The sequence below is a fragment of the Odocoileus virginianus genome, chromosome 5, assembly GCF_023699985.2.
Source record: "Odocoileus virginianus isolate 20LAN1187 ecotype Illinois chromosome 5, Ovbor_1.2, whole genome shotgun sequence".
NCBI lineage: Eukaryota > Metazoa > Chordata > Mammalia > Artiodactyla > Cervidae > Odocoileus > Odocoileus virginianus.
In genome coordinates this window covers 32,210,326-32,282,414 of record NC_069678.1, presented here as the reverse complement: position 1 = coordinate 32,282,414, position 72,089 = coordinate 32,210,326, and the positions used below count along the sequence as shown (strand labels likewise).

The 72,089-nt window shown below is 38.3% G+C and overlaps 1 protein-coding gene across 2 annotated transcripts; it reads left to right on the top strand.

The window, feature by feature from the left end:
* Positions 1–20,402: 20,402 nt before the first annotated feature.
* On the top strand, positions 20,403–71,005 carry PLPPR4 (phospholipid phosphatase related 4). Of its 2 annotated transcripts, none has more exons than XM_020911954.2 (7): positions 20,403–20,536; positions 49,103–49,288; positions 56,842–56,971; positions 59,100–59,295; positions 61,063–61,120; positions 61,858–62,031; positions 67,141–71,005. In XM_020911954.2, exons 2-7 carry the CDS (start codon positions 49,208–49,210, stop codon positions 68,467–68,469), a joined length of 1,968 nt encoding a protein of 655 aa, XP_020767613.1. In that variant the 5' UTR covers positions 20,403–20,536; positions 49,103–49,207; the 3' UTR covers positions 68,470–71,005. The 2 variants fall into 2 exon arrangements, with proteins under 2 accessions (XP_020767613.1, XP_020767612.1); XM_020911953.2 differs by lacking the exon at positions 20,403–20,536 and adding an exon at positions 20,814–21,221.
* Positions 71,006–72,089: the final 1,084 nt, after the last annotated feature.

The window sequence follows — 72,089 nt, the reverse complement described above, 5'->3', positions numbered from 1 at the left end:
ACACTGTTTCCTGGCTTGTAGAAAACTATTGCTTGAGCCAAGGGCCATTTGACTGAAGAGGAATTTAACTTCTTTCTATCTTCTTTCATGTTAGAAATTATTTGATTTCTTGCGACAAAGCATAAGGCATTGATTACATTTTTTAATGAATTAAAATTCCTCCCTGGTTGTAATGAAAGATTTACTGTTAAAATTTTCAATGTTTTATGTTTTTATTATCCCATAATTCATTTTTCTTTTTTTCACAGGTGTGTTTTCTGGAAAATATGCTATGTTGCAATCCATTAACCTTAAGATTTTCTAACCCTGAAGTCAAATGATCAGATAGAGGCTAGCAAACATTTGTTAGTGATGTTAAAGAAAAAATAATCCTTAGATTGAATTAGGCAAAACTTAAATATTCTTCCAACTTTTATATTCCATTGACAGTAAACACCTCTGAAACCAACTCAAAGAAAAGATGTTTTACAAATATAAAATATTGCTTTACATTTATATCTACATCATCTGTCTCCAAGTCTGTGTATATATCATCAATCTTTATGTCTATGTCTATGTTTAGATCTATATCTAATCTATGTCAGTATATTATTGGTATCCATGCTACTTTTTAAACTCACCTTTCTTAAAGCTCACTTGGTCCTCTTATAATTTGTTCTCTTTTTCCAAGACAGTGGAATCTTACTCTAGATTTGGTGGGGTGCCAAGGTTGGTTGAATAGACAGGGAAAATGATAAACATTTTTTTTTCATTCTAAGTTTTTTTCTATACCAAGAGCTACCTTTTTGGTTCATTGCAATATATTTCATCTATTCTCCAAGTAAGTTAGGATGTAATATATATTAGCTATTTTGAGTAAAAGAAAATATTATAAACTGATATAAATTACTGGCAGTGCAATAAAAATGCATTAGAATATCAAATTCTCTCTCACTGCAAGTGTATCTGTCAGAGTTCTCAGTTGCAAGCAACAGAAACCGTCTCTAGCTGATTTAAGCAGAAAAGGAACTTATTTTAAAAAGAATCTCAGCATCACCAGATAAGCTGAAAATCAGGCTTGGGAAAGAAAAAAAAGCAAGGTTTTGCAACCCAAAACTGAGGCAAAATCATTCCAGCTGAAATTGCTTTTGCTTGTGATAAATCATTCCAAAATTTTAGTGGGAACCATTTGTTTAGCTTACAGCTTTGAGGTTGACACTTAGACTGGGTTCCTTTATGAGTCTGTTATCAGTGGCCAATGAGCTAAATGGCTCTGCTTCTGATGGTTGTCTGGTGGATGGAGGACACAATAGGGCTGTGTGAGTCCCATCAACCCGCAGACTAGCCTAGGTTCATCTATATACTTGCCACACATTGTTCCAGGGAATAAGAATGTGACATTCTTTGGACTTTACCAAAGACAGATATAATTCTCACCTACCATGACTCTTATTGTAGTGTAGCAGATCCCAACAATGCAATCTTGGATTTAATATGTTGAATTTAAGCAAATCAATTCAATTAATTAATATCAATTAATCCTATGCAAATGCAAATGTGCTGGCCCAATTCATAATTGCACATGTAATAATTATTAACCATAAATATGTCAATCAATTTAGGTGTAATAATTCTTTTGTCGGTACCTCTCTGTTCATTTGTTTTGTATTTTAGTACTTTGAGTGATACTTGAAATAGATTTGGCACAAATATAAGCTTTTACTTGAAGTTAAAGGCAAATTCCAAATACAAATAATTTCTGATTTTATAGGGTTTTTTTTTTAAACTTCCTATATCATATAAATTTCACTTGATAAACAGAGTGCTTCTAAGTGAATGATCATTTGTTATGTCTTGGAACTATGTTTTCATGTACTTGTAATAAATTAGAAAACAAATGATTATACTGCCTAGTTAACAAATTGTTTTTCAAGACAAGCAAAATCTTTCCATATGAATTTTATAATCAGATTGTCAAGTTCCTTTAAAAAATATTTTGGAATTTTTATTGGGACTGCTTTGAATTTGTGGGCAGCTTCAGAGAGAATTGACAATTTTGTATTCTTGTGTCTCACTCCACAAACATGGTATAATTCTCCATTTATTTAGGCCTTTAATTTATACCATTAAGTTTTTTGAAATTTTACTGTAGATGTCTTGAAAAGCCTTTGATTAATTCCTACAGCAACTTGATAACTTTTTATTCCATTATAAATTAATAGAGCTACATCAGTTTCTTCTGGTTGTTTTTATATGGTATAATATTTATTTCCTTTATACTTTAATTTTCAAAATCTTCTGTAAATATGATATAATTAATTTTTAAATTTGTGTGCTAGTTCTCATATTTTAACTAACTTAATCAATTTGAAGTCATGTAATTACATATATAATCATGTATTATATGTTGTTATTGTCTAATCACTGAGGTTGTGTCTGACTCTTTGCAATCCCATGGATTGTACCCCTACAGGTTCCTCTGTCCATGGGATTTTCCAAGCAAGAATACTGGAGTGGGTTACCATTTCCTTTTCCAGGATCTCTTCCCAACCCAGGGATCAAACCCATGTCTCCTGCATTGCAAGTGGATTCCTTACCACTGAGTCACTGGGCAAGCCCATACACTACACATCATGAATTATATGCTTATATCTTCCATTCCTCTAAGTGCTTTTCTTGTTCTGCCCAAAAACTTTTTCTTCACCTGACATGTCTTTATTTTCTCTTTTTCTCTTCCTGTAATACAACCTACAAGTTTAAAATACTGTAGATTTGATCCTCTCCTGATCATGTTTATATTCCATCTTTACACTCTAATAAGGGTCTAATCTACTATTAAATCTATCTATATAATTTTGAATCATATAATTTTTAGATTGTTCCTCTTCAAATCTGCAAAACTACATTCCATGAAAATTTTGAGTTTCAATTTTATCTCCATGAAAAGGATGTATTTGTTTTATTCCCATATGTGTCTGGTAAGTCCAGTACTTGAAGTTCTTTTGGGTCAGTTTCTGTCTACCCTTGCTCATTCTGTTTCTTGTAAACTCATGCGCTTTGTAACTTTAAATGATTTGCTGGCCAATTTTATTTGAAAATAAATTAGTGATAAAATGTTTCACTTATGCTATTATCTTCTTCAGCAAGAATTTTATTTCCCATTTCCAGTTACCTGTGGACACTTGCAGTTACAGGATCAAGGTATGAGGTTTCTGTTGAGTTACCCACGTTGTCTCTACGAGGTATTTGTCCATAACAGGAGTGAGTTATGTTAGGCTCCTGGCTTTGGCAGTCACTGAGCTTAAGGTCAGTTCCCTCATCTCCAAAAATCAGCCCCAAAGCTGTCTATGGGGAATTCCCTCCTAGTTGCGCTGGTTTCTTACTTAATTAAGTGTGAGTTGCCTCCTCTCCATGGACAAATGCCCCCGAGGTCAACATCTCCAGTTCATCTCTTTGTGGTGTTCACTCTTACTGGCCTAAGATTGGTTATTCTTCATTGACTTGTTGGGTATCTGATGCTGTTATGAGGATATATCTGTATATTTTCTGTTGTATTTAGCAACAGTGTTAGTCTCAACTACCTAAATCACCATTACAGGAAGCATTTCTTTTTCATTTATATCATTAGTGAATGAAAAGAAAAGAAAGAAAGTGAAGTTGCTCAGTCATGTCCAACTCTTTGTGACCCCATGGACTGTAGCCTACCAGGCTCCTCCATCTATGGGATTTTCCAGGCAAGAGTACTGGAGTGGGTTGCCATTTCCTTCTCCAGGGTATCTTTCCAACCCAGGGATCAAACCCAGGTTTCCCACATTGTAGGCAGACACTTTACTGTCTGAGCCACCAGTGAATGAAGGTAGGTATCAAATCACAGTGGCATTTAGGTTCCATGGGATACATGTTCTAAAATGATATAACAGATTTATTCAATATTGTCAATATTTACAACATGCTAAAATTATATCTTTTGCAATCATTTAAACATATGCTAAAAATTGATACTAACACAAATTGGACAAGGAAAAGCATTTTTTAAAAATTATTTTAAGGGTTAGAAGAGAAAAAAATTAGAAAACTGGTGTCTGCTTTCTGAGCATTTGATTTTGCATAACTTTACTTTGCCTAGTATGAACTCGGTGAGAACACAAATGTGCTCATTTATCTCTGTACCTTGAATAAAGTTGTTCTTTAATAAGTATTTATTGAATTATTAAATTTTGATTTGATTAATTATAGAGAGGAAGATATATATATGCAGGAGTAGCTACTTCTCCTGCACATTCACTATGTATGTAGTCAATATATATACTTTAAAAAACTGTACTGTGTATGATGACAGTGTGTAACTGGAATATAATGAGTCAATGGAATGTAATATTATTTCCATTAAATCTAGTCATATTCCTTTCTAGTCAATACAACTATTGGTTTCAGTGTTTAAATGACAGTAAAACCAAATTCCCGTCTGTTTTTCCTGAAAAATTGGTGAATTTACTCTAATTTGCAAGCCATATTAAATACCTTTGAAAGAATTCAGCATAGATTGAACAAATTAATGATATTCATTTGATGTGGCTTTTGCCATTTTATGACATTTAAGGCTTAACATTTTCTCTGAATAATAACTGCAAAGGCAAATGGATGTCTGAAATTTAAATATATTATTAAGGCTAGTACTTGACTATATTTTGTGAAATATTAGGAAATATTTTTAATTTCCCTTAAATCTTTAAACATAAGCTTTAAACTCAAATTTGTGTTCAAATTCTTCTGTGTGTTTGAAGTCATGTCAGAAGTTCACTGCACTCAGTGATTTCATGTCCCTAGAATGTGACATTGAAGAATCAAACACTTTGGTATTGCAGTGGAGTAGGATGTTGTTTGGGCTTCCCAGATTGCACTAATGGTAAAGAACTAGCCTGCCAATGCAGGAGACTTGAGAGATGTGGGTTGGATTCCTGAGTTGGGAAATCCCCTGGAGGTGGGCATGGCAAAGCACTCCAGCATTCTTGCCTGGAGAATCTCATGGACAGAGGTGCCTGGTGGGCTAGGGTCCATAGCGTTGCAATGAATCAGACAAAACCGAAGCAACAGCATACACACACAGGGTGTTGTTTAAGAACTCAGCCATGAGCGAGATGGGTGAAAATGGTATGTAAAGAAATAGTCATGGTTCATTCTGAAGATAAGAGCAAACATGTGGACTCAGAGTAAACTCAGAGACAAACATTGGGAATAAGAATAGGTGAGGTAAAGCAAAATTGTGAAAGTTGATGAATACCAGGAGTCAGCAATGGTTTCTGTAAAGGGCCTAAGAATAAATATTTCAGGTTTTCTGAGGGATATAATATATGTCACAAGTCCTCAACTCTGCCACAGGAGCACCAAAGCAATAGCAGACAATACAGAAAGGAATGGGGGCAGTTGTGTCCTAATGATGCTAGAAAAGAAGGCTAAATTTGGTCTGTGAGCTTGTCATTGACCAGCCCTGCTCTGGAGAGACCAATGACCCTGAGTAGTAGCTCAAAAGGCTGAGTCCACTGCCTACTCCAGAAGAGAAGAACCACAGATCTTCCTCTTCCTCTGACATTTTGCTCCATTTGCTGCCATACCCTCACCATCTGCAGTCCAGCTCAGATTAGTCTAAGGCTGCTCAGATTCCCTCAGTGACTCAGAATCTCACAGTTAGTTCAGTTGGCAGTTGCTTAGTCATGTCCAACTCTTTGCCACCCCATGGACTGCAGCACTCCAGGCCTCCCTGTCCATCACCAACTCCCGGAGTTTACTCAAACTCATGTCCATCGAGTCAGTGATTCGATCCAACCATCTCATCCTCTGTCGTCCCATCTCCTCCTGCCTTCAATCTTTCCCAGCATCAGGGTCTTTTCAAATGAGTCAGTTATTTGCATCAGGTGGCCAAAGTATTGGAGTTTCAGCTTCAGCATCAGTCCTTCCAATGAATATTCAGGACTGATTTCCTTTAGGATGGACTAGTTGGATCTCCTTGCAGTTCAAGGGACTCTCAAGAGTCTTCTCTAACACCACAGTTCAAAAGCATCAATTCTTCAGCACTCAACTTTCTTTATAGTCCGACTCTCACATCCATACATGACTACTGGAAACACCAGAACTTTGACTAGATGGACCTTTGTTGGCAAAATAATGTCTCTGCTTTTTAATATGCTGTCTAGGTTGGTCATAACTTTTCTTCCAAAGAGTCAGCGTCTTTTAATTTCATGGCTGCAGTCACCATCTGCAGTGATTTTGGAGCCCCCCAAAATAAAGTCTGACACTGTTTCCACTGTCTCCCCATCTATTTGCCATGAAATGATGGAACCAGATAGTTTTCTGAATATTGAGCTTTAAGTCAACTTTCTCACTCTCCTCTCTCATTTTCATCAAGAGGCCCTTTTCTTCTTCTTTGCTTTCTGCCATAAGGGTGGTGTCATCTTCATATCTGAAGTTATTGATATTTCTCCCAGCAATCTTGATTCCAGCTTGTGATTCACCCAGCCCAACGTTTCTCATGATGTACTCTGCATATAAGTTAAATAAGCAGGTTGACAATATACTGCCTTGATGTGTTAGCAGACAGCTTAATAAACTTGACAGATAATAGACTTGACAGCTTAATAGACTACCTCAGAGGCTACACACTATGGGGGAGTAGACTTCCCTAAAATATTCCAGACAAGCAACCAAAAAGATCTGGATGGGATGGGATCAGTATCCAGATTTTCTTCAATAATATTATCTAATTACCAGTACCCAGCAAATGACCCTGATACTGGGAAAGATTGAAGGCAAAAGGAGAAGAGGGCCACAGAGGATGAGATGGTTAAATAGCATCACTGACTCAATGGACATGAATTTGAGCAAACTCCAGGAGACAGTGAAGGACAGGGAAGCCTGGCAAGCTGCAATCCACGCAGTTGCCAAGAGTTGGACATGACTTAGCAACTGAACAATAGCAATTCTTTCTAATATTAACTAATAATACTATTTAGAAGACATTTAAATAGCTAACTCTTCTTATTTTCCATTTGATTTTTATAATACTTATCACACTATGAAATTTCCTGTGGAAGTCTGTCCTGGCTCATCACCTTTGCCATTAAACTAAAGATCTTCTGCACTTTTCAAGGAATTGTTTGTATTTTGTTCTGATGTTAAATGAAATTTGTAGACATTTTCCTTAAACAGTATAGCAAGCACTTAAATCTCTAGAATATAATCCCTAATTAATTAAATTATTAATTAGATATTAATATTAATTCTATTATCTCTTTCACCTAGAACATGAACACTTTCATAACACTTTTATAGTTCCAGCCCTTTTTCAAAATTCCTAGGATATGATACATTAGTCAGTTCAGTAGCTCAGTTGTGTCTGACTCTCTGTGACCCCATGGATTGCAGCACACCAGGCTTCCCTGTCCATCACCAACTCCAGGAGCTTGTTCAAACTCATGTCCATTGAGTCAGTGATGCCATGCAACCATCTCATCCTCTGTTATCCCCATCTCCACCTTCAGTCTTTCCCAATATCAAGGTTTTTTCCAATGGGTCAGTTCTTCCCATCAGGTGGCCAAAATATTGGAGTTTCACTTTCAGTATCAGTCCTTCCAATGAATATGCAGGACTGATTTCCTTTAGGATGGACTGGTTGGATCTCCTTGAAGTCCAAGGGACTCTCAAGAGTCTTCTCCAACACCACAGTCCAAAAGCATCAATTCTTTGACGCTCAGCTTTCTTTATAGTCCAACTCTCACATCCATACATGACTACTGGAAAAACCATAGCTTTGACAAGATAGACCTTTGTTGGCAAAGTAACAAAGTAAAAGTTGTCTGCTGTTTAATAAGCTGTCTAGGTTGGTCATTACTTTTCTCCCAAGGAGCAAGAGTCTTTTAATTTCATGACTGCAATCACCATCTGCAGTGATTTTGGAGACCCCAAAAATTGAGTCTGTCACTGTTTCCACTGTTTCCCCATCTATTTGCCATGAAGTGATGGGACAAGATGCCATGATCTTAGTTTTCTGAATGTTGAGCTTTAAGCCAACTTTTTCACCCTCCTCTTTCACTTTCATCAAGAGGCTCTTTAGATCTTCTTCGCTTTCTGCTGTTAAGGGTGGTGTCATCTCACACAGGCTGCAACAATACTGAGGTTAGAACTGTCTTGTTTTGTAAATGGTCATCACTGTCCCTCTAAACACCACACCATGTCAGGGGCAAGTCCAGAGGGACTTCCCATCTTAGTTACATGTCCCTCCAAAGGGAGCTGTTCTTTGACATTGCTTGGGCTCTATTATTTTGGTCCAGGGTCACTGAATCAGTAACTCTTTCCAGCATGTTTTTCTTGTGTCTCTATGTCTCCTCCTACCAGGAGACTGCTTGTTTAGGGCTATCCTATGTCACCTGCAGAGTCTGTACCCAGTTAAATAGGTGTCAGAGTCTGGGTCTCTTTCTTCAATGCAACTTTTTATAAGATAGGTTCACCTCTTGGCATACTAAAGAAAACAGAAAAGCAGCTTCCCTGGCTACAAAAGCTATGTGATAACCTTCTCTGAAAATGTTTCCTGTTCAGTTTACATTTGTCCTTGTTGACACTTTCAAAGCAAAGATCTGCTCCAAGGTGACTTTTCTATTTGCCTGTAGAATAAACTAGCAGTTTGTCATCATAAAAAGAAAGTTTAGCCTTATTTAAAATAAGCTCATATTTAGGTGTGAGGTCATTTTCCTGGGTCATTCTTTCTGGAAGGACTAGGCTTTCTAAATTGAATATAAGTTAATTATCCAAAATGCAAATTAAAGAGCACTGCATATATTAGTTATTTTAATTGCTGGTACTCTGCTTATCTTTATTCTGGCATGACTTCACACATGCTGGCCCATTGCACAACTTGGACAATTCTCCAATCAAAATTTGCCAACTTCAGTTAATCCCAGTGAGTTATGTATGTGGACAAGCTATGCGTGCTCACAAGTAATGAAGCACCAGAATCACTTCCTATGATGGTTCACAGACACCTTTATCATCATCCCTTCCAACAAGTTATACAGTGATGAATAACTTGTGTTGAGGCTCACTTTGTAGTCTGTTGTGATACATTTCAGTATGACAGCATGATAAGATTTTAGCCTGACATCATTTAGACACTGATTGCTAACACCTCATACTTTATTCCCAGAGAAGAACTCTTAAAATATCATTAGTAGTATTATTCTTGTAGAGTGTGTATTGCACAGAGATTTTTGGTTACAAATGACTGGAATTTGAAGAAAAGTAATTTGGGCACAGGTGGTTGGGGAAGGGGCCAATTATTGACTCATGTAGTTGAATCTCTCAGATTTTTCTGCAACTGATCTTGTGGGTAATTGAATTCAAAGACACGAAACTCCCAGAAATCTCCCTATATCTTTGATATTTTATTCTCTCTTAATTCAGCCTTATTCTCTTTTACTACTAGGAACCTTTCTTCATTTAGTCAAGGAAACATGACCACAGACAATTTGGAATTTAACACTTGTTTAATCTTATTACCAAAAAGGGAAGGGCATTCTTCCTTCCTACCTCTAGTTAAAAAACTCCTGGGAGAATGTTCTGAGAGGCTTCCACTGGTTTCATGAGCATCTCTGGATAAATCCCCATGAGCAGAGGATAGAGTGTCACATATGGTAGGTGTCACTTCAGTCGTGTGCTCCCTCCATGACCAATATGGTGAATTCTGTGACAACAGATGCCCTCATGCTTCAGAATAACAGATCAACTTGTATATGGAGAAGATGCCTTGTCTCAGAAGGAGAGATTTTAAACCAAGCAGCACATGTTTCCTATGCCTGGAACCTATAAAAGATAAAAACTGGGTGAGAAAATATTTCACTAGATTACAAATCAATGACATATAAGTTCATGGAAAACTTGAGTCAGTGAATCTGAGAATTCCAGAGTTTAAGCGAGCAACATCTATACATTTGCAAAGACAGAGGAGATCCTCTCCCATCTGTGAGTCCATACTTATGTGAAATCAAATTTGTATTAACTTAGCACATTAAAATAAAGTCCAACATGAATATGGTTATTTTTCAAATATCAGTGAACAAATATCTATCTAAAATATAACTAAAGGAGTAAAGTTTGTTTTAAATATGTAATTTTCATGTAGTTTGTATATTACTAAGAAATTAAACTATAATTCTATTTTATTTTAAAATCATGAGATATCTTAATTTTAAGAGCTATCTTGCTTTTGTTCTTTCCATAAGTGCTTTGAGGACATACCGTGACAATAAAAGTGGTGTGAATGGTGTCAAGGTTCAGAGCCACTTCTCTACATCATTTTACATTGCCTTCCATGTCTGGGAAGATATTTCCTTTCAATAAATCCTTCTAAACTCATCTGGACTCCTGCTTTAGTTTTTCTTACAGTTGGTTATGAAACATAGCATGGTGACTATAGTTAACAGTGTTGAATGGTATATTTGAAATACTGCATATTTGAAAGTTGCTAAGAGAATAAATAATAAAAGCACTCATTATAAGAAAAAACCTGTAACTATGTATCAGTACAAACATGAACTAGACTTATTGTGGTGATCATTTCACAATGTATACAAATATAAAATCTTTATGTTATACGTCTATAACCAACGTAATATTACATGTTATTTATACCTCAATAAAAATAAAACATAATATCTATCATTATGATAGTCAAATTCAGACAGCATAAAGAGAAATGTAGTTTAGCATGACAAATAAAACAGAAGTCCTGGCCCACAGAGGAGTTCAACAGCTAAGGAGACCAGAATAGGCCAGAGGATCTACACAAGAGCCACATAACTGAACAGGTGCTCAGAGAAAGAAGACAGCTAGCATACGGATGATGGAACATGTTTGGATCTGTTAGAGCCCAAAGACCAGCTTAAAGTAACTTCTTAAGGGACTTGTTTCTCTAGGAGAATTTGATCTATAATATTTAAGAGAGATCACGGTTGGTTGGCTAGACACTGGGCAGAGAAGAGAAGAGGATGAAAATCTGGCTACTGGAGCACACTTTTTAGCAGCTTCAGACAGATGCTCAACATCCTCTTGTTGAATTAATCATTAGACAAACTCTGTGCAATCAATGAATAATTATTGAAGGATGGAGAGAACAGGAGTCACTCTGGACTAATTAAAACAAGTTTTCATTTGTGTGTGTCAGAGTCTTTTTGTACTTCTTGTGAGAATTGTCAATATTTTCAAAGGGTTGGGAGAGAGGAGAGAGAATGAGAGAGTGTTTATTCCTACAGAATCACGACTCATAAGACCCTAAATTAATTAATAAGTATGTACTCAGAATCTCTGCCTTATTCTAGAACTGTGCTAGCTACTGCAGGGCAGAGTAGAAATTATGGAATTCATTCATTCATTCAATAAACATTCACTGAACTTTTTATGTGTATATGCTGAAGGTTTAAGAGAAAAAGAAAAGAATGATGAGTTAGACATGATCCATACTTACAAGAAGCAAAATATATTTGAGGAAAAATAAAACAATTGATGCAGAAAATAACATGATCTACAAACAGTGTCCAAGGAAAGTCTTAAAAGACTTTTAGACTTGGAAAAGATTGAGTAAGATTCATTAGGAAGTTGTTTTTTGTCTATAAATTTTGAGGGTGGAAAAGGAAGCACACATAAAAAAGTGTGCTTCTTCATTGCAGACGAGTATAGTTTATGCAATACCATGTGGTTTGGGGTATCTTCAGTGTAGGCTCTGCATAGTGGAGACTAAAGGGTCAGACAGATTGGTGAAGGCCAGACCAAGGAAGCCCTTAAATAAACATCAGGATAAAGACTGGAAAACTATGGAGCATTTTGAGCAGATAAGTGGCATAATCAAAATTGTGCTTAGGAGAATTATCCTGGTACAAAATTAAAGAACTGATCAGAAAAAAAAGAGATGAATCCAGGGAAACCTGGCCTATTCTAATGTCATAGAACTAATGAAGAGCTGAACAAAATGGGGAGAGCAAAGGTGGAAGGGAGGGAGATGGACAGAAGAAAAAATGCAAGCATCTCTCCCCCAATTCACTCCCACAGTTGGGAGGACAAGATTAGAATGTATCAAAAAAAACAGTTCATAATCAAGAGCCAGAATGTATAGTGCAAAATAAGGACCACTGGTGTTCAAAGAAAGGTCACTGAACTTTGGAGCAACATGAATACAATTCAGAAAGGAGAGATGTTAATGCGTTTCAGGGGAGGGGAACATATATGAGGAGTCACAGGGACAGAACAACGAATGCGGTTCAAGTATGGGTCAAACAAGCTCATCAAAGGAGAGGACACAGCCTTCAGAACAGGAAACAAGGCCGTTTAGCTGAGACAAGGAAAGTCGAGTGACATATTTATCCAGAGGGGTATTGTATGGCAGAAAAACTTGAGTTCTTTTTCTTGATAGTCATCATTGAAGAGAAACTGTACATGTAGCTAATAAAAATCTAAAATCATTGCTTTGTGATCATTGAAAATACAGCAACCCTTGAAATTACATTGGAAAAAATCCAGTAACTCTGCCTTCATTGATAAAAGTAACCTTTACATTTCTGTGATAACTTGGATGTTTTTAAATCCAATTATGTATTTTTATGTCAAATGTTTCAAAGCAAAAGTGATGCTCTTATTTGCAGAAAGTGTATGTATTTGGGGGCAGTTGCTACATAGTTAACTGGACACCCCATAAAAAACATGGACAGACTTAACAGATCCAAGAGGGATATCAGTCATACCCATGAGGACACTTCTGGATCTTTCCATTCTCTCATTACCCCCAACACGCCACACCTGAGGCTGTGACAGTAATATGTTCTGCACCTGACTGTCCAGATGTATGTTCAGTGATTCCAGGCTCTGTTCAGTGGGTTTCCAGGTGGTGGGGTTCCTTCTTGGCTCTGTTCTGGGATGGAACAGCAAGTTCTGATATGATTCCTCTGGTTTTCTCCCTAGCAGCCCATGGGGCATGCTAGCAGAAGAAACTCTACCCCCCACCCCCCAACCCCCCCCACCCCCAACAGGATGCTCACAACCAGAAGCAACTTGAAGAGACAAATACTTTGTGGGACATTTGTAATCCATTCCCAGCACACTAATATGCAATGCACACCCACAGGAAAGCTCTGTAATGCAACCTTTTGTTCTGCTCTTTGAATCATCGCTATGGGATTTGGGCTTCCCTTGTGGCGCAGCCAGGAAAGAATCTGCCTGCAATGCGGGAGACCTGGGTTTGACCCCTGGGTTGGGAAGATTGCCTGGAGAAGGAAAAGGCTACCCACCCTAGAATTCTGGCCTGGAGAATTTCATGGACTGTATAGTCTGTGGGGTTGCAAAGAGTCGGATATGACTGAGCGACTTTCACTTTCACTTTCTCAGGATAGCCCCTACCCCCAGAGGAAAGGCATATTCTGGGGAATGACATTCACTAGAATTATGCAGATCACCTTCTACCATGCCCTGACAGGGAATCACAGGAGACCATGGTGGGCCAAAGTCATTGATAGTAAATATAAAATTTGATTTAAAATTTATCTCTTATGTCTCTTGCCAGAGGATTCTGTTAGGTGTTAAGGGTTTTGTTTTATTTGTTATTTTTTTTTAGACCTTAATCATTTAGCAAATGAATGTCTTGTTATTCTTTGTAATAGTTAGGTGTTTGGGGTCACAGACGTCGGCTCTGGCTAAATTAACTGAAAAATGAGAGATGGGGAGAGGAAGAGAGAGATGGAGACAGAGAGAAGAATTTATTTGAAAGAATATGGGATGTACCAAAAGGAGAAAAGCCAGACTTCTGAAAGAAATGGATCAAGGGCCGTTCTGAAAATTGAAAGACCAACATTAATCACTGTTCTCTCAGCTTTCTCCATGAATCGATACCAAGACTTTTCCGTCTCAGGATCACTCCCCTCAAGATTCAAGTTCCTGGGAGTAGACTCCAGTGGTTTTCCTTGGCTCACCATCCCCTCCCCAACTCCAGAGAGAGCTGAGCACCTTCTTTCCAGGCCCGGTGCTGACTGTGACTAGTAGGACAGTCCATCAGGAAAATTCAAGAAACAAGCTCAAGAAGAATGAACAACAGATCTTGGACAAACAGAAACAACAGATGTGCAGTTTACCAAGCCCACTCCAGTTTTTAAAGTGAGGAAACTTGAGTCCCTGAGGTAAAGTGTTCTCCTCCACAGCCTCTCTGTTAGTCAGTGATGAGGCCAGGACCAGAAAATCCCTTTACCATATTCCAGGATCCTCCTCATTTCAGTACTTTTCCTCTTTTACAATCTGCATGCTCAGTTCTTTTAAACCTCTCTCTCTTAGCAAAATGAAATAAAATCTTACAGTGTCTCCTCAAAATACCGTGAAGTGAGCTGATTTCTGGGAAACCCATTACTAAATTAAGTACACCTTTTTATGACCTTAAAGATAAATGTCAGACAAATATTCTGAGGATGAATAGTTGCCAGGAAGCTGAAGAAGGGTTTGTATTTGGCTGTGGGCAACCCAAAAGGGTATATAGAAGAGCAGCTTCTTTCTTATCTCTGGAATCTGACTGTTAATGATGATGTCAAATGCATTTTCAGGCATATTTTTCCAGGTTATTTGTGCTGGGAAGTACACTATCTTGTGAAATGTCAGAGTGCAGCCTTATCAGTGGGTGCCATTTTTCATTTGAACGCCCTGGAACAGGATTTTCATGGAAAATATTCAAGTTCTGTGAGACACCTTAAATTATTTCTAATACCACTGTAATTATGAGGACCTGCAGCTGGCATACCTGAAACGATAGTCAACATACGAGTTCTATCCGTGACCTAAAGGTGGATTTACATGGGTTGAAGGTGTGATGGGGCATATTTTTCAGTTCAGGACCATCCTGTAGTAACCTCAATACTATAAGCAGGTTTGAATGTCAGCTCCTCCTAAGGTCTTCCTTGGCCATCATACTTAAGTTTCTCATAGTAATTATAACTGCATTCTAATGTTTCTTCAGTAGTGTATAGCACAAGATCTAATTATGTGTTTGCTAAGAGAGGCAGTGTGTGTAGCCCTTAAGATCACAGAACTGAAGCAACCCACTGAGTTCAAAATCTCAGCTTCACTAATTATAGTAATTATACTCGTTGCACTTGCATAACCATAACTAACCTCTCCAACTCTCAGTTTCTTTTACTGAAAAAATGTGGCAGGGTGGTACCCATTCTTAAGGATGTGGTGAGAATTAAATGAGGTAACATGTGCAAAGCACTTTTAACAGTACCTCATCTGTGGTGAGCATCATGTAAGTGTTTTCTTATTGTTGTGACTAATGTATTATCTGTGTCTCTCTCCTCTCTACCTGCGTTAGACTGTGAGCTCTGTGAGGGCAGGAACCATATCTCTTCTCTCCAGTAGATATTCAGAAGGAAAAATACCTATCACATAGTGGAGGGTCAGTCAATATTTGTAGGTTGCATGGATGAATGTATGAATGGATGGGCCAATCTGATCATCTACCAATTGCATTCGCACACATTTGAGCTAGAGAATGGTGCTGTCAGTGGTACCAAATACTTTCCTCACTTTACAAGTTAGGAAACTGAAGCTTAGAGTTATTAAATGACTTTCTCAAGAGCAGATTTCAAATGTAACAAGTCCTGGGCTTGAACTCGGTTCTTCTGACTCCAAATCTCTTTCTCCTCTGATTCAACCTTTTATTTATTTATTTATTTTTCATCTCTGAAACTTGTCTTCAAGACTTTTCTAAAAAATAGGGGGAAAATTGCCCTGCTTATTGCTTCATTTGAGCATCAAAAGTTCAAGTAGGTAAAATGCATTAAACTGTTACCCTAATGTAGGCATTATTACTCTGTTTAGTATTTAAGGGATTACATGAGTAGCTTGATTGCTTAGTGAAATGATTTTAGATAGGAAAGAGTATTTTAAAAGGAGAGGGAGAGAAAAAGAAACTGGGTAAAAGAGTGATAAAGAATTTGTAATAAGAATTGGCTTTGAATTCTGAAGCATTTCTTGATCCCTGACCATGTGATCAGGTCAAGTTTGTCAAATAACCTAGAGAGGAAAGGAGAGTACCTTTCTGATGCCTCAATATTTTCCTAAATTATTGAGGTATGGTCAGGATGTATCTCTGGTATTTTGACACATATTTTCAGCTCCTGGCCAATGACATTAGGAAACTATAGTTTTAGCCTTGTGTTTTATTTACTTTTATATATAAATGCTGAGATTCAGGAAAGTTCTAACTTACTTTTCAACATCTACCAAGAATTGTAAATTCTGTCAACTCCAGCTTCTTTGGCATTAGTGGTTGGGGCATAGACTTGGATTACTGTGATACTGAATGGTTTGCCTTGGAGTAAACAGAGACCATTCTGCAAAAGTAGGAAGTCAAAAGATACCTGTAGTAATAGGCAAGTTTGGCCTTGGAGTACAAAATGAGGCAAAGCAAAAGCTAACAGAGCTTTGCCAAGAGAATGCACTAGTAATAGCAAATGTGCTCTTCCAACAACACAACAGATGGCTTTACACATGGACATCACCAGATGGTCAATATCAAAATCAGATTGATTTTATTCTTTGCACCGGAAGAAGGAGAAGCTCTATACAGTCAGCAAAAACAAGACTGGGAGCTGACTGTGGCTCAGATCATGAACTCCTTATTGCCAAATTCAGGCTTAAATTGGAGAAAGTAGGGAAAACCACTAGGCCATTCAGGTATGACCTAAATCAAATCCCTTATGATTATACAGTAGAAGTGACAAATAGATTCAAGGGATTAGATCTGATAGACAGAGTGCTTGAAGAATGATGGACTGAGGCTCATGATATTGTACAAGAGGCAGTAATCAAAATCATACCCAAGAAAAAGAAAGGCAAAAAGGAAAAATGACCATCTGAGGAGGCCTGACAAATAGTTGAGAAAAGAAGAGAAGCAAAAGGCAAAGGAGAAAAGGAAAGACATACCCATCTAAATGCAGAGATCCAAAGAATAGCAAGGAGAGATAAGAAAGCATTCCTAAGTGAACAATGCAAAGAAATAGAGAACAACAATAGAATGGGAAAGACTAGAGACCTCTTCAAGAAAATTATAGATACTAAGGGAACATTCCATGAAAAGATGGGCACAACAAAGGACAGAAGTGGTTTGGACCTAAGAGAAGTAGAAGATATTAAGAAGAGGTGGCAAGAATACACAGAAAAACTATACAAAAAGATCTTCATGAACCAGATAACCATGATGGTGTGACCACTCACCTAGAGCTAGACATCTTGGAGTGTAAAGTCAAGTGGACCTTAGAAAGCATCACTATGAACAAAGCTAGTGGGGTTGATGGAATTCTAGCTGAGCTATTTCAAATCTTAAAAGATGATGCTGTTAAAGTGCTGCATTCAATATCCCAACAAACTTGGAAAACTCAGCAGTGGCCACGGGACTGGAAAAGGTCAGTTTTCATTCTAACCCCAAAGAAAAGCAGTGCCAAAGAATGTTCAAACTATAGCACAATTGTAGTCACTTCACATGCTAGTAAAGTAATGCTCAAAATTCTCCAAGAGAGACTACAACAGTGTGTGAACCGAGAACTTCCAGATGTTTAAGCTGGATTTAGAAAAGGCAGAGGAATCAGAGATCAAATTGTCAATATCTGTTGGATCATAGAAAAAGCAAGAGAATTCCAGGAAAACATCTACTTCTGCTTCATTGACTATGCTAAAGCCTTTGATTGTGTGGATCACAACAAACTGTGGGCAATTCTTCAAGTGATGGGAATACCAGACCACCTCACCTGCCTCCTGAGAAATCTGGATGCAGGTCAAAAAGCAACAGCTAGAACTGGATATGGAAGAACAGACTGGTTCAAAATTGGGAAAGTAGAACATCAAGGCTGTATATTGTCAACCTGCTTATTTAACTTATATGCATAGTACATCATGCAAAATGCCTGGCTAGATGAAGCATAATCTGGAATCAAGATTGAGAGGAGAAATATCAATAACCTCAGATATGCAGATGACATCACCCTAATGGCAGAAAGCAAAGAGGAACTAAAGAACCTGTTGATGAAAGTGAAAGAGGAGAGTGAAAAAGCTGGTTTAAAACTCAGCATTCAGAAAACTAAGATCATGGCATCCTGTCCCATCACTTCAAGGCAAATAGATGGGAAAACAATGGAAACAGTGAGAGACTTTATTTTCTTGGGTTCCAAAATCACTGCAGATGGTGACTGCAGCCATGAAATTAAAAGATGCTTGCTCCTTGGAAGAAAAGCCATGACAAAACTTGACTGTGTATTAAAAAGCAGAGACATTACTTTGCCAACAAAGACCCGTCTAGTCAAAGCTATGTGTTTCCAGTAGTCATGTATATATGTGAGAGATGGACCATAAAGAAGGCTAAACAGAGAAGAATTGATGGTTTTGAACAGTGATTTTGGAGAAAACTCCTGTGAGTCCCTTGGACTGCAAGTCCAGGGACCAAACCAGTCAATCCTAAAGGAAATCAGTCCTGAATATTCATTGGAAAGACTGATACTGAAGGTGAAGCTTCAATACTTTGGCCATCTGATGCAAAGAACTGACTCATTGGAAAAGACCCTGATGTTGGGAAAGATTGAAGGTGGGAGGAGAAGGTGACGGCAGAGGATGAGATGGATGGCATCACTAACTCAATGGACATGAGTTTGAGCAAGCTCTGGGAGACGGTGAAGGACAGGGAAGCCTGGTGTGCTGCAGTCCACGGGGCCACAAAGAGTCAGACATGACTGAGCAACTGAACAACAAAGAACTGAATGAAAGCAAGTTAAAGTCATTAGCTAAAAATGTCAAGATTTGAAGAGACTAGAGGAGGTGTGAGTCTGTCCTCAGAGAATAAGAAAGTGAACAGACTATGTGAGCAGTAGGGACTATTTGAAGTTTGTAGTCCTGAGTCCAGTGTGACACAAAACCAGATAGCTGTGAGTTCTTCTCCATCCACCTTCTGGTAAAGACAGAGAATTGGGTTTAACTGAGCTGGGGCTTTGCCAGGTGAGTGTGGTGAACCAGAAGTAGGAACTGAGAGATTATACTGCTGAATTCTGGAACCTAAACCAGTAGGAGAAGGTAACGGTGTGAGGTGGTAGTAGCAGTGGTAGATCAGAAATATGGACATCGGTAGATCAGACTGTCCTGATGCTGCCAAAGATTGACTGGCGTATGTGATGGGCTGAGTATTTGTGGCTCCTCAAAATTTGAATATTGAAACCCTAACCCCCGAGATGACAGAATTTGGAGGTGCTATCTTTGAGGGGCAATCAGATTTAAATGAGGTCACGAGGATGGTTTTTCTGGTAGTTATGTATGGATATGAGAGTTGGACCATAAAGAAGGCTGAGCACCGAAGAACTAATGCTTTTGAACTGTGGTGTTGGAGAAGACTCTTGAGAGTCCCTTGGACTACAAGGAGGTCAAACCAGTCAATCTTAAAGGAAATCAACCCTTAATATTCATTGGAAGGACTGATGTTGAAGATGAAGCTCCAATACTTTGGCCACCTGATGCAAAGAGCTGACTCATTTGAAAAGATCCTGATGCTGGGAAAGACTGAGGGTAGGAGGAGAAGGGGACGACAGAGGATGAGATGGTTGGATGGCATCACCGACTTGATGGACATGAGTTTGAGTAAACTCCAGGAAGATGGTGAAGGACAGGGAAGCTTGGTGTGCTGCATCCATGGGGTCACAAAGAGTCTGACACAACTGAACAACTGAAAAATAACAACAACAAATGAGGATGGTGCCCTCATGATGGGATTAGTGTCCTCATAAGAAGAGACCAGAAAAGTAGCTCTCTTTTTCCTCTACGTAAGCATACAGCCAAGAAGAGAATCCTCACCACAACCTGATTTTGCTGGCAGCCTGAACTGGGATTTCTAGCTTTCAGAATGGTGAGAAACTAATGTCTGTTGTTTAAACTATGCAGTCTATATGTTTGCTCGTTTGTTTGTTTTATAGAAGCCCAAACTAACTAAGGCAGGCTAGCAATTGAAGTGAGTTGAAAAGTGCGGTGGGAATTGGCTCTCAGACGCTTAATGTGGAGACTGAAATGCCCAGGGCCATGTAACCCTGGAAGTGGGTTATCTTACTTAGCATAACACAGCATTTTATATTTTTGAGTTTTTTCTCCTCTATATCATTTGACACTTCTGGGTTGCCAAAATAATCATAAAGTTAAGACAAGCCAAGGACACTGGCAACAAAGTGAAGGACTTAATTTAGATTGTTAATGGCCAAGAAGTGCCTCCTTTTACGGTTATGACTGTAATACTGACGTGGTTCCGGGGGCGCGATGATGAGGTAAGAGCATATCGTGGCTTTGGGGCTCTGTGAGGCTGCCCACACAGCCGCCTCCACCAGTGGCTCACCATTCCCAGACAGGCAATAGTGAAAGTTTATCAGCAGGTTAAGTCGGTGTCCTAGGGAGCCCGGGAGTCTGCTAAGCAGAGAATCCTCAGTCGGGGAAGTCATTCCTGGATGGCAGCCAGCTCCCAGTGAGTTCCCACCACGGCCTACTTTTCAGAATGGGATCTAAGTTTTAATTTCGCGCAGGTGGAGGTCGGTTTTCGCGCTGCGGGGGTCAGTGCGCAAGAGCTGAGCTTCCGCTCTCTAGCAGTCCTGAAGTTAAGAGTTCCTAGAGGGATCCAGGCGGCTTCCCGGGGGGCCGTGGGTGCCTGCTCTCCTCAGCCTCGCGGCTGCAGCATCCAGGGGTGCGTCCCCCTTTGCCGATTCTTGACGTCAAGCCCCGACCGCCACGAAGCCTCGCCAGGGCGGTGGAGAGCAGAGGGAGGGTGGCGGGGAGGGGAAGCCATTGCAGCCACAGCTTGGAGGAAGGAGCTGGACGTCTCCGCCGAGAAAAACCGGGGGTGACAGCCAGGGGAGGGGAGGCGGAGGACCTGCTCGCTCCGGGAGCCGCTGGGTTGCTGCAAAGAGGGGCGGGGAGAGGCGGGGGCGCTGCCTGCACCGCGCTGGCTCCAGCGGTGCCCGCGGGGAATGTGACATCAGCGGCGCCGGGCGCTTGCGGCTGGAGGAGGCATCTCGCCTGCGCTGCGCTGTGCACACCTCGCCCCGGGGAGGACGCATCCCGGGCAGGCGGCAGGGATGTCGGCGAAGGAGAGGCCAAAGGGCAAAGTGATCAAGGACAGCGTGACACTCCTGCCCTGCTTTTATTTCGTGGAGGTGAGTTGGCCCAGCGCCTTGGCATAATGCAGATCCTCCGGGCGGCTCCGGAGCCAGTTCGGGTCCCGGAAGGTGTTGGAGGAGCAGAGACCGTGCTGGGTGCGCGGTGCTGCCCCCAAATGCCCCCACGCTCCCCTTTCCCCCTAGGTTTCTCGGGATCTCCCCGGAGTGTGCCTGTGAGTGCCCGCCAGCCCGGGCTGGTTGCCACTAGCGTTGCCACTGCTGGGGGCCTGCAGACGGGGAGATACCTGTGTGAGTGAGCGTGGGGCTAGTTCCCTGGCCTCCTGGACTGCCGGTGTGCTCAGCGTCGTCCCTGGCCCGGAAGGGCCGTGATGCTGATATTTTGGGATCTGTGTCCTCAATCTACGAATACCTGTCTAGAACTCTGAGCTTTCTAAGGGAGTTCAAATACACACAGCCATGCCCTGGGTGTCCGAGGGCTGGGGATGTTTATATAGGATTAGGAATATCGATTGCTTTATTACACAAAAACAAAAACAAAAAGCCCCTCCCCTATTAAAATTACTATGGTGTTCACATCTGCTTCTAAAATTGGGTCCACATCTCTAGGTATCAATCTATTAGCTTTTTTCCATGGTTAACAAAAATTATATGCATATATACATGTATATGTATATTTATACATATGTATACGTATGTATAATATTTTTAAAATAAATGACATCATCTGATTTTACATGATTTGTACATGTGCATTTATTCTGTGCTGAGCAGTATCACAGATAAGCAGTTAGCATGCAGATATATTCATAATGAGCGTCTAAGTTACCAAAATGCGGTATTTAAGGGAGGTACAATTTATGGGAGGGTTATAAAGATTGACAGGTCCGGTGATTCCATGCACTGTGGTCCACTGCATGAGGAAGACATTTTTAAGCAAGAGGTTTATTAAATCATAGGTAGAGAAGGGATGTGTTGGATATGTTTAGTGAAATCATATGGTTTTAAGCATAAAACTATATTCTGTGTAATTAGAGCCTGGATTTCAGAGAGAAGTATAAGACCATTGCTGAATTATAAATATCCTTCCTTGGCTGTCTTTTCAGCCAAATATGGAGGTTTAGCACTTACAAGTACAGATAGTAGATTCTGTATCTGATGATTGTGAGGCTTATCTGTGTTGAGGTATAGTCCCTGTTTTGAAACTTGGGAGAAGTGACATTGTCAGATTGTTTTTATAGATAACAGTATACCTGCAAGTTTCTCTTAGGTCTTGCAAATTTTTTAAAAAATGGTTTCAGGGTTAAGAAAGATGTACGTGATTTGCATAAATCTCAGAGAAATGATGGGTGATTCCTTCATCCATGACCCATGGAAAAGAAGGGAAAAAATTGACCTGTTTATTTAAAGTAATTAATTGATTCATTTATTTTTATCCTTTCTCTTTTCACAAGGGATTTTGATGCCATGGTTTAGATAATTTTGTTGAAAGCTTATGAAGAGTTTTCCCAAGGAAAAAAATGTGGGCACAGAAGATTCCATGATGAACAGGGTAAAGGGATAGAGAGATGAGATCCCTGCCTTCAAGTTAAATCCTGTCAGGCCACTTGTCGCATTGCTAATCCGCTGTGGTTTTGTGCAAAAGCACGTTCATTCCTTTCTGGATCTATTACATCTGTCCAGGAGAAATCAGTTAATTGCTGGCTTCTGTCTCCAGGACAGAGCACACTTGAGGTCAGCTAGAATCTGACCACATTTAGATTGTAGCTATATGGCTTCGAGGAAAACACTTTCATGAAAGAGGATGCAAACCAGAGAATTAAGGATGTACCCAAAAGAATCTCTGTGTGCACTTTTGAGGTGCCTTTAATAGGAGTACATTATCTTTTAATTTAAAATTTTAAAAGTAAAAATGCCTCAAAATGGATTTGAAATATGTTCTGTAGGAACAAGCATCTCACAAATGTTTGTTCTTTTCCATGAGTGGAAACAACTCAAAATCATTACCTTCACTTTGACCCATTCAGATACCCTCTATGGATTCCCTAGTAGGACAAGCTATAGAACCATTGCTTGAAAACAGTTCATGGAGTCTGGATGTGCACTTGTGACATTATGTCTTGGGAGTAGCAGATTTCAAGGGAAGAGCCGCAAAACTGGATTGCAGATGATCTCTCCGAAATTTATATTCATGATGAACCACTAAAGAGCCTCTCAAAAATGAGAGGAGGCATTAGTACACTGATTATTTAAAGAGTTGGCAGAATGCAATACTGTACTCCTTTGGAATGACTCATTTTGTAGGCAGTGAGAATGAGCTTTGTATCTCCTTTGGAGGATGAATAAATATAGCATGAATTAACATGTCAGTAAAATGCTCTAGAGTAATGGCACTTTGCTTTCCAGTATAGTTTCCCCAGGCCTTAGTAATTAAAATGGAAGAAGGAAACATGAGTGAGTCTTTCATCACATATCAATCCAAAGAACATATTTCAAGTCTTTTCTGTTATGTCAGGCAATAATGTAAGGAACAAAAAGGTTAAAAAGACCAGAATTTGAGGAGAAAATGGGACCTAAGACTTAAGTTAGGTTCCTACCATATCCCATACAAAAATAAATTCCAGACAGACCAATAATTCAAATTTTAAGAAATGGTTAAAAACTAAATAGTAATAACAGCATAACCATATATTTTTTAGACTTTACAGTGTGAAAGACCTTTCTTAACATATAACTAAAGTCAGAAATAATATAAGAAAAGACTAACACATTTTCCTACCATCCCAAAAAGTTTCTCTATAACAGAAGATACTCTAAAGAAATTTTAGAGAAAAAAAGTCTCTGAGTCTCAAGTCAGTGATACCATGGACAATTTAAACTTTGCCTTTCTTCTTGGAGTTCAGGCTGTTTTAAATTGCTATTCATGATAGGCATTAAATATGAAGAAACGAGGTCTTCCTTGGTATCTCAGCTGGTAAAGAATCCACCTGCAATGCAGGAGACCCCAGTTCGATTCCTGGGTCAGGAAAATCCCCTGGAGAAGGGAAAGACTACACAATCCAGTATTCTCAGGCTTCCGTGGTGGCTCAGATGGTAAAGAATCTGCCTGAAATGCAGGGGACCTGGGTTTGATCCCTAGGCTGGAAAGATCCCCTGGAGGAGAGCATGACAACCCACTCCAGTATTTTTGCCTGGAGAATCCCCATGGACAGGGGAGCCTGGTGGGCTACAGTCCATGGGGTCGCCAAGAGTCAGACATGACTGAGCGACTAAGCACAGCATAGCATGTGAAGAAACTAACTAGGAAAGTGAAGAACAACATTCATTCCAACCAGAGGGGCCGAAATCAGGTTCAACTGAGTTATGGCCAGAAAACCTGGTCTGATAGGTTGACCTGGTTCATATACCACCTGTTGTACATACTGCTTGGATAATTCTGGCCAAGTTACTTCTCTCATTCTCAATTTCTACATGTGTGATAAAAATTATATGACATGACAGAAATATATGTATTCACAGTTAATAGAAATTATAATATCCATGTATCTTAGAAAATATTATGCAGTTAAAGCATGAAATATACCAGCTATCATAGCTGAGCTAGAATATGCACTCAGGATGTATCAAGTGCTTTTGCATGGTGTCAGTGTATAGAAATTATATCCTATATATAGGCTGAGGTGCTCAGTCACTAAAATCAAGTAATCATGTCTCAGGTGATGTCCAAACTCGATGGTAAGCAAATGTTAAATTAATGGATATAATTAATTTTTTCTTACATTTTTGGTTTATGCTGCCAATTGTTTATGCTGATAAAGGGGTTTATGGTTGACAGTAATTAAATATATCAATATTACATGTTAATTTGAAAAACACAAATGATTTCCAACATGGTACCTCACTTTATGAACATGTTTGACAGTTCAGTTTTGCACTGTTTAATCTGGGGAGAGAAAAGTCAAGTTATGAAAGGAACTTTAAAGCAAGCATACCCTAGGCCTTATCAGGTTAAACAGAAAAGCAGGTGGAAAGGAACATTCCACTGAAGAAAAGGTTTCTCTTGCCTTTAAGGTTCCAAAGCCCTCTCCAAGTGATGGTTGTATCACTTACCGTGCAATTGCAGCCGGCAGCACGCCTCAAATTAATAAAAGGTGTTTCAGCCTAAGAACCCAATATTAGACATGAGAAGGCTGTGCCTAATTCATTTCCTTTACGCAAAGCTTAACAATGCTTCCACCTGTGCTCAGACTCACAATTTTGTTCTCATTAGTCATCCTTTTCCAAGATATGAGTTCACATTGACTCAGTACCTACTATAAACAAATGACAAATTAACCTTGAAACTGAAAGTTGCAAGTTCTTAATAAATAAATGGGGAAAAGATTCTCTATCCTTTGAATGTGAAATAACTACCTGAAGCCAATTCAAAATATTTTAAACATGACAGGCTTGAAATCATATAGAAAATTTTCACTAATTGAATATTGTACTTAATGGATATGTTTCAGGAATTTGTTAATGCAGGTTAATTACTATAGTTTAAATCGATATCTAGACATTGTGTTCAGGAGTAGAAGCCATCATTTCTCTGTTACTGTCCTGCCTGGAGAAGTTCAAAAGGCCTTTGTTTAAGCAAGTAAAGATACACTGGTTAGTTCAGTCTGAACATCATGCCTAGACATTATTGTGTCTTGACAGAACCTTAACATGTTTTTATGTTTCTCCTCACTGGAAAGTGTCCACTGTATCTTAATTGTTTAGCCCAAGATCTATGTGGAAATTTTATAATTCACACTATCTTCCTGGGAAATATAGCTAGCTGACTTAATTTTACATAAACTTCAGCATCAGCAGGAAGTACAAAATGACAACATTTCTGCATCGCACATAACAAAATAGTAGTTGTAGGATTTTTCCCTTTTCAGCATGGCATAGGTGGTCCACTCAAAGAAGAAGTCCAAACCCTACCCTACCAAGAGAGACAAGCTGACAAATCCTTCTTCCTTTTTTAAAGTTATAGTGCAAAGTCCTTTGGTGAAAAACAAAAAGGAAATAGAGACAATAATAGAGTCCTGGGTTTTAGAGACACTAAATGAGGACATTTCCACAAATACTGAAACCAGGTCTTGAACCCAGAACCAACTATTAGGGAATTCTATACTATTCCTAGGTTGCTCCACTATCTTACTGTGTCTCCATGTGGTCAAGTCACTTATAGTAATACCTGTCCTAGTAGGAAAAAAAACGGGTGCCTTCTACCAACTTTAAAGGGATATTAATAATAATGATAATAATAAAAAGGAAGAGTCTATTTCAAGCCTCCTTTATATTACAGATTCTATGTATACATTATCTTTCATCCTGAGAACTACTTTAAATGGTAGTATTATTTGTATTAAGGTAGTATCAAGAAGGGGCTTCCCTGGTAGCTCAGCTGGTAAAGAATCTGCCTGCAATGCAGGAAACCCTGGTTTGATTCCTGGGTCAGGAAGATCCCCTGGACAAGGGATAGGCTACCCACTCCAGTGTTCATGGGCTTCCCTGGAGGCTCAGACAGTAAAGAATCTTCCTGCAATGCAGGAGACCTGGGTTTGATCCCTCGATTGGGAAGATCCCCTGGAGGAGGGCGTGACAACCCATTGCAATATTCTTGCCAGGAGAATCCCCATGGATAGAGGAGCCTGGCAGGCTACAGTCTATGGGGTCACAGAGAGTCAGACACGACTGAGCGACGAAGCACAGCACAGCACACTATCAAGAAGGCATTATTATCCATATTTTTTTAAACAATATGTTGTAACTCAAAAAGCTAAATCTCTTTCTGGCACACAGCAGTTAAGAGCCACGATTTGGGTGCTTGTCCATCTCCCTCTTGCATTACCATTACCCCAGTCCACCTCACAACGACTCTGATAATGCTCACCTTAACGAGGGAGTGGGTTGGGGAGACCTCGCCTGTGACTTGGCCAGCTTTGTGGTTTTGGAAGTCATGTGTGTGGATGATGTCTTGTGGGGGTTCTACTCTGTGGAACAGAGCTTTCTCTTCATTTAGCTACTGAACCTGGCTTTGATAGTGCCAGCTTCTACTGAGAGCAACTAGTTTAATTCTGACACAGATGTGTAGATGGCACAGGGGCTGTCTACCCAAAATGATGCTTCCTTTGGGAAAGCACAAGTGGTGCCTTTGAGACTCCTGTGAAGGAAGAGTGAACACGGACCTTTGGGTAGACTGAGAAGGAAGAGTCATAATTTTAAAAAATTTAGAAAAATAGATTGTGTATGTCTGTGAGAACGATAGAGCATGGAGGAAAGTATTCCTAATAGAATAGAAATGGAGGGAGGTTAGACCAAGGAGGATTAGGAGAAAAAACATGAGAAAAATAGAAGATAGGCATGAAAGGCATGTGGAGGCAATGGGCATCAACTTTGTGAGCAAGCTCTGGGAATTCCTTTAGGGACCTGAGTTGTCTAAATTGGCTTGTTAAGTAAAAAACATTAAGGGTGCAATTTTTAGTGTTTACTTTGGGAGTGTGTTACAGATATTATCACAAAGATTTCTTCCCTGCATGTGTGTACATCACAGGCTATTTCTCATGCAACGTAGCAAGAACAAAATGTGAGGAAATGTCTCATTGCTGAATTAGGTCTAATAAAGTCATGTACTCCCAGAACACTTGGTTTGATTCTCCTATCACAAATGAGAAAACTGTGGCTTGAAAAGGTTAACTGAGTTACCTAAAAACACACTATGGTTAATATCAGACAAGAATGCAGCCTGTCTCCCCACTGCTGTTCTAGTGCTCCTCTCTAATTATACTATTTCTAGAATTCCTTACATTACAGGGTTTCCCTCTGGATTATAACACAATATAGGTCATTATAATTCTACACATGAACAAATTGTGTTCAGTTTTTGGACTTTATATCTAAATACCTTTACATATTTCATATCACATTGCATTAGCAAGTTAAAGCAATTATGAATGGATCTTCTGCTTTTCCAAATTTTTAGACTTGTTGTAAAGCATATTTACAGCTAAAAATCATAAAATTGTAAGTGATACTTTTCTCTCTCATTGCTGAATTGTCTACTTATCATTTCACAATGACTTCTCTGGACATGAAGAGGTCTCTGACAGGAAAGGAAAGTGGAAACATTGAAAGAAGTGAGGATATAATTTACAATATCAGTGACAAAATAACTGAATTTTCTTTACAGTTTTATGTTTTTTAGTCTCTAAGACATGTCTGACTCGTTGTGACTCCATGAACTGTAGCCCATCAGGCTCCTCTGTCCACAGGATTTCCCAGGCAAGAATACCAGAGTGGGTTGCCATTTTCTTCTCCAGGGGATCTTCCTGACCCGGGAATCGAACCCAGGTCTCCTGCATTGGCAGGGAGATTCCTTACCACTGAGCCACCAGGGAAGCCCAGTTTGATAAAACAGTTTACGTTATAGTTTAATGTTGCTTTTTCACATACATTATTTCATGTGATCCTTTAAATACAACGGAGGAGTAGATATTAAGTCTGTTTTACAAATTGAGTAACTGAGACTCATGCAGGTACAAGAATTTGTCTAAAGCCCAAGGAGTGCTATTTTCCCCTGTTGACCACAGGAAGAAAAATGATTGTATTTACTGTGAAATGTCTAATTAGAAACATCGAAGCTTTCTTTAGTTTCTTCTAGAATTAATTGAGACATGTCCTTTCATGTAACTATGGACTAGAGTCATTTCCTTATAGTGAGCTGGGTTTTGGAATGTGAAAGCCAAGGTTATCATTGTTTGGTTGCTAGGTTGTGTCTGACTCTTTTGTGATTCGATGGTCTGTGACCCCTCAGGTTCCTCTGTCTATGGGGTTTCCCAGACAAGAATACTGGAATGGATTGTCATTTCTTTGGACAAAATTGTTGTCAGTGTGTTTTTCCAGTCTTTAATCAGGCGCTGAATCAGTCACCTCTTAGGTCCATCACTGGGCCTTTGTTTTGTTTTTAGTTGTTATTGGAGTGTATTGGCTACAATGTTGTGTTGGTTTCCTCTGCACAGCAAAGTGAATCAGCTGTATGTATACATATATCCCCTCTCTTTTGGATTTACTTTCCATTTAAGTCACCATAGAGCTTGAATAGAGTTCCCTTTGCTATATAGTCGGTTGTTTCATTGTTTTTAAATCACAAATATTTACCTTAATCATCATAGGGAGGATAATTGCTTCCTTATTTTCTATCATAAGATGGTTTCTATTCAATTCAGTTCAGTTTAGTCTCTCAGTCGTGTCTGACTCTTTGCAACCCCATGGACTGCAGCAAGCCAGGCTTCCCTGTCCATCACCAACTCCCAGAACACACTCAAATTCATTTCCATTGAGTCGTGATGCCATCCAACCATCTCATCCTCTGTCGTCCCCTTCTCCTCCCACCTTCAATCTTTCCCAGCATCAGGGTCTTTTCAAATGAGTCAGTTCTTCTCATCAAGTGTCCAAAGTATTTGAGTTTCAGCTTCAGCATGAGTCCTTCCAGTGAATATTCAGGACTGATTTCCTTTAGGATTATCTGGTTTGGTCCCTGGACTTGCAGTCCAAGGAACTCTCAAGACTCTTCTCCAACACCATAGTTCAAAAGCATCAATTCTTCAGTGCTCAGCTTTCTTTATAGTCCAACTCTCACATCCATACATGATTACTGGAAAAACCAGAGCTTTGACTAGACAGACCTTTGTTGGCAAAGTAATGTCTCTGCTTTTTAATATGCTGTCTAGGTTGGTCATAGCTTTTCTTCCAAGGAGCGTCTCTTAAGTTTATGGCTACAGTCACCATCTGTAGTGATTTTGGAGCCCAAGAAAATAAAGTCTCTCACTGTTTCATTCTTTCCCCATCTATTTGCCTTGCAGTGACGGGAGCAGATGCCATGATCTTAGTTTTTTGAATGTTGAGTTTTAAGTCAACTTTTTCACTTTCCTCTTTCACTTTCATCAAGAGGCTCTTTAGTTCCTCTTCTCTTTCTTCCATAAGGGTGGTGTCATCTGCATATCTGAGGTTATTGATATTTCTCCCAGCCATCTTGATTCCAACTTGTACTTCATCCGTCCTGGCATTTTGCTTGATGTACTCTGCATATAAGTTAAATAAGCAGGGTGACAATATACAGCCTTGATGTTCTCCTTTCCACTTGGAACCAGTCTGTTGTTCCATGTCCAGTTCTAACTGTTGCTTCCTGACCTGCATACAGATTTCTCAGGAGGCAGGTCAGGTGGTCTGGTATTCCTACCTCTAAGTTTTCCACAGTTTGTTGTGATCCACAGTCAAAGGCTTTGATGTAGTCAATAAAGCAGATTTTTTTTTTCTGCTTTATTTTTTGGAACTCTCCTGCTTTTTCAATGATCCAGTGGATGTTGACAATTTAATCTCTGGTTCCTCTGCCTTTTCTAAATCCAGCTTGAACATCTGGAAGTTCTCAGTTCATGTACTCTTGAAGCCTGCCTTGGAGAATTTTGAGCATTATTTTGCTAGCATGTGAGATGAGTGCAATTGTGTGGTAGTTTGAGCATTCTTTGGCATTGCCTTTCTTTGGGATTGGAATGAAAACTGACATTTTCCAGTCCTATGGCCAGTGCTGAGGTTTCCAAGTTTGCTGCATATTGAATGCAGCACTTTCACAGTGTCATGTTTTAGGATTTGAAATAGCTCAACTGGAATTCCCTCACCTCCACTAGCTTTGTTCATAGTGATGCTTCCTAAACCCATTTGACTTCGCATTTCAGGATGGCTGGCTCTAAGTGAATGATCACACCATCGTGGTTATCTGGGTCATGAAGATCTTCTCTGTATAGTTCATCTGTATATTCTTGCCACCTCATCTTAATATCTTCTGCTTCTGTTAGGTCCATACCATTTCTGTCCTTTATTGTGCCCATCTTTGCATGAAATATTCCCTTGGTATCTCTTACTTTCTTGAAGAGATCTCTAGTCTTTCCCATTCTGTTGTTTTCCTCTGTTTCTTTGCATTGGTCACTGAAAAAGGCTTTCTTATCTCTCCTTGCTAGTATTTGGAACTCTGCATTCAGATGGGTATATCTTTCCTTTTCTCCTTTGCCTTTCGCTTCTCTTCTTTTCTCAGCTATTTGTAAGGCCTCCTCAGACAACCACTTTGCCTTTTTGCATTTCTTTTTCTTGAGGATGGTCTTGATCACTGCCTCCTGTACAATGTTATGAACCTCCATCCATAGTTCTTCAGGCACTCTATCAGATCTAATTCCTTGAATCTATTTGTCACTTCCAATGTATAATTGTAAGGGATATGATTTAGGTCATACCTGCATGGTCTAGTGGTTTTCCCTACTTTCTTCAATTTAAGTCTGAATTTGGCAATAAGGAGTTCATGATCTGAGCCACAGTCAGCTACCGGTCTTATTTTGGCTGACTGTGTAGAGCTTCTCCATCTTTGGCTACAAAGAACATAATCAGTTTGATTTTGGTATTGACCATCTGGTGATGTCCATGTGTAGAGTCTTCTCTTGTGTTGTTGGAAGAGGGTGTTTGCTATGAGCAGTGTGTTCTCTTGGCAAAACTCTGTTAGCCTTTGTCCTGCTTCATTTTGTACTCCAAGGCCAAATTTGCCTGTTACTCCAGGTATCTCTTGACTTCCTACTTTTGCATTCCAGTCCCCTATAATGAAAAGGACATCTTTTTTGGATGTTAGTTCTAGAAGGTCTGGTAAGTCTTCATAGAACCGTTCAACTTCAGCTTCTTCACCATTACTTGTTCCGGGCATAGACATGGCTTACTGAGATATTGAATAGTTTACCTTGGAAATGAACAGAGATCATTCTCTTGTTTTTGAGATTGCATCCAAGTACTGCCTTTCAGACTCTTTTGTTGACTATGATGGCTACTCCATTTTTTCTAAGGAATTCCTGCCCATAGTAGTAGATATAATGGTCATCTGAGTTAAATTCACCCATTCCAGTCCATTTTAGTTCACTAATTCCTAAAATGTCGATGTTCACTCTTGCCATCTCCTGTTTGACCACTTCCAATTTGCCTTGAATCATGGATCTAGCATTCCAGGTTCCTATACAGTATTGCTATTTATACCATCGGTCTTTATTTCCATCACCAGTGACATCCATAACTGGGTTTTGTTTTTGCTTTGGCTCCATCTCCTCATTCTTTCTGGAGTTATTTCTCTACTTATCTCCTGTAGCATACTGGACACCCACTGACCTGGGGAGTTCATCTTTCAGTGTCCTATCTTTTTGCCTTTTCATGCTGTTCATTGGGTTCTCAAGGCAAGAATACTGAAGTGCTTTGCCATTCACTTCTCCAGTGGACCTGTTTTGTCAGAACTCTCCACCAAGACCTGTCCATCTTGGGTGACCCTACACTTCATAGCTCATAGTTTCATTGAGTTTGACAAGGCTGTGGTCCATGTGATCAGTTTGGTTAGTTTTCTGTGATTGTGGTTTTCATTCTGTCTGCCCTCTGATGGATAAGGATAAGAGGCTTATGGAAGCTTCCTGATGGGAGAGACTGACTGAGGGGGAAACTGGGTCTTGTTCTGATGGTCAGGGCCATGCTCAGTAAGTCTTTAATCCAATTTTCTGTTGATGGGAAGGTCTGTGTTCCCTCCCTGTTGTTTGACCTGAGGCCAAACTATGGTGGAGGTAATAAAGGTAATGGTGACCTCCTTGAAAAGGTCCCATGCAGGCATGCACACTCAGTGCCCCTGACCCTGCAGCAGGCCACCATTGACCCATGCCTCCACCAGACTGTGAACAATCACGGGTAAGTCTGGGTCAATCTCTTGCAGGATCACTGCTTCTTTCTCCTGGGTCCTGGTGCACCCAAGGTTCTGTTTGTGCCCTCCAAGAGTCTGTTTCCCAGTCCTGTATAAGTTCTGGCAGCTCTATGGTGGGTTTAATGGCAACCTCCTCCAAGAGGGCTTATGCCATACCCAGGTCTGCTGCACCCAGAGCCCCTGCCCCCACGGCAGGCCACTGCTGAACCATACCTTCTCAGGAGACACTCAAACACAGTTCTGGCTCAGTCTCTATGGGGTCTCTGGGTCCTTGTGCTCACAAGGGTTGTTTGAGCCCTCTGGATGTCTCTGGCAGGTGAGGGGTTTGATTCTAAATGTGATTTTGCCCCTCCTATCATCTTGCTGGGGCTATACCTTTGCCCTTGGATGTGGAGTATTTTTTTTTTTGGTGGCATCTAACATTCTCCATTTGATGGTTGTCCAGCAGTGAGTTGTTTTGGAGTTCTCACAGAAGATGAGCGCAATTCCCCCTACTCTGCCATCTTATGCCACAAAAAAACTGAATGCCAACAAGGAACCCTTCCTGCTCACACCTCCCAGGGACACCTTGGGCCTGGTTTTGAAATCAAGATCACTTCTGTACATTCTGCTAAATCTGGCATTAGTCCATTTAGGTACAAATTAAACAGAAGAGGAAATAAAGGTAATAAAAATCAGTGTATTTTCAGGAAAAGGTGAACAAGTTATCAGTACATTTAGTGGATGGTTGTTTGTGAGTAATAACCATGGAAATATGTATGGATGTATCATCTACAATTTAATGTCCTTACCAAAGCCTGTGCTGTAGGACTGCTTTGGTAGTAAAATCGCCATTTAATTAAGTTCTATTCATGCTTCAGAAACTGGGCCTTCATGGATCGTCTAAAAGAGACCAATCTTATATTAAATACATTCCAAAGCGGTTGCCAAAGTAAAATAGCAGAGTGTATTCTGTTTGTACTTTTATGAAAATTCATTTATTCATTTAATAGATACTTATTGATTGTTTATTATATGCCTTTTGGTTAAATTAAAGAAAATACTATGGAATCATTACTGGCGTACCTTCTAATCTATAGTAGAATTTCAATAAAATTTTATTGAATGGATGGAGTAAAATAAGATTAATAGTTATGAACATAATTGTTTTTCTTAACTTTCTTTTCTCAGCCAGTGGAGACATTTGTATATGAAGGATAAGTTGTGATGAAGGTTAAGATTGAATCAATCTCTAAGATCTATAAGTCCTCATTCTTAATTATAGTTATGCTCATTTATGATCTAGAGCATACCTACGGATTATTTGAGATTTGCAACTTCAAAGAGAGGCATATTTAAACAAAGAACTTGTAGTTTTAATTTTCATAGAAAATTATTTGATATAAAGTGCACATGCCAGTAAAGACTTTTTTTTTATTGTTGTTATGGTAGAATAAATTATTAGATTTGTTAGTAATAAAATGTTTCTTTGTGTGATATACTTGTATCCCATATTACATTTTATTTCTTTTATATATTTTGTTCATAATTTGACTTTTTGGTGCATCTCACAATGAAACACATAACAATCATACTTAATTTAATCATACCCTTAGGATGTTGGAAAATTAAAGTTATTAATGTCCCACATTAACAGCCCCCCTTCAATATCTCTTATTCATCAATCCCTTTTATAGACACATTCAAGTAAATTAGGTCTTAAGCAGCCTTGGAAAGATTTTAATCTTGAAGGTGGGCCTATAATGCACATTAAAATATGATCTAAGAGTCAGACATGAATTAGCAACTGAGCAACAACAACAATTATATAGGAGACAAGTTTGAAAAGACAGTGGCTAATGATATATTGCCGAATTATCATCTCCCAGAGTAGATTAGATCCCTTCTCTGGATAACTTATGGATTGAATGAAATATATCAGGCACATGGTAAACACTCAATAACCATTTGCTAGATAAACTAATTAGTTATTACATAATATAAAACATAAACTCTTATAGTCCTTAAATAAAATGGTTTATTTACAACAGCATGGATGTACCTAGACATTATCATTTTAAGTGAAGTAAGTAACAAAAGAAAGATAAATACCATATGACATCACTCATCTGTGGAGTCTAAAAAAAAATGTACAAATGAATTATAAAACAGAAATAGACTTATATACTTAGACAACAAACTTATGGTTACCAAAGTGGGTAGCTGAGTGAAGGGAGATAAACTAGGAGTTTGGGATTATTAGATGCACACTACTATATATAAAATCAACAACAAAGACCCACTGTATACCACAGGGAACTGTATTCAGTATCTTGTAATAACCTACAGTGGAAAGTAATCTGAAAAAGAACACACACACACATATATAATTGAGTCACTTTGCGGTACACCTGAAATTAACACAATATTATAAACTAACTATACCTCAATTTTAAAAATGGGTAAAGAAAGTGGTGGAAACTACATTTTGAATAAACTTTGAAGTTAGAATGACATAAAATAAAATGTTTTAAGGACAAATTTGATACTTAAGTTAGTAAACAACTCAAAAAAAGTAGCTTACAAATATTGATGTCTCAAAGTCAATAATTTATGTGTATATAACTTAAGGTTGTCACATTAAATATCAAAATCAGAAATTTGTTTCTCTTATTCCATATCTCAAATACAGAACTTTTAATTTTATTACTCTGACATCTTTTAATATTTTTCCCACTTTTTCATTACCTCCTATTTCACTTGATATTAACACATATGTGTTGGATCCCAAAATACTATCTGTTATTTTATTAAACTATTAAGGTCCAGATATATATGTTTTTTCTATGTGAATAAAATAATTACAGTAATAATTAAACTGCTATTTAAAAGTGAAGGTGAAGTCGGTCAGTTGTGTCTGACTCTTTGTGACCCTGTGGATTATAATCTGCCAGGCTCCTCCGACCATGGGGTTTCCCAGGCAAGAACTGGAGTGGGTTGCCATTTCCTTCTCCAGGGGATCTGCCTGACCCAAGGATTGAACCCGGGTCTCCCACATTGCAGATAGACTCTTTACTATTTGAGCCACCAGGGCATCAAAAAATACTATTTAATCAAAAATTACTATTTAATCTGAGTTTATTAATATCTTACTTTTTTTAGGAGACAGTACCACTCACAGCAGAAATTGTAGGATGACATTCATAGTATATAAAGAAAAAATGTGCATTATATTATTTTCTGCTATTTCTCAATTTCTGCTGGAGAGTAAGGTCAGTGGTAAAAATTTTTAGCAAGAGGTAGTAGGCATACAAACATGAACTCAGATACTAGATTTCTTGATTTTATAATCTAGTTAACAAACTGTATAATGTTGTATAAACTATGTGATACTTCTGTGTTTCAGTTACCTCATCTGTTAGATGGGGGTAGTAATAGTACCTTCATCAGATAGGTGTTGTCAAGATCAGATGAATTCAGAAATGAAAAAGTATGAACTTTACATGATACCTGGCAAATATTAGTAGCACTAAATTGTGATTTGTACTCATGTTTTTAAAAGACAGGTATATGTTCTGTGGGCAAAGAAATTACAGCTGTAAGAAAATATTTCAAAGCAATTACTTTTTTTTTTTTTAATTTTTATTAGTTGGAGGCTAATTACTTTACATCATTACAGTAGTTTTTGTTATACATTGATATGAATTAGCCATGGATTTAGAATTGAAAGACAGGTCCCCAGCCTCAGGTCTTAGTCTCAAATTAGCTTTAAAGAACAAAATGCTTTCCAAGATAGTACATATACTTGTGTAGAACCTGAGGTTAAAGCTGGTGACTACAAAGCTTAGTACTCCAAGCTTAATGCTAGATCAATATTCAAGTGATAAAACAACCTGCATAATAAAAGAATCCTGATTTGCAGGCTGATTCTTTACCAGCTGAGCCACAAGGGAAGCCCAAGAATACTGGTGTGGGTAGCCTGTCCCTTTTCCAGTGGATCTTCCTGCCCCAGGAATCGAACTGGGGTACTCCTGCATTGCAGACAGATTCTTTATCAACTGAGCTACCAGGGAACCCCAATAAAACAACCACATACCATTATTTAAACTTTACTGTTAGATCACAGTGATTTAAACTAGTCTTTTTAGATCTGTAAAGATGTAGTTTATATTTGGTCATGAAGATATAAGGGGTCTTCCCTGGTGGCTGAGTGGTAAAGAATCCACCCGCCAAGAAGGAGACCCAGGTTCAATCACTGTCGGGAAGATCCCCCGGAGAAAGAAATGGCAACCCACTCCAGTACTCTTGCCTGGAGAATCCCATGGACAGAGGACCCTGGCGGGCTACAGTCCATTGGATTGCAAACAGTCGGACCCAACTTAGTGACAGACTTTCACTTTTCATAAAGACATACAACATATTTTCGTCCTTAAACCTAACATATATATTAGGTTTGTTCTCTCTTTCCTATTAATTACCATTGCTATTTGAAGCACTCAGTCTGAGCTTCTTGTGTTCTGTAGTGTTGAAAAAAATTATTAGAATTCTAGAAATTCACAGTAGGAGCATTTTCTACAGTAGAAGTAAACAAGGGTCTTTTAACTTGGGGATTTTTCTTTAGTCAAGTTAACCACACTTATAAGAACCATGTAAACATTGACATTTCTGGTCAAGTCATCCATAAATGCACTAATTTGGTACATCAAGTTTACCCAGTATGGCAGGTCTCCCCTAATACTAGGCCCTTGGATAGAGAAGTGAATGGGATCATTTCCCTGCTCTCAGGATCTCTTCACTGAGTAAAAGAGAAAAGTAAAGGAACAACTGCCATCCCAAATGACAATTGCTGTGTCAGAGGCATTCATCGGGCCATCTCTGTGCAGTTAGAGAGAGTGATCCAAAGGAAACACGAGAGGAAAGCATCTGGGGAGCTTGAAATGTGCCAATGCCTGATATTTTGTATTTGAAGTCATTTGCTATGGAAAATAAAAGTGAAGATGAAAGCAGACCATGTCCAAGATATAATTAAATTTCTTGAGATATTACAAAAAATAAAAAATAATATTGGTGAAAACTGCACAGGAAAAAATAATCAAGACCTTGGAATACCATATAATTAAGAGCATGATTCAAAAGTGCCTGGCACCCCTTTGCTCTGGGTGTCATTAAACCTCTTGTACACATGGCCATCTTGAACTTCTGTCCTCTAATCTGGCATTTCCACTGGAGCCTGGGGCTATTCTTTCCTGAAAAGCACCAGACTAGTGCCAGATGGCCGTGGTGACATGTACCGAAGTGGCAGCAGGGTGTAATGGGACTCACGCTTCCAGGAATTTAACAGATTGGGTTCCTACAATCGGCCTGTACTTAGAATCCAAGCATGCTGTTCACCTTACCTTGAGCAGGGTCTCCATCTTAAAGTTTATGTTAAATTCCCAGAAAACTTATGGGGAAATGTTTAAATAAAAAGTCAATATATATATATTTTTTTTGTAGGAATAAGTGCTCAATATATTCTTTCTGAAACAAAATGAAGAGAGTTCTAGTAAAGATAGATACTAGATTTGCTCAAAAGAAGCAGCTTTCATGTTTCAGTGGTAACAAGTGGACAGAGAAACTGTTAGGAGTATTTAAGAGTTAAGAGCGAGGGGGAGCTTTTTCATACTGCACATTCCTTCTGCAACACCCTCTTCCCATTTGGGAATTTCAGCCATTGTAGCAATGTCGAGAGGGACAGCAGTTTGAGACCCAGGAACAAAGCAGTTTAGAGCGTTTTTCCTATACTTAGGCATGGAATCTGGGTGATCCCCTTTACCTGCTTTGTGACCATTGGCCAATTTATGTGACCTCTCTCAGTTTTCTCATCTGTAAATTGGGGATACCAATAGATGGTATATAGGGTTGTAGGACTGAATGCAGCAATCTACTATAGAACTAGCCTAGTATCTTTCACCTAGGTCCTCAACACATTCTATGTACTACTAAGAAACTGTCCATGTTTTCTGCTTATTTAATAGTAATATCCTGATTTCTTTCAATTAAATTTGGCAAGCATTTTATTGGACACCCAAAATTTTCAAAGCACTGTGTGAATTACAAAGGTCTCACTTTATAGTACCAAATCTTAAGACAAAGCCTGATAACATACAAATAACTACAATCCAAGGCAGACTAACAGGTCCTACAATAAAGGTATATATGAGCACATAAGGCAGAATTTTCAGTTCTGAATGGAGACCATGGGAGAGGTTTCAGGGAGAAAAAATTATGTGATCTCAACTTCTACGAGGATAGTTTTTATGGGAAGCAAATGTGAAAATGTAAATCAGAGACTTGAAGATGTCTGTCTGGGACATAAGTGTAAGGAGGTCAGAAGTGTTTGTGGTTGAGCAAGTGAAGAGTAGGTACAGAGCACAATTAAACAAGAAAGGCAGATGGAAGTTGTAATATGAAAGATCAGGTATAATACAAAAGGTTATTCTGGGAAATTTGTGTTTTATTTTGTAATTATCAGAGAATCATGAAAGGCATGATTAGAGGTGAATTCCAGAAAAATCAGACTTGAAGTATTATGGAGGATGAAACAAATTATAGAGAATAGAGGTAAAAAAAAAATCTAGTACATTATATGTGGTAGTAAGAGTATAAAAGAAGTGTGAGGGATGATTTTTACATCATGACAACACATAGAGAATTTTAGATCTAGATGACAGTATTAGAAGCCCCCCATTTTGCTGATGACAGATAAGACCTAGAAAGGCTAAGTGACCTACTCCAAATCCCAGAAACTGTGTATGCACTCAGTTCTTCAGTTGTGTCTGACTCTTTGGGACCGCCTGGACTGTAGCCCACCAGACTCCTCTGTCCATGTGATTGTCCCAACAGGAATACTGGAGTGGGTGCCATTTCCAGTGTGGGGATCTTCCCAACCCAGGGACCAAAACTTCATCTCCTGCTTTGCAGGTAGATTCTTCATCACTAAGCCACCAGGGAAGTCCAAAAGCTAGTGGAAGAATTGAGGGAAGAAACTGAATTTTTCTGGTCCTGTGGTCAGCATTGATTTCCCTCAGTCACACTGTCCTGTTTTAATTTGTATCAATGCATGTCATTGATATAAGCCACATCCATTCTATTTGTGAAAACTTGTTTAGATTTCTAGACCTTGAATATGTTTTAGACACATTCTGACCTACTCTTAATGATGTTACAAGTGTTAGTATGCTTTTCATGATCTATATTCTTGAGGTTCATTATAGCTAACCTAAATAGGGTACAATTTTCTTGAAGATAAACCATAAAGCCCTATACTATATTACTAGTTATTATTATTTTCAGTATTTAAAGGAAATATTTATCTCTACTAACTATAAGGCAAAAATGCTAAGGAATATCATTAAAGATCACACTATAGGAAATGGAAAACTCTATCACTGTGTATTGACCTCTGACCAAGTTCTTATTGGCCATCAGTTTTAATAAAATTACTTTCATATGCTAATATTTCTTCCAGTTTGAATTCCATTTGAATAGAATGTATGTTTTAAGTTTCATATTTTGTATGATTGGGGGATACTTAGAATTGATGCAGAGTCTGACATTTAAATTTTGTGATTAAATAAAAATGTTCTTTTTCTCTTAAATTATCTCTTGCATATAAGTGGTGTGAATATACTCAGTTATATTCTTTGATTCTTGTGACATTATTTGTATCAAAACCAAGTTAATTTAAGTTTGGTTTCCTGTGTAAGTGTGTTTTTCAAAACTGAAGGTGATGGTGTTCAAATCATCCTGTATCAATGACATGCAGCTTTCTCCCTGCAACCTTGGACACTCTTTAGACCCAGATTGGCATCTTACTCTCTTCTTGGTATTTTGATAACTGAGAGGCATCTCAGTTTTAATATTTCAAAAAAAAAAAAAAAAAACCCTTAGGTTCCTCCTAGTTAAGCTTCTCTCAGCCTTCCCTATCCTAGTAAATGACACCCCCCAGCCCAATCACTCAAGCCTCAAATCCTTAAAATCAACCTTTATTTTTTCTTTTCAATAACCAGCTCATCAAGAAGCCCTGTCATTTTTGCCTCTAAAGTTATATCCAGAATCTGCCAACATCTCTTTGTCTCAGTGTTGTGAGCCACGTGTTGTGCTAAGTCGCTTCAGAGGTTTCCAGCTCTGTGCGACACTATGCACTGTAGCTTGCCAGGCTCCTCTGTCCCTGGGATTTCCCAGGCAAGAATACTGGAGTAGGTTGCCATTTCCTCTCCAAGGGATCTCCCCCACCCAGGGATAGAACCCGTTGTCTCCTGCATTTGCAGGTGGATTCTTTACCACTAGTGCTGCCTAGAAAGCCCTAGCACATACTAGGCACTCAATAAGTATTTGTTGGATTTTGAAGAGCCTTCTAATTTTCACCCTGCTTTTACCTTTGACCCATCACAGTCATTCTCAACTCAACTGCTAGAGTGATCCTCCTAAAATATATTCTGAATCTTACTATATCTCTGCTTAAACACTCCAAAGTTATTTCCAAATGTACTTTGAATGAATAAAATACGAACGCCTGCCATGGACTTCAATGCTCTGTGAAGTCTGGTCCCACATCCACCTCTCTGACTTTAGCTTTCCTTTTGACTATGTCTTTTACCCCATTTTTATATGGTTCATTCTTGCCGACTCGAGTCTTTGTTTTAAAGATACTTACCTAGGTAGGTCTTCCTTGATCTAAAATAGCAGTACAGGCAATTACCACAGCTCCCTGTCTTGTCTTCTTTATAATATGTGTTCTTGCTAATATTGTAATTTTTAATTTTTATCTGCATTCTTCAGAAAGAATGAAATCTTCATCAGAATAAGGACTTTGTCTTTTATCACAGCTGTATTCCCAGGATGTAGAACAATGCCTCAAACTAGTAGGCTTCAATAGATATTTGTTGAATGAATAAATAAATGAGCCATGGATATAATGTATGTAACTGACCCTCTGTTATCATGATCGCACCAGTTTATGAATATCTCAGTGGACTCCAAATTTACCATGTCTATGTAAAAGGAAGAGAATGGAACTGATAGGTCTGTAGGCTGAGAGCAAGTAAACTCCCTGAATGAGAAAAGTTTGTTACTATCAAGATGCTAAAAACAAGTAAGGTATCTGACCTAGATAAACTGTCATGATAGATTCCATAAAATGTTTCACTAACATTGAAGTACACCTTGTATTTGTCTTGATCAAGTTGGCATCAGAAAAATCAATATTATCTAGTAAATACCATCTTTTGAAACACATTTCTTTTGTTTGCTCTGTTCTCTAAACTATTATAATTTTCTCTCTAAAAATTGCCCTGTTATTTTTACTCACAAGTCTCTTATCAGAGGATAATTATAAAAATCAATCTTTTCTTTTTGAAAACCATTTTCCCAATTATCTTCAGATAATTTCCCTTCTCTGTATTGCTGCATAAAAATAGTGTGGTTCACACATTTTTCTTTGCTATGACATAACTAGAGAATAAAATTCCTAATACTTGACTATATAGGACTTTTAAAATCTCTTTTTAAATCTCATTTTAAATGCAATCAAAAGCTGTCTGTATGATTTTATGTATTTATATTATTTTATGTATACATATCAATTCTATATCCATGCCAAAGTTGGCACATACTCTGTTAAATTTCTTACATTCAAAAGAAAATTATTGTTGTATACTTCAAAAGATAAAAATAATCTTTGAAGATAAGTATGTTAGAAACAAACATTACTATTTAATCCATTACACTGTCCAGTAGTAAAATATAGTATAGGAAAATGATGTCTAAAATTACTTTTACTCCAAATATTTTAATAAGCATTTTGTTCAAAGCTCTTTCTTAAAAACCAAAATTGATGTAAAAGGCAAAGTATAAAAGATACCTTTTTTAAAAAGCCAGAGAAACAAGTAGCAAAATGGAATAAAAATATGATTCTTATTTTGAAGACAGATGACAGTCTTGAAACATGCTTCAATAGAACTATATAAAAGATATTAACATATGGATAGAAAGATATACGGATTAGAAAAACTGGAAAAATTGGCCGTTTCAAGGAGGCTAATGTCTTAAAAGGCTAAACTGCATAGTATTAATAATGAAGGAAATTATTTTCACACATTTATTTATAATACATATGCATATATATTTGAAAAACACTATGATGTTATATTATTAGTTTAAATATTAAAGTGAATAAGCTTAGGCCCCATCTTAAGGATATTTTCATTGGGGAAGCAGAAAAAAGGCTGTAACTAATCTATACCAGATCACTGTAATAAAGAACAGTGTGTAGAAATTTACAAAGACAAAGTACTGGGAAATTAAGAAAGAGGAAATTACTCTCAAAAAGGATTACCAAGTAAGGCAAGTGGGAAAGGTTACATTTGAGGAGTGTATTATTATTAATATGTATAACAGCAATGGCCGTCTCAAACATGACTCCTGTTTAAAACATATATGTAGAAGGCCTAAAATATGAGCTAATGGCATCAAGAGAAGAATGTGGATCATCAAATCTGCTTAAATATTTGACATTCAAATTAATGGAGGAAAATTTTTTCTAAATTTATTGAAACCACATTTTTAAGACAATGTTTATGCTAAGTGAAACTTACTGTTAACTACAGATTTGCAAATATAAACTCTTATTTAAACAGAACTGCAGATTAAACAGTACCCCCATTCATTGATGCTAATTGTAATTCAAAATACCAGACCACCTGACCTGCCTCTTGAGAAATCTGTATGCAGGTCAGGAAGCAACAGTTAGAATGAACATGGAACAACAGACTGGTTCCAAATAGGAAAAGGAGTATGTCAAGGCTGTATATTGTCACCCTGCTTATTTAACTTATATGCAGAGTACATCATGAGAAATGCTGGGCTGGATGAAACACAAGCTGGAATCAAGATTGTTGGGAGAAATATCAATAACCTCAGATATGCAGATGATACCACCCTTATGGTAGAAAGCAAAGAAGAACTAAAGAGCCTCTTGATGAAAGTGAAAGAAGAGAGTGAAAAAGTTGCCTTAAAACTCAACATTGAGAAAACTAAGACCATGGCATCTAGTCCCATCACTTCATGGCAAATAGATGGGGAAACAGTGGAAACAGTGACAGACTTTATTTTTGGGGGCTCCAAAATCACTGCAGATGGTGACTGCAGCCATGAAATTAAAAGACGCTTACTCCTTCAAAGAAAAGCAATGACCAACCTAGACAGAATATTAAAAAGCAGAGACATTACTTTGCCAACAAAGGTCCATCTAGTCAAGGCTGTGGTTTTTCCAGTAGTCATGTATGAATGTGAGAGTTGGACTGTGAAGAAAGCTGAGCACCAAAGAATTGATGCTTTTGAACTATGGTGTTGGAGAAGACTCTTGAGAGTCCCTTGAACTGCAAGGAGATCCAACTAGTCCATCCTAAAGGAGATCAGTCCTGGGTGTTCTTTGGAAGGACTGATGTTGAAGCTGGAGCTCCAATACTTTGGCCACCTGATGCGAAGAGCCGACTCATTTGAAAAGTCCCTGATGCTGGGAAAGATTGAGGGCAGGAGGAGAAGGGGACGACAGAGGATGAGATGGTTGGATGGCATCATCGATTCAATGGACATGAATTTTAGTAAATTGCGTTAACTCTGGGAGTCGGTGATGGACAGAGAGGCCTGGAGTGCATGAGGTTGCAAGAGTTGGACAGGACTGAGTGACTGAACTGAACTAAACTGATTCTAAAACTCTACTCCCATTTTTGGAAATGAAGCACAGAGCTATGTTTTAGAATTAAGACCTTGTGGCTACAATTTGTGGATTCAAAATCCAACCACTTCTACTTGCTAGAGGATACTGAGCTTATTTATCTGAAAAGTATAAATAATTGTTTAGCATAAGTATCTCCCAAATAGTTAGCACTATGTCATAATAGAAAGTTTTTAATTAGATGAATTAAAATTAATTAATAAGATTAATTAAAATTTCAAAGACAGAAAATTTTCTGTCATATTGAGTGCTATTTAAAGCATTTGTTGAATGAAAAATAAAGTATATTTAACTTGATTTAAATGGAAAAATCTTAATTGTGCACATAAACCATAAAGTGTTGATTTATTGGTCGAGTCTGGAAGATACTACTTCTTACAAGAGAAGGAAATGGTGAGGAGGAATGACCAGATATTTAGAGTGGTCAAATGGTCATGGATTTTAATAAGAAAAATGTAAGTGTTTTTACAGGCTTTTGTTCTCTATATTGAAAAACATCCATCTGAAAAACAGAAAGACAATGCCAGATTAGTTTCATACATCATTACTTTTTCCAATAAACTAAATTCTCACCTCATTACAAAAACTGTATTGGGAATAGAAGACATAATACTGTCTTGTAAAATTTATTTATTTTTAAACCAGATGACCAGAAATCATGGATGGTCAATAATATTTTTTAACAAAACTTGATTTGCTTTGTTAAATAAATATTTTATCCTCCACTAGTAAGTAAGCCTTAAGATAGATAGAAATCTGTGTCTTCAGGTTCTGAAAGACCTGGCATTGGACCTTATATTTGCAGTATTTTTTCTCTAGCTGAGGACAGGTGTCTCAGTAAGCTTATGATCTTTAATCTCCAAGCCCATGTCTTGTTTGTCTTATCATAGTAAGGACACACATAGCACCTGGCACATTGTGGGTTGAACGAATGAATAATTCAATCTATGACACAAAGTCTAGAAAGTAAATTGTGCCTCGTTTAGGTTTAGCAGACAAACTGGAAGACATCCAGTGAAATTAGAATTTCAGATAAACAATTTTTAATGTAAGTATCTCCAAAATATTACATGGGGACCACTCTAAAAGTGATTTATTGCTTATCTGAAATTCTAATCTCACTGAGTGATGTATTTTCATTTGCTAAATCTGGTAACTCTAGTCTAGTTATTGTAATGAATTAATATTTGCTTGTTGATTCAATTAGTCATTTATCAACAGGCATTTATTGCTTTATTAAATTATGAAATGATATATTGCATGCCTACCATGTGCCAGGAATAATTCTATACCTTAGGCACTCAGCAACAAATAACACTGGCAGACTCTCACTTCATGGAGCATGTATTTCAGTGGGAGATGAGGGGAGAAGAAAAATAAATAAGTGAAGTGTTAAATCAACAAGACAATTTCAGTTAATGATAAACGTCATGAAGAAATGAAACGAGATGATAAGGGTAGAGGGAAAGATGGGTCAATGGCTGCCTTCTTAGTGATGCTACAGAAGTCATCATTAAATGATAAGGAGAAGCCATTCAGACAAAGAGCTGGGGGAGAGCACAAAAGAAGGAAGAAACAGCACATGCAAAAACCCTAGGTAGAAATGAATTTGGCTGCTACAGGATAACAGTGAAGACCATAGGGCTACATCAAACTAAAAAGCTTCTACACAGCAAAGGAAACCATCAAAAAATGAAAAGACAGCTAATCAGATGTAGTGAAAGTGAAAGTCGCTCAGTCGTGTCCAACTCTTTGCGACCCCATGGACTATAGTCCATGGAATTCTCCAGGCCAGAATACTGGAGTGGGCAGCCTTTCCTTTCTCCAGGGGATCTTCCCAACCCAGAGATGGAACCCAGGTCTCCCACATTGCAGATTCTTAACTAACTGAGCTATAGGGGAAGCCCAATCAGATGTAAAAAAAAAGTATTTATAAATCATTTATCTATTATAATGGCATTACCAACTCAGACATGAATTTGGGCAAACTCCAGGAAATAGTGAGGGACAAGGAGGCCTGGTGTGCTGCAGTCCATGGGGTTGCAAAGGGTGAGACATGACTTAGCGACTGAACAACAAAATCTACTATAATTAGGGCCAATGTCCAAAGTACATATAAGGGACTCATACTACTTAATAGGGCCTTCTCCAGTGACTCAGTGGTGAAGGATTCACCTGCAATACAGGGTATGTGTGTTTGACCTTTGGGTTGGGAAGATTCCCTGGAGAAGGAAATGGCAACCCATTTTAGTATTCTAGCCTGGGAAATCCCATGGACAGAGGCTAGCATGGTGGGCTAGGTCCATGGGGTTGCAAAGAGTCAGGGACAATTTAGCAACTAAACAACAACAACAACAACAACAACAACAACTTAATATCCAAAAAAAATCTCCCACAAAACATGCAAACCCAAGTAATTTGATTATAAAATGAGCAGAGGGTCTGAATAGACAATTTTCCAAAGAAAATACACAATGGGCAATAGATATGGGGAAAGATGCTCAGTATCACTAATCAGGAAGGAAATGTAAATCAAAACCACATGAGATACCACCTCATACCTATTAGAATGGTTATCCTCAAAAAGACAAGAAATAACAAGTATTGACATGGATGTGGTGGAAAGGGAACCATTGTGCACTGTTTGGGCATGGAAATTTGTGCATCCACTATGGAAAACAGTGGTTTTCTAAAAAAATTAAAAATAAGAGTGCCATATGATCCAGTGGTTCCACTTCCAGGTATTTATCTAAAGAAAACTAAAACACCAAATAGAAAAGATATATGCCCCACTGTGTTCATTGCAGCATAGTTTGCAGTAATCAAGACATGGATTCAACCTAAGCATCCACTGATGGATGAAGAAGTAAAGAAAATGTGGTACATATATACTATGGAATATTATTCAGCCTTCAAAAAGAAGGAAATACTGACATTTGAGACAACATGGATGGATTTTTAAGGCATTATGCCAAGTGAAATAAGTCAGAGAAAGATAAATATCATATGATCTCATTTATATGTAGAATCAAAAAAACAACAGCAATAAAAAATCAAATTCATAGAAACAGAGAACAGATCGGTAGTTGCCAGAGGTGGGGAATGACAGTGGGCAAGATGGGTAAAGGGGGTCGAAAGTCACAGATGCTCAGTTATAAGACAAATAAGTCCTGGGGATGTAATGTACATATAGAGACTATAGGTAATAATACTGTATTGTATGTTTAAAAGCTGCTAAGGGAGTTGATTTTAAAAGTACTAATCATAAAAAAGAAATTGTTAAGTATGTGTAGTGATGGATGTTGACTAAATTTATTGTGGTGATCATTTTGCAATATATATAAAAATATTAAATCTTATATTGCATACCTGAAATTAATGTAATGTTATGTGTTGATATATGTCAATTATTTTTCAATTAAAGGGGGAGACCCATTGGCTTATAGTGGTTAGGGGGCTGGTTGCTACTACAGCTGTTTAATCACTAAGTTGTGTCCGACTCTTTGCTACCCCACAGTCTGTAGCCCACCAGGCTCCTCTGTCCATGGGGTTCTCAAGGCAAGAATACTGGAGTGGGTTGCCATTTGCTTCTCCAGGGAATCTTCCTGACCCGGGGATGGAACCCACATCTCCTGCTTGGCAGGCAAATTCTTTCCACAGATCCACCTGTGAAGCCCAAGGTGGACTGGTAGTGGTGGTTTAGTCACTAAGTCATGACCAACTCTCAAAACCCCATGGACTGTAGCCCGCCAGACTCCTCTGTCCATGGGATTCTCCAGGCAAGAATACTGGAGTGGGTTGCCATTTCCTTCTCCAGGGGATCTTCCTGACCCAGGAATCAAACCCGGGTCTCCTGCACTGTAGGCAGATTCTACAGTGGGGGACTGGGGAATAGTATAAATATGGTATAAAATGATGTAAGAAACTGAAGCAAGAGCCAGATCATGCACTCAATGGTGTGAAATTTGAATTTTATTCAAGCAAAATGGGACCCACTAGAGTAGTTAACATCAGGAGCAGTATGAGCTAAAATAAAACATTTTCAGAATATTTGGGGTGCTGGGTAGAAATTGGATAGGTGGGGTGGGGAGGGTAAGTGTGAAAGTGGAGCAGCATTTAGAAGTAATCCAAGAGCAGAGGTGAGTCATGCCATGGGTTCAGAGAAGGTTGGTGACAGAGGTGGAGGAATTGGAGTTTATTTTGAAGGCAGAAGCAGTAGCAAGTATGAATGATTTTAATTCTGAGATCAGAGAGGAATGGTGAGAGAAAGTGGAAAACACTTGTGTTTCTAATTTCAAGATGTACTGATTCTATGTATGACCTGTGTAGAAAAATAAATTGATTTTCTCTGTCCTTCATTCTCAGTTGCCTATATTGGCATCATCGGTGGTTAGCCTGTATTTCCTTGAACTCACGGATGTCTTCAAACCCGTGCACTCTGGATTCAGCTGCTATGACCGGAGTCTTAGCATGCCATACATTGAACCCACCCAGGAGGCAATTCCTTTCCTCATGTTGCTTAGCTTGGCTTTTGCTGGACCTGCAATTACGGTAAGAATTGCCCCCAAATTGTGTTTGTCAGCCCCAGAAGACTTAGAATGACCACATTTATGTAATAAACGAGGTGTCCTTGGTGGCTCAGACAGTGAAGAATCTGTCTACGATGTGGGAGACCTGGGTTTGATTCCTGGGTTGGGAAGATCCCCTGGAGTTGGGAATGACAACCCATTCCAGCATTCTTGCCTGGAGAATCCCATGGACAGAGGGGCCTGGTGGGCTGCTATCCATGGGGTCGCACAGAGTTGGACATGACTGAAGTGAGTTAGCATGCATGCATGCACTGGAGAAGGAAATAGCAACCCACTCCAGTGTTCTTGCCTGGAGAATCCCAGGGACAGAAGAGCCTGGTGGGCTGCCACCTATGGGGTCTCACAGAGTTGAGCACGACAGAAGTGACTTAGCAGCAGCAGCAGCATGCATTCATACCATATCGCAAGTCTTAGAAACTGTGGGAAAGAAACAAAAAATTCTATAGCCAACAGACTTTGTTCTCCAAAGTGCATTTTGCTATCAATTTTAGCAGATTAGCACTTTTTATTGATTCTTAGCACTGAGCATGCACAACTGTACAGAAAAGAGGGTACAACTCACATTCCTACCGCTCACAAAATAAAATACTTTAGATTCAGAATAAGCATTTGGATTTTAAAATGTGTAGCCTAAAGAAATGATCTAACCTATTGAAATTGAATTAGAAATGTAGTTGTTTTTAGTTTACTAACATATAAATTGGGAATTACATATTTTTCAATAAATTTATTAATAAGTAACACCAGCATAGTCTTTATAGCATCTCTTTTGCCCCCAAAACCTACCCAAAGGACAAGAATCATATTTTAGGGTTAATAATATTTATTTATAACAGTAGGAACTCTTACTTTACTTTTATCATGCTAATGAATGTCAGAGGAAGTGCTCATCAAATAAAAAGCTGTATTTGAATGGAGTTTTTATAGGATCCCCTAAAGAACTGGTCTATTCTTGTTCAGTATATGGCAGCAGTTTTAGAAAAGTCTCTGCGTTGACCTTTTGTATACCCTTGGATTTGTTTCTTTTTTAATTTCCCCACATTAAACAACAACATTCTATTTACACTATAAATTACATGAAATATTATCAGAAGATAAAACTGAAACTTAATTTTTCCTAGAACTTCATCATACTTAAAAGATGAATTTTGAGACCTTTAGGTCTCAAAACACTTTGTAAGTTTTAAAAAATGAGTTGTCTGAACTTCAGTAACTCCAGGGTGATTGGAACTGTTAATGATGTACTTGAAAGTAGCTGAGACTCTGACTAAAAGCACAATGTGCCTTTATTTGCAATATTGTTCAGAGTGGGCTTCCTTGGTGGCTCAGATGGTAAAGCGTCTGCCTGCAATACGGGAGACCCAGGTTTGATCCCTGGGTTGAGAAGATCCCCTGGAGAAGGAGAGGGCAACCTAATCCAATACTCTTACCGGGAAAATCCCATGGACAAGGAGCCTGGTAGGCTACAGTCCATGGAGTCACAAAGTCAGACACGACTGAGTAACTTCACTTTTGCTATTGTTCAGAGTAACAGTATTTTCTGGCCGTTTCTCTAATGACTTACCAAAAAATCTATTATCATCCAGTTATTTGACAAAAGCAAAAAGCATACATGTTTTAAATCTGGTAGACCAGAAAGCGTTTCTCCTAATTGGAATATAATGCAGAAATTTATTGTAATTACTATTTTGAAATATAGTTATTAAATACAAATGCTTGTGATGCTGCTGAAGAGACCAAGATGATATTTCATCAATTACATAATTTCTTTTTTATATACCCAGAAGTCTTTCTTCCCTGGGTCTTAGACTAAGTGGCTAGGAGAACACATCTAATTGTGGCTTTTCCTGCTAGCACCATTTATTTCACACTGATCCGTTTGCTGACATTGTTACAGGTCCTGGGGCCAATGACCTTGGCCTCATTATTGTGTTCCCGCTTTTCTAACTCCCTCATTTCCAGTAATAAATTCTCAATATGCAATTAAGGATGCCTTTTGGGGGATTCTGAGTCAACACTTTCTTTCTTGAGCCTTGAGAAGTGAAAGAACAAGTTTGCCATGACTACCTCTACCAAGTTGACCTGGGGAAGCTGGTGCCAACTCCTTCGGCAGAGACTGCCTGAATTCCCGGATTGCCACTGGGCCTCCATAAGCTGTTGCATACCTCTTTATGGGAGGAGAGGCAAACTAGGGAAATATTGACACTGCTGGGTCCTTGATCTTCCCCTTATCATTCAGGATATTCCAGGATGTCAGTGATTCTTTTCTTCCACACTTCCTTCATGGATTTTGAGTAAACAATTTGATGGTAAAACAAATCCTGACTTCATGGACATCAAATAACTGTCTTTTACGCCTTACTCTCTAAACATACATCTTGTCTAAATTTCTAATTTCATTTTCCCTTGTTTTAAAGCCTTTTTCCAAAATATTGGTTCTATAGTGTCTGTATGTCAGTATAGTCTTAGAATAGGGGTCACCAATCCCAGGGCCATGGACCAGTACCAGTTCATGGCCCATTAGGAACCAAGCGAAGCTTCATCTGTATTTACAGCTACTCCCCATCACTCACATCACCCCCTGAGCTTCACCTCCTGTCAGATCATTGGCAGCATTAGGTTCTCATAGGAGTATGAACCCTACTGTGAACTGTGCATGTGAGGGATCTAGGTTGCTCACTTCTTATGAGAATCTAACGCCTGATGCTCTGAGGTGGAGCTGAGGTGGTTAGGCAAGCTGGGTGGGAGTGGCTGCCACTGTCTCTCATCACCCCCAAACCTAGTTGCAGGAAAACAAGCTCAGGGTCCCCACTGATTCTATATTATGATTAGGTATGTAATTACTTCATTATATATCACAATGTAACAATAATGGAAATAAAGTGCACAATAAATGTAATGTGCTTGAATCGTCTTGGAACCATCCCTCCCACCCCCATCTGTGGAAAAATTGTCTTCCACAAAACCAATCTGTGGTGCCAAAAACGCTGGGGACTGCTGTGCCAGAACCATGATTCTGTCTCTAAACTTACTGCATATGTTACTGCTCCAACTTCTTTCCCCACTCCTCCTGAAAGTGAAAATAACAGACTCTAATTCCCGACTTTCAAGGATACCATTTTCTTTTTTTCTTTTTGGCAGTATTAATCTGTTCCAAAATGGAATGGTGGGGGAGACAGAGAGGCAGGATGAATTCTTCCTTTGAAAATCACTTTCATAGTCCATTTGTGTAAGGAGAGGGGCTTCTCATTTTCACCCATTCATATGAAGAGAAGGCAAAGCAAAACAAAAGGCCTCACATGGGTAGTTATTCTTTAAAAGGAAGCTTATAATTCTTTACAAAAGGAAGTTTATATTCTTTACAGAAGGAAGATCAACTGATTTTTTATACAGGCATTTACATATAAATCATTTAATGTTTGCTTCTCAGGGTTACAATTTTTTTAATTTGTTAGTTATTTTTGGCTGCTCTTGGTCTTTGTTGCTGTGTGCTGGCTTTCTCTAGTCGGAGGAAGCGGGGGCTACTCTCCACTGTGGGACGTGGGCTCCTTGTGGTTTCTCTTATCGCAGAGCACAGGCTCTGAAGCGCATGGACTTCAGGAGTCGTGGTACATGGGCTTAGTTGCTTCCTAGCATGTAGGATCTTCCTGGACCAGGGATCAAACCAGAGTCCCCTGAATTTCAAGGTGGACTCATCACCACTGGACCACCAAGGAAGCCCCTCAGATTTTTTTTTGATGCTTTGAAAGGTATTTTAAAGATTACCTGCCTTTGTATTGTTACACAAGAAATTATAAAACTTCTTTCACGTCTGTGAAATGTATATTCTTATTTTTTGAAACTGTCCTTAAATTTTCATCTTCAACATTAACCTCTAACTTACTTTTTTTTTTTTTAGAGGAAATGGAAGAAATGATCATTTTATTTATTTATTTTTTGTATTGTAGGCTTTTTTATTTTATTTTTTTTTCCATTTATTTTTATTAGTTGGAGGCTAATTACTTTACATCATTACAGTAGTTTTTGTCATACATTGAAATGAATTAGCCATGGATTTACATGTATTCCCCATCCCAGTCCCCCCTCCCACCAGTTATAAGGAAACAAGCATTTTGTTTAGTCCTTTGGAGATTCTCAGGGAAAATAGCACAGAATATTGAGGCTTATCATAAATCTTTCTGAAATCTATATGAATAGAAAACATGTGTATGTTCTCTTCCCTGGAAATAAAATGTTACTGCATAAGATTAAAGGGTAAGTATATCCAGTTTTATAGAGGAATTGTATTGAAATTTATTATTGTTTCTGGGAGGTAACCTTAGCTTTAACAGAGCATACAGTCTCCTTTAGGTGGCTTTTCCAAGGGCAGTGTCCATATAATAATAAGCAATATATTTCCTCTCTGCATCTCCCCTGAAACAGTCAGTTTATAATCTCTTTCAAAAACCTGTCCATGATATCTGACATGCACAAATTGGTGTTGTTTCTTTTCAAGATTGTGTATGGCATAAACAGAATATTGTGAGAAGATACTTGTCATATACTGTTTTCTATTTCCAAATAACAACAGCAACAAATAATTTTGTTGTCAACACCTAATCCTTGAAACCATATTGCATCACAACAACGTGTCATTCAGAATGGAGAGACAAGCAGGCATATTTGAAGATACATCAGGAAACATCTATCCTTTCCCTGAGGAGAATTCTATCTTTAAAGCAAATTAAATCATTTTGAAAATGCATACAGTGACATGTAGGTCAAGGTTAAATGAATAGTAGTGTGAAGAGAAAATTAATGTGCTCCTTAGAGAGTGGGAGGGTTGGATGATGTCAAAATACTGACAAGAAACCTCCATCCATAATCAAACCAGGGTGTGAAAGCACTCTCCTGACATATGAGTTTTGAGCTTATTAAGCAAATAAATGAAAACTCTTGAAATTTCAAGGTCACTTGAGATAATGACTGCTGTGTTATATGACAAGAAGCATTTCCCTAATGACACTAAACAAATAAATTCTTGCATATTTTAGCATTCATGGATAATATGTGAATCACTATTTACATGTATAATTAAAAAGAAACAAAATTATTCACAGAATTATTATTAAAGGAATGAAAATGAAATGAGTCTCTCAATGTATTTCAGGACACATTTCAGAAATGAGTGGTTAATTTTCTTGAAATGATGAATTTGGGATAACCATGATATTATTCTACTTGCATGGTGCAGCATGTCACATCTATCTGTGCAGAATATTATAGAATCTTTTGTGTTTCTATGTCTAACTTGAAGAGATAATGTATTATGATATTTTTCAAAAAGTATAATTAACTTCATATTCAATGATTTGAAAAAAATTCCTTCTGATTATTTGTATAATTATCCATAAAGGAGTTTATCAGTGTATGCCACAAGATTTTCACTCTTGTAAGGTTATTGGTAGAGTTTTATTAAGAAAATTATTTTTATACAAGTAAAGGTTCTTTATAATTGTACACACACCATATGGAACTAAATATATCTGACAGAACATTTGAAGCATAAGGTCATAGACTTAGTCATGAGTTTTAAAAATCATAAATTTAAGTACTTTATAATATAAATGTTAAGTAGGTGTTTAGAACTGGGAACTTTCCCTTGGAAAGTATATTTCAGTTCCCAGTCACGGTGATAATCTTTAAAGTGACATGATCACTTATATCTAAGGGACTGCCTGTTCCCAGTTTCTCAGTTCCACATTTTTAGCCATACTGATTCTAATTTCACAATAATTTCTGAGGCACAGTAACCCCAAATATTTGATTTTTTTTTGCATTAAAAAACCACATTATTTCAAGTCTTGCTTTTCTTAATAACTACCAGCCCAAATGCCCAAGGTAATTAGCCAGTGAGAATCCCACAGTGAAAGTAACAAAAGCAAACCCCACAATGCAGGGCACTCTGCTAGATAGTGAGAATAAAAGGTAAAACAAAAAAGATGGTTTTTCTGCAGAGGGTCACAGTCAAGTGAGAAATAATCAAGCTGTGCTAGAGAGGACAAGATACTAACGGAGCCACATGGAAGGGGGCATAATTCAATTTAAGATATAGTAAGGGATTTCAAGGGAAAGTTCTTAAAGGAAATGATGCCTAAATGTATTGAGTTTTCACTGATGTCCTGTGTCTTAGAATCCAACATGTATGCTGTTCCTTATCATAAGTATGGTCCTCTGTTTACTGAAAACACATTTTCTAAATATTTCATTCTTAAGACGTATTACTCACTGGTAGTGGTGGTGGTATAGTTGCTAAGTTGTGCGATTCTTGGACCCATGAACTACAGCCCACCAGACTCCTTTGTCCGTGGGATTTCCCAGGCATCTGGAGTGGGTTGCCATTTCCTTCTCCAGGGGACCTTCCCTACCCAGGATTGAACCCATGTCTCTTACATTGTAGGCAGTTTCCTGCATTGCAGGAGGATTCTTTACTGCCAAACCACCATTACTCAGCATTACTCAGTATGAATGGACAACTCTTCAGAAATTAATCACATCAAATTCTATTTCAGTTGGAGCATTTTCACCCAAATGTTACTGCTTACCTAGATAGATTCTCTTATAATCTACATTCTCCAATAAGATAGTTACTAGCCACATGTGGCTATTACATTTTAAATCTGATTGATTTACATTTTAAATAATTAAGTACAATAAAATGAAGTTAAAACTTCAACTCCTCAACTTCAGTAGGAAAAAAAATGTCAAGTGCTCAATAGCCAACAGTGCTATTTCAAGTGCTCAATAGTGGCTATGATATTGGACAAAGCAGAAAATATGTCCATCATCACAGAAAATTTTAGCAGATAGCTCTGCTTTAGATTGAACCTTTCTACTTTCATGTCTGCTTTACATGGGTGATCCTTCTGCCCAATCCCAAATTATTTTATTGAAATAATATGCTAATAAAATATTCCTGATTCTAACTTTGGTACTTATTTTTTTCTCTCCTTGTTTTCATGGTTTTAAGGATAAAATATCAAGATTCTAAGTGTCAGAGCAGAATCAGTCTCCATGTGATTAATCAGCTCGGTAACACTGGGTATTGTTGGGAATAGGGCCAAAGTCTGGGTGCTGCAACCACATTGCAATGCCAGGATGCTATCACAATTTTGACCAGTATGTAGGGGCACAGAAGATCTAACAGCGCTAGTTACAATGCCCTGATGACTTCTCACTGCTTCCGCAAATACTCAGGAGAAATCCTCCCATCTCTAAAATGCCTGAAAAAGGTACATCTTTACTTAATTTAATTGATGGCATGTGAAGAGAGAACTTCCCCATAGGAGGAAATGGCAACTCACTCCAGTATTCTTGCCTGGAAAATCCCATGGACAGAGGAGTCTAGCGGGCTACGGTACATGGGGTCTGAAAGGAGTCAGACACAAATGAGCAACTGAGCGTATGTACATAAGAGATAACATATAACTCATCTGCACCCATGGAATCCATTTGAACACCCTCTTGTCTTTGCAGATTATGGTAGGGGAAGGAATCCTCTATTGTTGTCTGTCCAAAAGAAGGAATGGGGTTGGCCTGGAGCCCAACATTAACGCTGGAGGCTGCAACTTCAACTCTTTCCTTAGAAGAGCCGTCAGATTCGTTGGTAGGTGTGGGAAACCACAAAGAAAGAAAATGTTTTTCAAATAGAAATGTTTTATTTAATTACAGACATTGTCTTTAAAGCTGTAATTTAGATGTATAATGTCAGGTACATGATAATTTTACATTATACAAAAAAATTAAATAAAAACTGTTAAAAATACCCTAATTTAAGTTTTGTATCCACGATGTGTTATTTATAGTTATAGTCCTTGTTTTGAGAGCCAGCATGCCATGCATTTCAGTTTATTTTTGTCTTAGCTCTGGTAGAATCATGAATTTACTTTAAAATGGTTTCTTGGTTCTGGGTTCATTTTTTAAAGTGGAGAATAAATATCAGCAGACCAATATAAATGGATAACCCTTCAGAAATTACGTTAGCCGCATCAGTGATTCCATTTCAATTGTCCTGCGGTGTTTTCATCCAGAAGTTACTGTCTGTGGAAATGTCACCAAGCAGCACAGCATCAAGTCTGTTTTTCCTTGGTTATATCATCTAACTCTACCTCCTATTTTTCTGAGACCTGCAGAAAATCCATAGGCCTGTATCAGAGTCAAATCAGCATCTAAACCTTCATCTCTTCTGATTAGCGTGTGACTATCTTAATATTATTTGAGTCACAGACCTTTCTTTTTAACTGAATTGAAAAGTCAAGCCATAGTACATCACACCACTATGAATGTTTTAAATCATTCCCAGTAAATCAATAAAAAGTTATTTTCACCTGTAACCTCTCAGTTCAAAGGAATAGGTAGCTTCATTTAATACCTAATAGAAAATTAAGTACCATCATCTCTTCCACTGGAGAAAAAAAAATCTGGTCTAAATCATACCCTAGACTCTGCCCCACTAAAAAAAGACACATTTTTGCTCCACAAAGACCGTACAGCAAGAATAATCCCCTTACTAGGATCATGAGCTAAGACCAAGGATTAAAACTTCAGGACATCTAGCTGATCTCAGGGGAAGTTTTCCTAATGTAACACAATGCTGTGGCAAAGGGGCTCAAACCTCTCTGAAAAACCTCATGACTCTGAGGATGCGCCACCTTATCCTGGGGAACCCAGTCCCAGAGCCAACCACGCCCATGCCCTGGGGACCTAGAGATGGGGAGGTTTCCTCACTTACCCATACTCCTCCCCAAGATCTTACATGCTGCTAGGAGTTAGAATGTAGAAATAAAGGTCCAGGGTCACGAATCTGAGATAAGTGGGTGAAGAAAGAACTGGGAGAGTGATTGTTAGGTGACAACAAGCAGAGAAGAAAAATGCAAAAGGGGCCAGGCCAGGAGGAGAACACTGTCGGGTTACCTGGCTGCCTGTCACAGTGATTCATGAGCAAATCATGAATCAGAATCCAGACTCTCATGTCAGAATGACTCCAGGGTGTAGAGGGAGCAGGTGGGCTAGACTCCCAAAGATAAGACCAGGCAAGGAACCCAAAGCAAGAATGGAGTTCGAATGTACAAGATTTGTCAGTTTATGGTTTCAAACTGGTCCCAGAAGAGAAAAGAAAGAATTTAATCAAGAGATTTAAGAATGTCATTTCTGCATTCCAAAATGAAGGAAGCCTCCCACAGCCTGGTACTTGTATGATTATTGTTTCCACCATAGGGCTGGCTTGCTGTTTTCTCTGTTTTAATTAGCATTCCTGGTATGCTCATCATCTGTAGGTAGTCAAACCAGGAACCAATCCCGTAGGGTTTGCCTACTGTGGCTGGGGTGAGGAGCTACCAGGGAGAGAGCCCTGGAAGCACAATTCTGCTCAGCAGTTTACAGTGATTTTGAATTTTGCTTCATTCCCTGTATTGAATCCTTTTCAAATCACACAGTTGTCACCTTAACATGTTCCAGGTATCTGTCAAGTGACCTACAGTTGATAGTATTGAGAGTTGGCCTGATATAACCAGACAAAAATCCTTCAGATGATGACTTTGGAGATACTCATTGCCTTCAGCATCTGTTTGGAAGTTTAGAAATTGTCTTTACTATCTTCCTGAAATAAACCCAGAGAAAATGATCACAGTAGACGTCAAGGTTGTCATGTTAATGTGTAATATGCAAGATTGACGATGGCACCACCTTGGCATCAAGAGCTAGCTGGGTAACAGGTTCTTTCCTTTTCCTCCTAGGCGTTCATGTCTTTGGACTCTGCTCTACAGCTCTTATCACAGACATCATCCAGCTCTCCACAGGCTACCAGGCACCGTACTTTCTGACTGTGTGCAAGCCAAACTATACCTCTCTGAATGTGTCTTGCAAAGAGAATTCCTACATTGTAGAAGATATTTGCTCAGGATCAGACCTTACAGTTATCAACAGTGGCAGGTTAGAAATGGAGATTATGAATACTTCCATGTTGGTGTCTTCATTGTTCATTAATAGCTTGGGGTATCATCATAGGCATACACTTTTCAATCACAATGACTTGGATTGTATTTTTCTTTTCAATTCAGTGATCTCTTTAGGGATGATACGTAGAAACCCATTGGTGGCTCATTCCAACTCCTCTCTCTCAAACTTCAGCCCCATATTCATTCTGCTCATCTTCATATCACCAAACCCCAGTCATGTTCTATGATCGCCTCTATACTAATTATGGGTTTAGAAAGAAAGAAAGTGAAGTTGCTCAGTTGTGTCCAACTCTTTGCGACCTCATGGACTGTAGCCCACCAGCCTCCTCCATTCATGGAATTTTCTAGGCAAAAGTACTGGAGTGGGTTGCCATTTCCTTTTCCAGGGGATCTTCCCAACCCAGGGATTGAATTATGGGTTTGGGTTATCCCAAATTGGTTTATTTTAGATGTTTTTAGTTAGTCATGGCTTATAATCAGTATGTGTCATGTAGTGATTTAAGTAGAAGACTATATATGATATTTCCAGCTCCATTACATATTTTATTAAAAAAGAAATCATATGAACTTTCCTTTTGATAGAGTTTTAAAAGAAATAGCATCTAGGATTGCATGTGTCTTCTTTGAATAAACCCAGAAAGTCTGTACAGGTCCTGACCTTGCATTTCAGAAAATAAAAACTGAAAAGCTCAAGAAACTACCAAGGCATTAAACTGTTTTCAATCAATAAAAAAAAAAGAAAGAAACTTAGATGGCAAGAGAAGTCCATAAGAAATAAATTACAGAAAGGTGAAGGCAGCAAAAGACTGATATAAGAATTTTATTTTTCATTCAGTCAGTTCCCAAAGATTGATTTAAGAGTCAAAAATAAGTTAAATACACTTGAAGAATCAGAACCTGATATTATATAATTATATACATATGGTCCATTCAATTCAATTAATTTTGAACTTACATTTAAGACCCATATTCTGTATTCTTTCTCAGTTTTTCTATATTATCATGTCTGTGTTGAATAGTAGTCCTTTTTATTGGGTACCAAATAATTAGTAGGTCATTAATAAAACCAAATTTTTTTCCCATTTTTTATTCATTAAAAGTTCTCTGTTCTCCTTCTATCTTTCACAATCCTCTGTTCTACCTCTCCCACCTTGCTTCTTATTTAACAAAACAATATACTTTGTGATTCTTGAGATAATAGTCATTTTAAAGTGGGATAGAGAAACATTTTGCTAAAATTAGATATTTTTTCCCTATGCTTTCTAAAGTGTAAAAAACACTTCTAGACCCACTACTGCGAGAAAATAATTATTCTTTTAAATATTTATGTAAATGAAACCATATATTTAGGAGCATAGAGAAAGTTTAAAGGCATTAAAATCTTAGGTTTTATAGGCTTTTACTTTAACCTGACATAATTATAATACCAATAAACAGTTATAATGCTTTCCACTCTATTTCCACTTTCAACCAGCATTCCAATGGTGTAAAGGAGTGATCCCTTAGAAAGCTAACACTTTATATTGGAAAGTATATCACTACTCTTCTTTAATACTAATGGTGATTAACAGTGTTTATTTTATCACTCAGATCTTTCTCCAGAAAACCAAACAGAAATTAAAGTTATTGCTTATTACCTTGTGGCTTTTTAATTGAACATTTTAACCACTGAGTGTTCTTGTGATAATTGTTAGCAGCATGTCAGAAGTAGAAGGCATAATTTGACTTCTTCCTTTGGCAGAAAATCATTCCCTTCTCAACATGCGACCCTCGCTGCCTTTGCAGCTGTGTATGTTTCGGTAAGTAACTGGGTCTTTTTCATCAAACTGTGTCCTAGAGAAAATCAGAGAAATAAGTGTTGTCTCCAAACTCTAATTAGATTATATTATAGCTGGGTAATAACAGAAGAGTATAATGGCATAAAAAATAGAATTTAGATGCTACTGTAAACAATATAATAGTAAGGTAATTTTTGACAGAGTCATAATATTCATTTAGCCTTGTATCTCCTTAATGTGATATTATACTTCATGAGAGAGTATTGTGAACTACATGAATGTTAAAAACTGTAAAACTGAAAGAATTGTGTTAAGTATATACGTACACAGCACACACTTTCGTTTCAATCATTATGTAACAGCAAATTCTAAGTGAGTGGAAGTTGATGAATGCTCTGCAATGAATTGCCACTATGTCTTATTAATATAATAGTTTATTAGATTTTATGTGAAAAAATGGATTGAAATTAAGTGACAAGTAACATGGAGATTAACCAGTTATCTGGCTAATTCTACTGCTTTAATTTTTTTCCAAACTTTTGTGTAATCACATAAGAGGTCTGTTATTTATTTGATGAATTTTGTCAGACATTCCTTTTTTTTCAGGTACAGAAATTAGCCATAGCAGGGGGAAAGAAATAGTAAAATTGACATCAAGTGTATCAGAGATTTGAGCTTACCTTTTTATTTGATTATAATTGAATAGAAAAAAAATGACCTTTTAAACATACTTACCCCAGTTCTTTCCTTTTTTAAAGATGTACTTCAATTCCACACTAACGGATTCCTCTAAGCTTCTGAAACCTCTCTTGGTCTTCACCTTTATCATCTGTGGAATCATCTGTGGGCTAACTCGGATAACTCAGTATAAGAATCACCCAGTTGATGTCTACTGTGGCTTTTTAATAGGAGGAGGAATTGCTCTGTACTTGGTAAATAATTTACTATTATTCAACAAAGCACAGTTTAAAAAGGAAAATATGCACAAAATGTCTTGCACTGTAATAATTTACTTCCAATATAGTTTATGAGAAAATTCCTGACTCCTTCTCCATTCTAAGCCAAAACAAATATTCTACTTTCAGTAAAATAATTTATTAAGCTCATACCTTGGGCCAGAAAAGGGGATTTTAGAAAGATGATCACATTTTCCCTTATCACTCTCCCACCAAAAAAAGTCAAGGACTGCTATTACTAGTATAATTTTATAGATGAGGAAAGTAAGTTAAAGAGAGTAGAAGTTTATTGGAAAAATTATATACTTTGCCCAATAACACAAATGTGGCACCTGGATATAACTATAATTCAGCTAGCATTTAATTCTTGGTGTGTGTGTGCTCAGTCATGTCTGACTCTTTGCGACCCTGTGAACTGTAGCCCGCTAGGCTCCTCTGTCCATGGGATTTCTTAGGCAAGAATACTGGCTTCAGTTGCCATTTCCTTCTCCAGGGGATCTTCCCAACCCAGGAACTGAATCCACGTCTCTTGCCACTTGCATTAGCAGGTGGATTCTTTACCACTGTGCCACCTGAGAAGTCCCATTGGATTCTTTAGCAACCTTCATTTCCAAACCTGATCTTCCTTTAAGGGAAATATCTTCAGGATAAGGGAACTGAAATTGTCCATTTCATTCATGCATTCATTACCTTTACATTTATTCAAAATCTGATCTGTGCCAGATACTATACTGAGCATCACAGCACTGATAAATAAGATATATCATTTATGAGTTTACAGTGCAAAGATTAAGAAAAGTATAAATGGTTATGATATGTTAAATGACAAACTAGGGTATAAACAAAGTACTTTGAGGATAGCAAACTGCCTAAGGAAGACAAGGAAGGCTTCATAGAATTATACTCATGTTTTTAAAACATGAGAGTTTCTTAGGGTAAAGAAAAGAGGAGGGCATTCAAGCTGAAGAAATTACATATGCAAAAAGATGGAAATATGAATGATCAAGTCTTTGTTGGAGGGAACAGAAGGAATGAGAGATAATGGCCAGGATTCTAGTTTGGAAGACTGGCAGATGGTGTTTTCATTAGCTGACTGAATGGATGTGTACAAGCTCAATTTAAAGATCAACAGGCAGTTGAATAGTTGGGTCTGGAGCTTAAAGGAGCAATAACTGGTGGAAGATAGATTTGGAAATCACTAAGAATAAAGAAATCACTAAGAAATCCTGAGAATAAAAGGAGCCAGGAAATCACCAATATGCAAGTGGCATGCAGAGGAAAAGGCAATAATGAAAGAAACTAAGAGGATCTACAGAGAAATAAAACTTAACTGTCTGTTGGAGCAGTTCTAAATCTTGTGATCTTGGAATACTTGTGAAAAGCATTAATAAAAAAAATGCTTAAAAAACAGGAAATGTGCTAAAGTGAGCAATGATTTATTTTTTCATTTTTATATACTAGTGGCATAGTCAGCATTGTCACTTCAGATCTCATACTTTCTACTCATACTTTCTTCAGTGAAGGAGAAAGCCATCAAATGAAAATTGGTGTGCCAGAAACTGTGCATAAGCCTGGATTGTCCCGGGGGTTTCATTGGCAACAAGTGTTACAGCATAAAACTGAGAACTGTCACTCTCCAGTTCATGCATTGCTTTTGTACATGTCTGCTTTTCAGAGTGTCTTGGAGTCCAAGGGTTTGGGCTCGAATCTCAGTTCTTCTGCTATTTGGCCAATTTTGTACCCATTCAGAAGCCTGATTCTTCATCTATAAAATGAGGATGATAACTATTTGCCTCATATCATAACAAGGGATCAAACGACTATTAAGCCGAGTTCTGGGCACTGAATTTTGAACAATGTAGGTAGAGGTCATAGCTGTGAAAAGAAAAGAAGTGAAAAGCAAAGGAGAAAAGGAAAGATATACCCATTCAAATGCAGAGTTCCAAAGAATAGCAAGGAGAGATAAGAAAGCCTTCCTCAGTGATCAATGCAAAGCAATAGAGGAAAGCACTAGAATGGGAAAGACTAGAGATCTCTTCAAGAAAATTAGAGATACCAAGGGAACATTTCATGCAAAGATGGGCTCGATAAAGGACAGAAATGGTAGGGACCTAACAGAAGCAGAAGATATTAAAGAGGTGGCAAGAATACACAGAAGAACTGTACAAAAAAGATCTTAATGACCCAGATAACCATGATGGTGTAATCACCCACCTAGAGCCAGATATCCTAGAATGTGAAGTCAAGTGGGCCTTAGAAAGCATCATTATGAACAAAGCTAGTGGAGGTGATGGAATTCCAGTTGAGCTATTTGAAATCCTAAAAGATGATGCTGTGAAAGGTGCTGCATTCAATATGCCAGCAAACTTGGAAAACTCAGCAGTGGCCATAGGACTGGAAAATGTCAGTTTTCATTCCAATCCCAAAGAATGGCAACCCCAAAGAATGCTCAAGCTACCACACAGTTGCACTCATCTCACACGTTAGTAAAGCAATGCTCAAAACTCTCCAAGTTAGGCTTCAGCAATATGTGAACCATGAACTTCCAGATGTTCAAGCTAGATTTAGAAAAGGCAGAGGAACCAGAGATCAAATTGCCACCATCTGCTGGATCATCAATAAAGCAAGAGAGTTCCAGAAAAACATCTATTTCTGCTTTATTGATTATGCCAAAGTCTTCATCTGTGTGGATGACAATAAATTGTGGAAAGTTCTGAAAGAGATGAGAATACCAGACCACTGGACCTGACTCTTGAGAAATCTGTATGCAGGTCAGGAAACAAAAGTTAGAACCGCACATGGACCAACAGACTGGTTCCAAATAGGAAAAAGAGTATGTCAAAACTGTATATTATCACCCTGCTTATTTAACTTACATGCAGAGCATATCATAAGAAATGCCAGGCTGGGTGAAGCACAAGCTGTAATCAAGATTGCCGGTAGAAATATCAATAACCTCAGATATGCAGATGATACCACCCTTATGGCAAAAGGTGAAGAGGAACTAAAAACCCTCTTGATGAAAGTGAAGGAGGAGAGTGAAAAAGTTGGCTTAAAGCTCAACATTCTGAAAACTAAGATCATGGCATCTGGTCCCATCACTTCATGGCAAATAGATGGGGAAACAGTGGAGACAGTTGACAGACCTTATTTTGGGGGGCTCCAAAATCACTGCAGATGGTGACTACAGCCATGAAATTAAAAGATGCATGCTCCTTGGAAGAAAAGTTATGACCAACCTAGACAGCATATTAAAAAGCAGAGATATTACTTTGCCAACGAAGGTCCATCTAGTCAAGGCTGTGGTTTTTCCAGTGGTCATGTATGGATGTGAGAGTTGGACTATAAAGAAAGCTTAGCATCGAAGAATCAATGCTTTTAACTGTGGTGTTAGAGAAGATTCTTGAGAGTCCCTTGGACAGCAAGGAGATACAACCAGTCCATCCTACAGGAAATTAGTCCTGAGTGTTCACTGGAAGACTGATGTTGAAGCTGAAACTCCAATTCTTTGGCCACCATATGTGAAGGACTGACTAATTGGAAAAGACTCTGATGTTGGAAAAGATTGAAGGCAGGAGGAGAAGGGGATGACAGAGGATGAGATGGTTGGATGGCATCACTGACTCGATGGACATGAGTTTGAGTAAACTCCGTGAGTTGGTGATAAACAGGGAGGCCTGGCATGCTGCAGTCCATGGGGTCGCAAAGAGTCAGACATGATTGAGCAACTAACTGAACTGAACTGATGTACAGTCTTGTGGAAGATGGTCCTGGACTTATGAATTTAAATACAATTATTAATGGAACAGAGGTAGAGACTGTTTATCCTGAAAACTTTTGTAGTGAGAGCATAGATAGGTATTATTTAGAAGAAGATTTTAGCCAGGAATTAAAATACTTGGACAGGGAGAAGCCTGGCTTTATTCTGCTCCTATTTACACTCTGTCCTAAAATTATTAATTTATCCATTCTAAACTTATGCCCTTGTTCATTGTTAGGCACTCTACAAAATATCACATCCGTGGAATTCCTTTGGTTTGATCTGAAAATTAGACAGTGGCTCTCTTCTGTTGAGATTAACACACAAATAATTATCTGCTTCTGGCTCTTATCTCTAAACTAAGCATCTCAAAAACTGAAAATTCAGCAGGGATTAGATCTTCTACATGTCAAAAGTTTAAAAATTCTGAATCTGATCTTTAGCCTTTATCAGATTTTTATCCCCCAAATAAAAAAAAAATTTGATCACCTGAGTATGAAGACAAGATTAAATAAAATTCAGCTCAAGTTTAGTGTAATAATGCTGAGTTGATCAAATAAGATCAGGTTTTAGTTGGAAAAGAACTTAGAACCAAATATAGGGACAGTTTCTGACCTCTTTTCCCAGAACACTCTGTAAAATGCTCCACACATAGGGCTGAGCTCCATGTCAGCTGAGACGTGTGTCTCTGACCTCACTACAAAACCTATGTCATATTTTATGAATGATTTGTTGTTCTCCATTTCCACATGCAGGTATGATTGAATGGTATGATTTCAATCATGCCATCAGGAGGTATGATTGAAAATGGAAGGTAAAATCCATCAGTTAAGCCATCTGAGTTGTCACTCAACAAGCAGTTCATAAATCCAGAAAAATGAATTGCTTTGAAAAAACAGAAGATGGTTGATTCACGTTGTTGCATGGCAGAGACCAACACAACAGTGTAAAGCAATTTTCATCTAATTGAAATATAAATTTTAAAAAGAGAAACAGAAGAATGCCCTTATTTCTCTCATTGTCTGACTTATTTTCTCAAAACAGAGGATAAGATTATCCAAAACATTCGGTGGGGTGGAGAAAGGAGAGAAAATCCAACTAATAACGAAAAATAATGGACTTTATAGTTCTGAAGTGTTAGTTCTGTGGCTGATGGTGTAACTTACAACTATTTCCTGAGTAATTGTACTTTTAGTTTTGGTTATTTGTGTTAGTCAGTGGTGTATAGAGAACACATCTTTATGTGCCTCACTACATCCTCCAACGCAAACTGTCAGTAACCATGTCTCCTAGTGCCTGATGTTTATTGTTTCTCCCAACACTAGGGTCTGTATGCTGTGGGGAATTTTCTGCCTAGTGAAGAGAGTGTGTTTCAGCACAGAGAAGCCCTCAGATCTCTGACAGACCTCAATCAAGACCCCAGCCGAGTTTTATCTGCTAAAAATGGTAGCAGCACTGACGGAATTGCTCACACTGAAGGCATCCTTAACCGAAACCATAGAGATGCTAGCTCCTTGACCAACCTCAAAAGGGCAAATGCAGATGTAGAAATCATCACTCCACGGAGCCCCATGGGGAAGGAGAACATGGTTACCTTCAGCAATACCTTGCCTAGAGCCAACACCCCATCCGTGGAAGACCCTGTGAGAAGAAACGCCACCATTCATGCCTCGATGGATTCTGCTAGATCCAAGCAGCTCCTCACCCAGTGGAAGAATAAGAATGAAAGCAGGAAGCTGTCTCTGCAGGTTATAGAGACCGAGCCGGGACAGTCACCACCCAGATCCATTGAAATGAGATCAAGCTCGGAGCCGTCCAGGGTGGGGGTCAATGGAGACCACCACGCTCCCAGCAGCAATCAGTACCTCAAGATCCAGCCTGGCACCGTCCCTGGGTGTAATAATAGCATGCCTGGGGGACCAAGAGTATCCATTCAATCCCGCCCCGGGTCCTCACAGTTGGTACACATCCCTGAAGAGACGCAGGAAAACATAAGCACCTCCCCCAAAAGCAGCTCTGCCCGGGCCAAGTGGCTGAAAGCCGCGGAGAAGACCGTGGCTTGCAACAGAAGCAACAGCCAGCCTCGCATCATGCAGGTCATAGCCATGTCCAAGCAACAGGGTGTCCTCCAAAGCAGCCCCAAGAACACTGAAGGCAGCACGGTCTCCTGCACCGGCTCCATCCGCTACAAAACCCTGACAGACCACGAACCCAGTGGGATCGTGAGGGTCGAGGCCCACCCGGAGAACAACAGGCCCATCATACAGATCCCGTCCACCGAAGGCGAAGGCAGTGGCTCCTGGAAATGGAAAGCCCCTGAAAAGGGCAGCCTTCGCCAAACGTACGAGCTCAACGATCTCAACAGGGACTCAGAAAGCTGTGAGTCCCTCAAAGACAGTTTTGGTTCCGGAGATCGAAAGAGAAGCAACATTGACAACAGTGAGCATCACCACCACGGAATCACCACCATCCGCGTCACCCCGGTAGAGGGCAGCGAAATTGGTTCAGAGACTCTGTCCATTTCTTCCTCCCGCGACTCCACCCTGCGGAGAAAGGGCAACATCATTTTAATCCCCGAAAGGAGCAACAGCCCCGAAAACACGAGGAATATCTTCTACAAAGGAACCTCCCCCACACGGGCTTATAAGGATTGAGTGATGGTCATTCAAATCACTTGGGTCACCCCAAGAGACCACGTGTTGTTTCTACCAGTGCTCTGTTCCAGCGAATTGGGAACCTTCTCACCAAACTAGATTATCCATCATCAGCCCACGACTCACTGACACTCGAGAACTATCCGACTCAAACTTGCAGGCTTCACATCAAGGGAAGGGAAAAGCACAATGCAAGAACCTAACTCGTGTGATAATGTGAAGGCTCTTCCTAAGACTTACCTTCAAACGCAAAACGGCTGCAGAAGGCAGTATCAAAACAAAGCGGTTTCCTTCAGTGTATACTATTGTACTTCCTGAATGTGCCAACTTTAGGGTTCTTTCTTTATAATTAGCTGTGGGAATCCAGAACACACGTTTTCCCTACAGCAGAGGCCATGCAGTATTATATATTCATTTTGCAGAATCTGCACCAAAAGCTCAGTATGGGTGGTGCTGATTATTATAGTACATATATGGTGTAAACTCTCAATTTCTATTTAGCTGTGAAATAGTGGTGTGCAATTCCTTGTCAAAGAAATGCTACTGTTATTAAGAAGATGTTGGCTTCTTTGTGTTAGAATAGGACACCCTGCAGCTTCTCTGTGGTGGCTCTGTCACAGTCAAAAAATGAAAAGGTTTTGTGCATTTCTTCAAAATTTTGCTTTCTTCAACAACAAAAATTTATAAGGATATTTTCAGTGAAAGGGAATAACCAGTACTTTTCTGCATAGCTTTTTGCTGCTTACTTTTTATTTCAAGTTACTGCTAATGAAAAATCTGTTTTTAGTGAGTAAATGTACATAATTTAAAGATATTATTTTAAGAGTTTTTGAAATTGATGTGATCATATTTTGCATTTTATGGCTTCTCCTTTATTTATTGATTTAAATTTTTTTATTATAGGTATGTTCTGTTTTTAACGCAAAAATAACAGTTGATATTCCTTGAGTAAAATATACTGCTGTGAATTTATAAACAAGAAATATGAACCAAAACTTGACACTGTGGGTTAGACTGCCAGCAGTGTTGATCATATGTTAACCTTAGATGTTTCCGGCCAGCTGGCTTAAATTTCTAATTTAAGTAATCCAAAATTTTCATTTTGTTCCAGATTATTAACATTTTTTGATATCCTGATAACCAGTTAATTAGAGTCACAGTGGTTGGGTTTTACCATCTTCTCTAAAATATTTTGTTATTTGTATACTAACAGGATGAATCTGACAAAAAAAAATGAAAATTGATAAGTAAAAATATCTCAGAGTATACATTAAGAATGTATTTCTTCAAAATAGGCACAGTTTTTGTGCTCAATGTACAAATCGCTACCTATCCTGAATGAAGCCTTCAACTTAAATCAATGGAAACCAATATTGCCAGTAAGAAGAAAGTAAAAGCAAAACATTTTGAGGTGTTTTTCCAACTTAAAATTTTAAGTATGAAGAAATATTTGGTTCTTGTAATTTTGCATTTAACCTTTTTACACCATTTCTTAAGAATTCTGATGTACATCTCATAATTGCCACGGGGACAAAAGGTAACAACAATGCTGGTTAATCTGATCTCAGTTCAATTTTCACTGAGAACAGAAGTACTTGTTTAGAGATGAGTAGACCACATTCTTAATCAACTTCTACTGGAAAAGGGCAGAGCTTTCTAGAGTAACCAACCTTCTACGGCATTAGGGATTTAGCTGAAACCAGCAGAATTGAAAACTCTGGCAATAAAATACAGATTCAACTATATCCCTTCTGGCAATTTCCTTCTCAGAGAGGGGAGTGGGAGTAAAATGTTGCCTTCCCCACTTCTCACCACCACCACCATTATGACACTCCTACTGGCTTTTGCCAATTTATAGAGAGAAAGGTGGATTGGTTTTAGTGCTCTGAAGAAAAAAAAAGCTGCAGCATTTCAGGTGCAGTATGATATTTCCTAATCTTTCCTATTTCTTAACAAAAGATTTTAAAGTACTTCTCTAGTCATTGAAGTTTTTTTTTCTTTACATGAATATTGATATATTCTTTTTCTACTCAAAGTGCCAAAGGCTACAGTTTTTAATGACTTAAATTGTACCACATTGTTAAGGAAATATATAATGATAGTCGCTAGAACTCAGACCTCTGCATGTGTATTTGATAACACATCTTTTGTAAACAAAAGTTACAAAGAATTATTTGTTTACATTCCACTGGTACCTTAATTTAAAACAAATGAAACTAACAGGTGGTATCTCTTCTTAGTGTTCTATTTATCTTATTTGCTAATGAGAGCACTTCTTCCTTTGTTAGGCTGTGCTTTATTGATAAAACCAAGTATTGAATAAAGAGAGTTAATTATCTTTTTAAAGTAAATAAAATTATGAAGATATATATGATATATATAAAGTATTGTGTTTAATAAAATGTTATGCAATGTTTTCCAAACTGATAAAGTTTGTAAAGTGCTATAATGTATTTTGTTAAGTACAGATCAGAGCTATTGTGTGAGTATATTGTGCTAACATCATAGAAATAAAGATTAGATTTCTTCATCAAAACTGGAGCATTTTGGTCTTTTACTTCAGACAGAGTATGAATTGATAATACTTTATAGGAAAACAGCTGAAAAAATTTGAATAACTCAGAACTGATTATAATTAGAAGAAAGAGTATTGCACTAAGAAGGAAAACTTCTTGAACTATGACATATTCCTTATCATTTAGAATTTTGGTTTTATGCTTATTAAAGAAGTTCTTTTAAATTTATTTGAATGAATGAATGAATGAAGTCACTCAGTCATGTCCGACTCTTTTGGACCCCGAGGACTGTAGCCTACCAGGCTCCTCCGTCCATGGGATTCCCCAGGCAAGAATACTGGAGTGGGTTACCATTTCCTTCTCCAGGGGATCTTCCCGACCCAGGGATCGAACCCAGGTCTCCTGGATTGGAGGCAGATGCTTTAACCTCTGAGCCATCTAGACCTAGATTTTTTGCATATCAATGTTACAGCGTATTGAAAAAGAAAATAGGAAAGAATCATTTGTGTAAGTACCCCTTATACTATGATTGGATAAGTAACCCCGATCCTAATACATGTCTCATGAGGTATCAGGTGAGTGGATTCTGGGTTATACACATAAGAAGTTATCATTAAAACCATATCATTTATACTTTTTACAGGTCAAGTCTTTACTTGATATCTATGGGTTATTTCATATTCAAATTCAAATGGAATATGGAAATTCATTATTCAGGAAATAATTTAATTAAAATAATTCAAGGAAATCAAAAGGAATTGAAATGGTTTAATCTAAAAGGGAAATGTGGCCTGGAAAATGGGTAATGGTTTGTTTGTGACTGAGTGTTTCATTTTCTCTGCTTATTAAATGTCTCCTGTCTTTATTCTGTAGAAAGTTTCTACTGTGCTCTTGGATCACATGCTACAGTGTGAAGGAAATATAGATTTCAGTCATAGTATATTATACTACACGCTCCCCTGGTGACTCATGTGGTCAAGAATCTGCCTGTAATGCGGGAGACCTGGGTTCAATCCCTGGGTTGGGAAGATCCCCTGGAGGAAGGCATGGCAACCCACTCCATAATTCTTTCCTGGAGAATCCCCAGGGACAGTGGAACCTGGT

What these genes read in the sequence shown, in the direction of transcription:
- PLPPR4 (XM_020911953.2), top strand. Translation starts at nt 21,144, where the DNA reads ATGTCGGCGAAGGAGAGGCCAAAGGGCAAAGTGATCAAGGACAGCGTG. An exon ending in ACAGTTATCAACAGTGGCAG is followed by an intron (nt 59,296 to 61,062) that starts GTTAGAAATGGA and finishes TTCCTTTGGCAG; the next exon opens with AAAATCATTCCCTTCTCAAC. An exon ending in TTGCAGCTGTGTATGTTTCG is followed by an intron (nt 61,121 to 61,857) that starts GTAAGTAACTGG and finishes CCTTTTTTAAAG; the next exon opens with ATGTACTTCAATTCCACACT.